Below are 72,089 nucleotides of genomic sequence, written 5' to 3' on the forward strand. Positions count from 1 at the left end.
CATCGGGTAAGCAACCTGTCCTAGCTTGGAATGGTCACTATGGATCCGAATATGCACTAGGTCGAATGGTCAAAAAGGGTGCCCCGGTAAAACCGAGGTTTGTGTTCCCATACTGTCAGAACCCATAACCGGTCAGCCTTATGGTCATGCCTTGACAAGACAAGCCTCCGGCAAACCGTTCAGGAATGGCAGATGGCAAACACTGTGTTCCTAGGCGCACCAATGCACATGCAATGCAAAGAAACACATAAGTGAAATCAAAACAGGATATCACGAGTTCGAGTCAAGCTCTCTAAATTTCCCCAGCAGAGTCGCCAGAAACTGTAACAGCGCCCGCGTGGGGCCTCGTGCTACAGTTCAGACTCGATTTGTGTCACGGTTCTTAATCTGAACCAAAGAGTCCAAATCTGGCAAATCGTTTTGAGAAACAGATTTTTGAAAAAGTAGTGCCAAACATGGACTGCTTTGCCAGATACAGAGTCGCCACCTAAATATTTTAAAATGGGGAAATTTAGGAAACCCTGACTCGGTGCCGAAGGCCACACGTCCGTCATCACCGGAGTTGTCTCGGCTCGGGAGCTTGGGTACGATCGGGGAAGGTCAGCTATGAGCACCCCCTTTCGCCCGGTCCGAAGACCGGCCTCTACTAACCGTGATATCCGTTTTTGAAAACACTATGTGTTCTTATTCCATTTATTAGCCTAGAATTATTATGTTATGCGCACAGCAAACAAGTATAGACTAGATTGCCTAATTTGGAAATAAACATTGCATATCCGTTTGGTTTGAAAATGCTTTGGAATTTGCTACTCGCAAGTAGGCTAAAATACGGATTTCAACGAGTTTTTCCAACTCAAACAATCCGGCCTTCACCCACAGGCATTCAAAACAGTTTAACACATAAGCATCTAGCCACATGTTAAGCATGCTGTCATGGTAACATTCACACTCATGCGATATGCTAAAGCGGAAATACTTACATAGTACTCCGTGCCAAAACAAAGAACTTGTTAGCAAACATGCATGATCCAAGTCCATGTGAAGTGCCTAATGCATCGCATACAAAATGTCGCTAAGATAAGCTCGGCTAATCCTAGACATGTCATGTGAAAATGCACAATTAACACATATTCAGTTCGGAATTGAAGTACTGATGCAGTTAGCGTGATGTACCGAGCCTAATGCATGTAATACAAATGCATGGATGCACACATGTATAGCATAAGGTATGCTAAATTAAACGTGCCCTAATACTAACCATTAAAGCGGGTAAGTAAAAGGGAAGAAAGACGTGAGGTTGGAAGACATACACACACTCACGCACACTTATTACAGATTTGCCCTCGCTCGGAGGGACCGAATAAATATTACAAATTAATTAACTACGCAAGCTAATTAAATATTACAAATTAATTAATTAACAAATTAACTAATTTAGGAAAACAGTAAAACGTCTCGAGAAGTGCGCCGCCATGCGCAAGCTGCCTCTGTTTTCCTCCCTTTCCTCCTCTGGAGGTTGTCAAAACCTCAGGACTACATCCTTGGACAGAGGGGATCATCACCGACTAGATGAAATTTCCACCGGCAGTGTTGTATGGCCATCGGCACAAAGTTGAAGCTGTCGGTAGAGAAAATAGTGCCGGTCGGCACATTACACTGCCGGTCGGCAGAGTATTCCTGCAGAACCTGCAACTCACAGCAACAGAGGGCAAAACAAGGCATGGCAGCACAATTCAAAGCATGTATGCACCAACCATGTCTCTTATCATTGTAATGACTCAAAGGGACATGTGCCTCGGTTCTCGGACCACCAATCACGCATTTCCATGCATGATGGCCCAAGGAACCAAGTATGCAACTTTGATTTCAAATGCATGCAAACCAATCAAACAAATTAGGCCCTATTCCTATCACTAATTCAAGGAACAAGGCATGCATGCAAAATGCAATGCAACCTAGGCATACAAGCTAGGAATGCAACATGGCATGGCAATTAACTCATGCATGCATACAAGCATGCATATGGCAATGCAAACTAATGCTAAGATGGTCTTATACATGAATTAGGCAGCTCTAAAAAGGCCTAAAACAGTAGCCAAAAGTGCTAAAGAGTGAGGGCTAAATGGCATATACACACACATGCACATAAGGGCCAACACTTAAGCACAAAATGAGCAACATTCAAGCACACTTGAAAGGAGGAATCATGGACTAATTAGCATGCAACATGAACCCTAAAATCATGTTATAAAATGATGCCAAATCAAGTTATAAATCAAGCCAAAACATGCAAAGAGTAGTCCAAGTGTTCAAGGCAAATCAATAATGCATTGAACTACACTTATCATGACCAAACATGGCATGCAATCATCAACCAAAAACAGAGTTTTGGGGCATCAATACAAGACCCAAGGACCACTTAGATGGCATCTAAATGACTCCAAAACAAAGGCATGCACAAACACCAAAACATGTAGCATTGCAACACATGCTTTCAAAGCATTAAAGAGACATGCAAGGCAATCCAACAAGCATGGAAATGGGACTGAAATAGCATGTAGGATGATTCCAAATCACCAAAACAATGCAAAGATGGCATGCTACACATGCACATACTCAAGGCCAACAAGCCCAAATACAAAGGAGCTATATAATGCATGCAAAGATCAACCCAAACGACTATGGACAGAGCTAAAACATGGCAAAATAAGCACATAAACTTCACAAATGCAAGCCTAAAACATGCTCCAACAAAGGCTAACAACCTAGAACATGTTAAGGCACAAATAAGGCATTACATGGCAACTATGCTAAACATGCATGAAGTTCCAAAACCAACTTGAAATCATGTTATATTATAGATATATAAGCATGAAAAACAAACCAAAGATGCTCAACACACACTCAAGTATAGGCTTCCTTAAGAGGCCAAAATGTGCCCTTTTCAAGGACAACAAGGAGAGGGGGTGGCCCTCTCCTTCTTGGGACTTCAAAGCATCATCTTCACCACTGAAATCCCTCAAGATTTCAGTGGTGAAGAGACCTCAACACCAAAATCCCGGAGCTAGCACAAAATGGCTCAAAATGAGGCCTTTTGAGGCCTAAGGGTGGTCAACAACCCTCAAACAACAAAACACTCTTAATAAACAACAAAGAGAGCTTAAAAACAGAACTTTTTTATGTTATACAATAATCACAAAAACAGCTCTAAGACTAGTAGAAAATCAATGCAAAAATGGGAAAAAAAAGGACTAGGATCTCACCCTTGATGCCTTCTTCAACAAAGATGCTCCAATGGCCTCCTTGAGCTTGAATCCAAGACCAAAACTTCAAAACACACTCTTTAGAACCTCAGCTCCAAGAGGAAGGTGAAACACTAGGTGTTTGTGTGCAATAGTGAGACACAAAACACCTAGTGTACAAAATGAGAGGAAAAGAGAGATAGGTGAGTGTATCTAACCCTAACCCTAGGAAAAACCAGAGCTCTCCTCTGTCTTCTCTCCTCAAAAATGTCTAAAGCCTCTCTTCTTGCCTTAGAGAGAGCTTCTCTCTATATGCCTCTTGTAAAGCTTACAAGACAAGCTTTGCAAGAGGGAGATCCCTCCATACACGTGTATGGAGGGGAGCAAAAGCGATACAGCTGTCCAAAAATATCTGCAAAAGCAGATGAACAGCAATCGGCCGGCAAAAAATGCCATCTTGGCCAAACAAAGTGCCGACCGGCACAAAATAGTGCTAACCGGCAACAAAGAGTGCCGGCCAGCAAACTATATTGCCGGTGGCAGCAAAAACCAGCCGGTGGCATCTGGCCACTGCCGGTGATGGGTGGGGATGGTCTACAAGCCCCACCCTGCCCTTCCAAGGCAGGATACAAGTGTTTGGTGCAAAACCAGACACTAAACGGTCGAGTTCGGAGATCCTGAGACAAGGCGCGCGAGCCGAGGCCTCCGGGAACTCCAAACGAACACAAACAAGGATAATCACCGAGTGTTCAAACAGTGACGTCCAAGTCTTGAGGACGGTCAAAAATGGGGTGTCTACATATCCATACATGAGTTTTCTATTCCTTCACATTCAAGGTATGGGACGAACCATGCTACGAGGAACGAGTCGTATCACTACCCTAGTTTAGAGTGAACGATTCGTATTACTTGAGATGGTTCGTGCTCGTACATTGAATGTGATGATCTTCTTGTTAAATGCTTTGAGCTTGTAGTTGTGAAGCATTAATTCGTTCAAACCATAGCATAATTAAATACTAAACTATACCAAATTCTATCAGAATAATGGCAAGTCCAGGTATCGATCCACAGGGACTATTGTGAAATTAAACTAATTTAATTGTTAAATTCCTAAATTAATTTTGATAAAAAGATTGAATGATCATAACCTAATTTAATAACAAATAAATTAAACTAAGGAATTAAATTATCAATAATAAATGAAATTGGATTTACTAAATTGGGGAAAAATCTTAGGGTAGAGAATTCACCACTAACCACATAATTAAGGTTTCCAATTGAAATTAATTATGCTATGGTTTGAACGAATTAATGCTTCACAACTACAAGCTCAAAGCATTTAACAAGAAGATCATCACATTCAATGTACGAGCACGAACCATCTCAAGTAATACGAATCGTTCACTCTAAACTAGGGTAGTGATACGACTCGTTCCTCGTAGCATGGTTCGTCCCATACCTTGAATGTGAAGGAATAGAAAACTCATGTATGGATAATATTCAATAATCACAGAAAGTCAAATATTTGAAAAGATAATGAAAATTATATATAAGGAATTTCTAAAACACCATACAATGGTTCAAACCTTTACATAATATAAAATCAAAAAAAGAAAAACCTATTACATGGCTAGGGTTTCTTCAAAACCCTAGAAAAGGAGACTAGCCACTCATGGAGGAGTGGGAAGAGGTAGATGGAGAAGGAACAACCATGGGAGACATATTTGAAGCTTCTTGTTTCTTCCTCTTTTGCAAACCCTAGCCTCCCTCTTTAGGTCAAAACAATTTCAGAACCCTAATCCAGCCTTTTTCTTCTCTTTTTATCCTTCCAATCTCGTCCAAACAGGTTTAAAACGTCGGTTTGACTTTCCCAGAAAAAGTCAACGCACGTGCGGGAAAGTCAACGCACGTGCGGAAAAAGTCAACGCACGTGCGGGAAAGTCAACTCTGCCCAAATTCTGGCTTTTTGCTCATTTTATGCTCTGACGATGTACAACCTGATTGACACTCAACACACACATAAAATATACAGTTTGACCAACAAGTGAAGTTAAGAGATTCTAATTAACGGCCTCAATGATGTACATTTCGGTCTTAATCAGTTGCGGGGTGTGATGTTGAGTATAATTTTTTTTTAAAGAAAATATTATCTGAAATTAATATTTTATCTGATTTTCTTATTATAAAACATAAAATAATGGGTTTCACGTGAAATTTTAAAAAATTTCAAGTCAATGAAAATTAAAGAACAACACATAAAACTCAAATCTAGTTGTGATCACTTAGAACATTAGCCACAATGAGAATGGTCTTAGAACACTAGTCCCAATTTAGCCAAAATATTACGCTCCATGTGTTTTGTATTTTCTGGTATTTAATACAAATAAAAATTATTAAAACTTAATATTTAACATAGATTGATTATTCTAAAATAAAGGATTTAATAGAGATAGAAAAAATATATTTTATTAAGATCCTCGTACAAATAAAAACATTCATGAAAGCAATGCCAATCTAACGTTCTCAAATCTGTTTTTGAGCCCACGAACTTGTCCAAAATTGTAATTGGAGTCTTCTCAATTGTAGTTGTGGTCAATGCAAGAAAACTAGCCACCATGATCGTAAGTTTCATTGTGTCACACACGTAAACATTCATTCAAAAAAATTATGTGATCCAAATTTAATTTGGATGTAATGTCCATCACTGTTGGCTTATTTTTTCTACGAAGGAAAATATCATAAATGTGAGTGTGCCAGTAAGGATTAAAAAATCCTTACAGATTAAATTCAAGCCAATTATTAAGCGATTGTGTTGACGGTTCTTTTGCCTCAACAAAGAGGACATCAAAATTGCTAAAGTGTAGAGAAAAGAAAAAGTAAAAGAAGAAAGGGGGATGCAGAAAGACGATTGAGTGAACAATCAAAGTAATAATTACTTACCTCTACTCCTATGCTTCGAAAGGAAGTACATAAAATGCTTCGAAATGGAAATGCTGAAAATAAATGTTTCGAAATATAAATCTATGTTAAACTACTCCTAAAATAAGGAAAATGTTTGGTGCAAAACCAGACACTAAACGGTCGAGTTCGGAGATCCTGAGACAAGGCGCGCGAGCCGAGGCCTCCGGGAACTCCAAACGAACACAAACAAGGATAATCACCGAGTGTTCAAACAGTGACGTCCAAGTCTTGAGGACGGTCAAAAATGGGGTGTCTACATATCCATACATGAGTTTTCTATTCCTTCACATTCAAGGTATGGGACGAACCATGCTACGAGGAACGAGTCGTATCACTACCCTAGTTTAGAGTGAACGATTCGTATTACTTGAGATGGTTCGTGCTCGTACATTGAATGTGATGATCTTCTTGTTAAATGCTTTGAGCTTGTAGTTGTGAAGCATTAATTCGTTCAAACCATAGCATAATTAAATACTAAACTATACCAAATTCTATCAGAATAATGGCAAGTCCAGGTATCGATCCACAGGGACTATTGTGAAATTAAACTAATTTAATTGTTAAATTCCTAAATTAATTTTGATAAAAAGATTGAATGATCATAACCTAATTTAATAACAAATAAATTAAACTAAGGAATTAAATTATCAATAATAAATGAAATTGGATTTACTAAATTGGGGAAAAATCTTAGGGTAGAGAATTCACCACTAACCACATAATTAAGGTTTCCAATTGAAATTAATTATGCTATGGTTTGAACGAATTAATGCTTCACAACTACAAGCTCAAAGCATTTAACAAGAAGATCATCACATTCAATGTACGAGCACGAACCATCTCAAGTAATACGAATCGTTCACTCTAAACTAGGGTAGTGATACGACTCGTTCCTCGTAGCATGGTTCGTCCCATACCTTGAATGTGAAGGAATAGAAAACTCATGTATGGATAATATTCAATAATCACAGAAAGTCAAATATTTGAAAAGATAATGAAAATTATATATAAGGAATTTCTAAAACACCATACAATGGTTCAAACCTTTACATAATATAAAATCAAAAAAAGAAAAACCTATTACATGGCTAGGGTTTCTTCAAAACCCTAGAAAAGGAGACTAGCCACTCATGGAGGAGTGGGAAGAGGTAGATGGAGAAGGAACAACCATGGGAGACATATTTGAAGCTTCTTGTTTCTTCCTCTTTTGCAAACCCTAGCCTCCCTCTTTAGGTCAAAACAATTTCAGAACCCTAATCCAGCCTTTTTCTTCTCTTTTTATCCTTCCAATCTCGTCCAAACAGGTTTAAAACGTCGGTTTGACTTTCCCAGAAAAAGTCAACGCACGTGCGGGAAAGTCAACGCACGTGCGGAAAAAGTCAACGCACGTGCGGGAAAGTCAACTCTGCCCAAATTCTGGCTTTTTGCTCATTTTATGCTCTGACGATGTACAACCTGATTGACACTCAACACACACATAAAATATACAGTTTGACCAACAAGTGAAGTTAAGAGATTCTAATTAACGGCCTCAATGATGTACATTTCGGTCTTAATCAGTTGCGGGGTGTGATGTTGAGTATAATTTTTTTTTAAAGAAAATATTATCTGAAATTAATATTTTATCTGATTTTCTTATTATAAAACATAAAATAATGGGTTTCACGTGAAATTTTAAAAAATTTCAAGTCAATGAAAATTAAAGAACAACACATAAAACTCAAATCTAGTTGTGATCACTTAGAACATTAGCCACAATGAGAATGGTCTTAGAACACTAGTCCCAATTTAGCCAAAATATTACGCTCCATGTGTTTTGTATTTTCTGGTATTTAATACAAATAAAAATTATTAAAACTTAATATTTAACATAGATTGATTATTCTAAAATAAAGGATTTAATAGAGATAGAAAAAATATATTTTATTAAGATCCTCGTACAAATAAAAACATTCATGAAAGCAATGCCAATCTAACGTTCTCAAATCTGTTTTTGAGCCCACGAACTTGTCCAAAATTGTAATTGGAGTCTTCTCAATTGTAGTTGTGGTCAATGCAAGAAAACTAGCCACCATGATCGTAAGTTTCATTGTGTCACACACGTAAACATTCATTCAAAAAAATTATGTGATCCAAATTTAATTTGGATGTAATGTCCATCACTGTTGGCTTATTTTTTCTACGAAGGAAAATATCATAAATGTGAGTGTGCCAGTAAGGATTAAAAAATCCTTACAGATTAAATTCAAGCCAATTATTAAGCGATTGTGTTGACGGTTCTTTTGCCTCAACAAAGAGGACATCAAAATTGCTAAAGTGTAGAGAAAAGAAAAAGTAAAAGAAGAAAGGGGGATGCAGAAAGACGATTGAGTGAACAATCAAAGTAATAATTACTTACCTCTACTCCTATGCTTCGAAAGGAAGTACATAAAATGCTTCGAAATGGAAATGCTGAAAATAAATGTTTCGAAATATAAATCTATGTTAAACTACTCCTAAAATAAGGAAAATGTTTGGTGCAAAACCAGACACTAAACGGTCGAGTTCGGAGATCCTGAGACAAGGCGCGCGAGCCGAGGCCTCCGGGAACTCCAAACGAACACAAACAAGGATAATCACCGAGTGTTCAAACAGTGACGTCCAAGTCTTGAGGACGGTCAAAAATGGGGTGTCTACATATCCATACATGAGTTTTCTATTCCTTCACATTCAAGGTATGGGACGAACCATGCTACGAGGAACGAGTCGTATCACTACCCTAGTTTAGAGTGAACGATTCGTATTACTTGAGATGGTTCGTGCTCGTACATTGAATGTGATGATCTTCTTGTTAAATGCTTTGAGCTTGTAGTTGTGAAGCATTAATTCGTTCAAACCATAGCATAATTAAATACTAAACTATACCAAATTCTATCAGAATAATGGCAAGTCCAGGTATCGATCCACAGGGACTATTGTGAAATTAAACTAATTTAATTGTTAAATTCCTAAATTAATTTTGATAAAAAGATTGAATGATCATAACCTAATTTAATAACAAATAAATTAAACTAAGGAATTAAATTATCAATAATAAATGAAATTGGATTTACTAAATTGGGGAAAAATCTTAGGGTAGAGAATTCACCACTAACCACATAATTAAGGTTTCCAATTGAAATTAATTATGCTATGGTTTGAACGAATTAATGCTTCACAACTACAAGCTCAAAGCATTTAACAAGAAGATCATCACATTCAATGTACGAGCACGAACCATCTCAAGTAATACGAATCGTTCACTCTAAACTAGGGTAGTGATACGACTCGTTCCTCGTAGCATGGTTCGTCCCATACCTTGAATGTGAAGGAATAGAAAACTCATGTATGGATAATATTCAATAATCACAGAAAGTCAAATATTTGAAAAGATAATGAAAATTATATATAAGGAATTTCTAAAACACCATACAATGGTTCAAACCTTTACATAATATAAAATCAAAAAAAGAAAAACCTATTACATGGCTAGGGTTTCTTCAAAACCCTAGAAAAGGAGACTAGCCACTCATGGAGGAGTGGGAAGAGGTAGATGGAGAAGGAACAACCATGGGAGACATATTTGAAGCTTCTTGTTTCTTCCTCTTTTGCAAACCCTAGCCTCCCTCTTTAGGTCAAAACAATTTCAGAACCCTAATCCAGCCTTTTTCTTCTCTTTTTATCCTTCCAATCTCGTCCAAACAGGTTTAAAACGTCGGTTTGACTTTCCCAGAAAAAGTCAACGCACGTGCGGGAAAGTCAACGCACGTGCGGAAAAAGTCAACGCACGTGCGGGAAAGTCAACTCTGCCCAAATTCTGGCTTTTTGCTCATTTTATGCTCTGACGATGTACAACCTGATTGACACTCAACACACACATAAAATATACAGTTTGACCAACAAGTGAAGTTAAGAGATTCTAATTAACGGCCTCAATGATGTACATTTCGGTCTTAATCAGTTGCGGGGTGTGATGTTGAGTATAATTTTTTTTTAAAGAAAATATTATCTGAAATTAATATTTTATCTGATTTTCTTATTATAAAACATAAAATAATGGGTTTCACGTGAAATTTTAAAAAATTTCAAGTCAATGAAAATTAAAGAACAACACATAAAACTCAAATCTAGTTGTGATCACTTAGAACATTAGCCACAATGAGAATGGTCTTAGAACACTAGTCCCAATTTAGCCAAAATATTACGCTCCATGTGTTTTGTATTTTCTGGTATTTAATACAAATAAAAATTATTAAAACTTAATATTTAACATAGATTGATTATTCTAAAATAAAGGATTTAATAGAGATAGAAAAAATATATTTTATTAAGATCCTCGTACAAATAAAAACATTCATGAAAGCAATGCCAATCTAACGTTCTCAAATCTGTTTTTGAGCCCACGAACTTGTCCAAAATTGTAATTGGAGTCTTCTCAATTGTAGTTGTGGTCAATGCAAGAAAACTAGCCACCATGATCGTAAGTTTCATTGTGTCACACACGTAAACATTCATTCAAAAAAATTATGTGATCCAAATTTAATTTGGATGTAATGTCCATCACTGTTGGCTTATTTTTTCTACGAAGGAAAATATCATAAATGTGAGTGTGCCAGTAAGGATTAAAAAATCCTTACAGATTAAATTCAAGCCAATTATTAAGCGATTGTGTTGACGGTTCTTTTGCCTCAACAAAGAGGACATCAAAATTGCTAAAGTGTAGAGAAAAGAAAAAGTAAAAGAAGAAAGGGGGATGCAGAAAGACGATTGAGTGAACAATCAAAGTAATAATTACTTACCTCTACTCCTATGCTTCGAAAGGAAGTACATAAAATGCTTCGAAATGGAAATGCTGAAAATAAATGTTTCGAAATATAAATCTATGTTAAACTACTCCTAAAATAAGGAAAATGACAAGAAATATTGAAATCAATTGTCTTTGATTATGAATTCTGGATCTTTACAATGTAGCCATTAATGGCTATTTATAGAGGAAAAAATACAGCAATAACTACTTAGTAACTACCCATTTCTTCCATCTTCATTCTTGTCTTGCCATGTGTCCTTCCACTCATCCACTTTGTCCTTCATATTCTCCATCATCTCCATAACTTCTTTTAACTTCCAAATGAATAAGAGGATGCCATGTGTCCTACAATTATATAAAAAATAAATAATAATAAAATTGCAGATTTATGGTGCTAATATTACCCCCCGCGGCCCTTAAAAATGATGTTTACTTGAATTTTTGAAGGGCCAAACTAAGCACATGACTAACCTAAGCAGCAAAGTGCTTCAAATGATGTAACAACACCAATAAAGTGCTTCGAATGAGTATGAAATTATAACTAGATGACTCGAATTATGACTAGTAACAAGCTTCGAAAGTGGTATAAAGGACCAAAATCATTCTTCGAAGGTCGATGGAGCCGACAAAGGACGAATTACATCCTCGAAAATACTCGGCAAAGTTTCGAAGGTTCACAACCACCACTATTATTTCTTCGAAGCTGTTGTTAATGCAAGATAGAGTGCTTCGAAGCTTACAAAATTATGGCAAAACGGCTTTCGAAGCAACTTATGGCAAAATGGCTTTCGAAGCTGTTTTTTGCCAACATTGTGATTATTCAAATCTTATATGTTCTGGTTCACACATAATTAATGAAAATATTAATTTTGTGCTTCGAACCAATTATTAATTCTTTGAAAACACCAAAATCGTTGTTCTTCAAACCAATTTTTGTAGAATACTAGTTACATTTTCATGTAACAAATGGCTATAAAAATGTTTATCAGTAAAGCCAGTAATTATCATGCCAAAAATAGGCATTATTTGACAATTAATTAATTGCCATTTTACATATATTTGAAGAGAGGTACACATTTCGAAAGCTTTCTCTTCTCATGTTGCATTTCGAAAATGTTTATTGATGACAAAACTACCATTCGAAAGTCACATATATTACTAAAGGATCAAAGTCGTTCTTCGAAAGTGCTTATGACATCTCTTCGAACTAAATCCAAAGAGTTGGATTACAAGTTTGACATTTTAACCAGCCGTTAATGGCTATAAAATGATATTTCGATGAATAACATGTTTCGAAGTGTCTTGGGACATGCTTCGAAGGTAACCACAAAATCAAATGGTGATGGTTTTATGGATCAACTAATAACCGTATTTTTGGCCCAATATAATGCAATAACAAAATATTATTTGTTAGCCATTCCATCAAAGTCAACATTTGATGTGATCCACAAAGTCAAAATGGATTTCGAACAACAAAAGTCATGGTATAGTGTAACATGAAAATTCATACTTTTTGACATTTTGAAAAATATCAAAAAATTTGAATTCATGAACAGTGGCTTGTTCATTATTTTTGACCATGTTTGTTTTAAAAACATGACTTTTGCCAAATAGATTTTCATAATTATTTGGTAAAGTGGGTTGTTTTTCTATGTTAGCCATTAATGGCTTATGAAAATCACCCATAGATATGTTATTTTCATGACTTCACTATCTAAAAATTGGTTTTGAGACCCCCTGAGCCATGCATGGAACATCATTCTTAGCCAAATTTGGCTCAAGAACATGCTCTTTCGTTATGTTAATTTCATAATTTGGCTTTTTAAAAATGGATTCTTGAACCCCCCGAGCCATTGATGAAATCAACTCTTTGCTTTTGCTATTTTTAACCATGGAAAAATTCTGAAAAAATTCACCAATTCCGGCCATTAAGGCCTCAGTTAAAGACTTGGTAGTGAGAGTTGATAACTCATCATTCTATTGGCAAATTTCCATATCAAGTTGATGAATTTCTCCAATTAAATTGTGTCTTTTTTCTTCCACCAAATAATATTGTAAGGGATGAAAATTTATTTCATCGAGAAAATGGATATCTTCTTGAAGATCCAAAATTTCTTGTTTACGCCAATAAATTTCATCTAGGCTATTTGAAATGGACAAATCCAATTCATTTTTCATTTATTACACTTGACGTCCCACCGGGCGTGCCAAAAATTGTTGGCTTATTTTTCCTACGAAGGAAAATATCATAAATGCGAGGGTGCCAGCAAGGATTGAAAAATCCTTACAGATTAAATTCAAGCCAATTATCAAGCGATTGCGTTGACGGTTCTTTTGCCCTAACAAAGAGGACTTCAAAATTGCCAAAGTGTAGTGAAAAGAAAAAGTAAAAGAAGAAAGAGGGACACAGAAAGACGATTGAGTGAACAATCAAAGTAATAATTACTTACCTCTACTCCTATGCTTCGAAAGGAAATGCATAAAATGCTTCGAAATGGAAATACTGAAAATAAATGCTTCGAAATATAAATCTATGTTAAACTACTCCTAAGATAAGGAAAATGACAAGAAATATTGAAATCAATTATCTTTAATTATGAATTCTGGATCTTTATAATATAGCCATTAATGGCTATTTATAGAGAAAAAAATACAGCAATAACTACTTAGTGTAGACACCCCATTTTTGACCGTCCTCAAGACTTGGACGTCACCGTTTGAACACTCGGTGATCATCCATGTTTGTGTTCGTCCTGAGTTCTCGGAGGTCTTGGCCACGCGCCTTGCCTCAAGACCTCTCGACTTGCCTGTTTTGTGTTTGGTTTTACACCAAACACTTGTTGTTTTGCTTCTGAGGGTGGGAAATGACTTGTTGGCCATCCCCACACCTCACCGGCCATGGCTCGAGGCCACCGGTCCTGTTTTATTGCTACCGGCCATTGGTTATGGCCGGTCGGCACTCTTTATGGTCGGCCGACCATTGTTTTGGTCAATTTGTCATTTTTGCCTGGCCGATCACTGTTTATCTGCTTTTGGCAGATATTTTATGCCAGCTGTGATAGCTGGCATCCACTTTGCACCCCCTCTATACATGTGTGTGGAGGGATTTCCCTCTTGCTTAGCTTGTTTTGTAAGCTTTGCAAGAGTGAACCTCTATAAAGGGAGGGCTTCTCCTCCCTCCTCAAGGGTTAGAAGTTGAGCTCCAGAGGTCTGGATTAGGGTTAGAAATAGTGTATCTATCTATCTCTATGTCTCCCTCTCTTTTTGCCTTTGTGTGTGTTTAAGTGTGTTTTGTTCTTACTTTTGTGCATAAACACCTAGTATTACACCTTACCTTGGTTGCTGAAGTGCCAAAAGGTTGTTGTTAAGGTTTTTGAGTGGATTTAAGCTTGGAAAGGCTGCTGGAGCTCCATTCTTGAAGAGGTCTACAAGGGTAAGAATCTTACCCCTTTATTCTTCATTCTTGCACTAGCTTTTAACCTATCTTACATCTATTTTTGAGCTTAGTGTATAACATATAAAAGTTCTGATTTTGTTAGTTTTAAAACTTTGTTTAAGGTTGCTTTGAGGTTTGGGGTTGTTTCCCCCCTCCAAGGCCTTGTTAGGCCTTGTTTAAGACCATCTATTTTGGCCCTTTCTTTGAGCTTTGCATGACCTCTCTACCACTGAAATCCAGAGGATTTTCAGTGGTGGAGAGGTGGTTTTGAGGTCCTAAATGGGAGAGGGTCATCCCCTCTCCATATTGCCTTTGATGCTCACACAAATGGCTTGTGTTGTAGCTTGTATGCTTAGCTTTGATTAGCTTCTTTTCAATGCATATTTTTGTTTATTTTGTCATGATATAGCACTGTTTTAAGTTGGTTTAGACACACCATTCATGCCTTGCATACTTGTCTTGTAATGCCATGAAATTGCCTTAATATGCTATGTGCTTTGAGCCTTGTTTTTAGCATGATTTTGGCTTAGCTTTGTGAAGATTTTATGCATGTTTTAGTGTGCTTGAGGTTTGATTTTGGTCGTTTGGGTCATCCATGACTTGCCTTGTATAGCTACCATGCAATCTCCCCTGTAGGCTTTGAGTATTGGCCCCTCTAGCATGCTCTCCTTGCATCATTTCAGTGGTTTGGAACCACTTACCATGACATTTCAGTCTATATAGCATGCTTTTATACTTGCATTTATGGCTCCTTTGATGTTTCAAAAGGTTTGTGTTTTATGCTCCATGTTTGGGTCATTTTGCATGCCTTTAGACTTAGGCCATTTAGATGACATCTAAGTGTGTTTTGGGCCTTGTCTCGACCTACATTGGGACTGTTTTGAGTCCCCTCGACCGTTCGGGACTCACCTTGCATGGCCATGGTTTGATCCCTTGGGTTAGCCTTAGGCCTTAGGCTTGGTTATATGCTTTGTTTACTTTGTTTAATTGGTTTGGCACCATCCTTAACATGATTTTCAAAGCTTATAATATATGACATTTGTCCATGCTTAACCCTTTTAATTGTGCTTAAAAGTTGCTTCTTTGATGCTTAAGTATTGGACTATGTGTGCATGCATGTTTGTATGTGCATTAGCCTTCATTTCCTTGGCATTTGGCCACTGTTTGGGGCTTATTTGAGACCTGTCCAAATTAGTTTAAGACCATCTTCTGCATGTTGTCACATGCTCGCCTTGTGTGTTGTTGCATGCTTGGCCTATCACATGTTGTTGCATGTTTAATTGCGCATTTGGTATGCATCTTTGGTCAAGTTGTTTAACATGTTGTCATATGTCTTGCATACTTGCATGTTTAAATTACATCTTGCATGCTTGTTAGCTTGCATAGTTGTTACATGCCTCGCATGCTTGTTTGCTTAGGTTGTGTGCCTAGTGCACATTGCATATTTGCATACTTGCCACCATCCTCATATTATATACTTAGCTCGCATGCTTAGGTTGCATTTGGCATGCATGCCTTGCCTCTTGAATCCTCATGATAGAGGTTGGGCCCCTTAGGTGTTTGTGTGCATTTCATTTGACATCAAAAAGCATAACTTGACACCTCGAACCATCATGCATTGAAATGCGTGATTGGTGATCCGAGAGTCGAGGGCCATCCTCCTTTGAGTCATGAATATGATAAGGAGTGTGGTGGTGCAAACATTCACTTTGAAATGCATTGCTATGCCTTGTTTGCCCTCTGCTACTATCAAAATAGGATTCTGCAGGAAAATATGGTCAATCGATCATTCTCAGTGCCGACCGACTAAATATCTTTGGTCGAGAGCTATACCAATGGTCGATAACCACTTTCCCATGGTCGGTGACCATCCCTTATGGCCGATGGCATCCCACGGTGTTCATAGAGTGTTCCTTGGGACTTGTGCAATTTTCAGAGGCATAAAACAGTGAAAATAGAAGCAGCTTGTGCATGGTGGTGGATTTTCGAGCGGAGCCGAGCACGCATGCATTGAACCCTCTTCCCGAGGCTGTTTTACCGCTTTATTAGCTTAGTTAATTTGCTTAGCTAATTAAGTGGTCTGTAACTATTTAATTAGCTTGTTAGTTAGTTAAATTTGTATTATTCTTTTGGTCCCTCCGAGAGAGGGCGAATTGTGTAATAAGCATGCGTGTGTGTGATGCATGTCTTCCAACTCCCACTTCTTTCTCCCTTTTATTTAACCGCTTACGATGGTTAGAATTAGGGCATATTTCAATTAGCATCCTTATGCTATGCATGCGTGCATCCATTCATTCGTATTGCATGCACCGGGCTCGGCGCATCATACTAACTGCATAGTATTTCAAATCTAACTTGAATACATGTTATCTGTTGCATTTCACATGCCATCCATAGATTAGCCGAGCCTATTCTAGCTGCATTTTGCCTGCGATGCATTAGCCATCTTAACATGGACTTGGATCATACATTTGATTACTAGCATGTTCCTTGATTTGGCTTGGAGTACTAGGTGAGTGTTTATACTTTAGCATCTCGCATGAGTGTGAATGTTAACATGAAAGCATGCTTGCCATGAGGCTAACTGCTTAGTTGATTTACTGCCTGAATGCCTGTGGGTGAAGGTTGGATTGTTTGAATTGGAATAATTCGTTGAAATCTGTATTTTAGTTTACTTGCAAGTAGCAAACCTCAAACCATTTCCAAACAACGGATATGCTATGCTTTGTTCCAAATTAGGCGATCTAGTCTATACTTTTGTGTTGTGCGCATCACATAGTAAGATTAGCTAATTAGTCGGACTAAGAATGCGTAATGTTTTCAAAACTAGTTATCATGGTTAGTAGAGGCCGATCTTTGATCGGACGAGCGGGGGTGCTTATAGCTGACCTTCCCCAATCGTACCCAAGTTCCCGAGCCGAGGCAACTTTGGTGATGACGGACATGTGACCTTAGGCAACGAGTCAGGGTTTCCTAAATTTCTCAAAAATAAAACATTTAGGTAGTGACTCTGTATCTGGCAAAGCAGTCCATGTTTGGCACTTCTTTCTAAAAAATCTGTTTTCCAAAAAACGATTTACCGGATTTGGACTCTTTAGTGATTTAGCAGTCTTGCACTGTACTTTGCAAGATCAGATTAAGAACCGTGACAATCTGAGTCCGAACTATAGTGAGCCCATATAAACAAAACGGGGGATTCCCTCCCGGGGCGTTCGGGGACGTCTACACTTAGTAACTACCCATTTCTTCTATCTTCATTCTTGTCTTGCCATGTGTCATTCCACTCATCCACTTTGTCCTTCATAACTCCATCATCTCCATAACTTCTTTTAACTTCCAAATGAATAAGAGGATGCCACGTGTCCTACAATTATATAAAAAATAAATAATAATAAAATTGCAGATTTATGGTGCTAACAATCACACTTACCATAAATTTGGGTTACATCTTAAGTTTTCTTTGCACATTTATATATTTCTTTAATTTAAAAGGAACATTATTGTTATTACATTATAATTATATTGGTTTAATAGGTCATCACATCAATTATTATTTTTGTGATAACATAAAAAAGAATGAACATAATATAATTATTTTATATTATTGTTCTTTAGAAAGACCCTAATCTAAACCTTAAAGGTTGGCCTAGTGGTGTAGATTTGAAACTTAAGAGTTTGTTCTTCTCTAGGTTTTATATTCGAAACCTCCTAGGGGCCCATTTATTTTCAGAGGTAGAATGGAAGGGATTTTTAGTGAGGGGACTGCTAGTGAGGAGATTAAGAAAAATTATGTTTGTTTGATAACCATGTTTGTTTTGAGAGATAGAAGTAGGATTAACCATGTAAAATTTCACAAATACCCTTTACATTATTATCAAATTTTAGCTTCAAAAATTTCTGGATAAAGTTAAAAATTTCTAGACAAAAATTTCTGGCATTATTATCATTGGACTACTAATAAATGTTGAAGGTGAATATCATAGTAACAAATTTAGCAATAAACATAAGGGTAAAATAGTCAATTAATCCGTAGTCCTCAGGGATTCATTTTTGAATACCACCTCTCTTAGGCCATGTTTGATTGGAGGTTTGGGAGGGTGGATTGGATTACCAATCTGTGGGATCCACTAAACCCTTGTTTGGATGCAATAAAATGTCATATGATTAGTAGTGAAGAGAGCTTAGTAATCCCCCACTGTAGAGAGATTAGTTTGGGTGAATTTTAGGTGGGATTAGAAAAATTGTGAGGGGATTGAGTCTATTTTATATATAAAAAAAAAAATTTAATTTTTTTTTTACCAAGTGCACTTATTTGTTTTAATATTTGTTTTAGTTTTTTTTAATATAGAAATATTTTATTTATTTATTTTATATAAAAATAATTTAACAATCCCATCACTAATCATCTCTCATATTATTATCAAAACAAACATACTTTTACTTAATCCCTTCACTAACAATCCACACATTAACAATCTATTCACTAACAATCCTTTTACTAATAATCTCATCTAACCTAATCTGTCAAACAAACGTGGCCTTAGGTCACTAATAGTCCCCTCATTCAAGGCCCTTTATGTTGTGTTTAGTTGGGGGATTTGAGGAGTGATTTGGAAAGGGAAATGGAAAAGTTAGGTGAAATGTGAATAAAATATACCTACATTTCACTTAGTTTCACACACCTTTTCCTTTTCCCTTTCTAAATCCCTCTCCAAATCTCCCAACCAAACACAGCATTATAGTCCTGATGTATTATGAATCCTGAGGTCCATTTTGAAAATAGACATGATAATTGTTAACCCTTCCTCACTATTAGTCTAGTCATGACACCTCTCAAAACATAGAGGCCTAGGTGCTATCCTTTTTTTTCTTTTTTTTTTCAAAAGAAATTAAAGACTAGAGTTATCAATTTTTTTATTGGGTCAGTTTATACAAAATTTTACTTTGAATTTAATTAGGATTTTTGCTAGTGGACGGTGAGATTGATCTTCTAACGATTAGTCAAAGTGCACACAAACTGATCCAAATAATTAATTATCGAAAAAAATAAATAAAAAAATAAGAAAACAAAAACAAGAAAGACCCAAATTATTTTTTTGCCAAGGTTGATTGATAGGAGTTGATAACCCGTCACAATATGATAAGATAAGAGAAAATATTCCTATATATACGTACAATACTTACCCCAGAAAAAATATCAGTATACATTGACAATTATTAAGTTATATTATTATGCAACAATATTAGAGACTCATATTTTACATTTAAAAATATATTTATAATCATGTGATAAGAGTGGTGTTATTAGATGTTTAACTAATTAAAAATTAAATTATGAAAGATTTATGAAATTTTCAAATATTTTTTATTATTATGTGACATTTTTGTGAGTTTTCTTGATAACTAAAAAATTATATAAAATATTAATTGAGTCATTTAATATCATATAATTATTTAACAAAAAAATAAATAAAATAAACTAATTTATAAATTTTTTGGTTATATCATTAATTTAAAACATCACGTAACCAATAACACAAGCTTATAAAGTATCCCCGGACATGCCCAGCTATTTTTGGGATTTCGTGGATTTTTTGATATTTAGTTTGGAGTCTTTCTGAAATATGAGCCCCACCTAAGCAGCTGTCTAACTCGCTGGGATAATGTTTGTTTGACGGATTAAGTTGGATGAAATTGTTAGTAAGGAGATGATTAATGAAAAAATTGTTAATATAAAAATCATTAGTGAGAGAATTAAGTAAAAGTGTATTTGTTTTGATGATAACGTAAAAGATGATTAGTGATGGAATTATTAAATTATTTTTATATAAAATAAATAAAAACATTATTTCTATATTAATTTTTTTTAAAATAAATATCAAAACAAACAGGTACACTTGGTAAAAAAAAAAAAAAAAAAAAAAAGCCAGTTGCACTCTAATCCATTAGACTATTTTCTCAATCCCACCTCTCCCATAACTATACTAATTCGGTATTATGAATACCATTGGAGTACTAGTCCAAGAGCTCCAAAACTGAACCAAACATGGATTCATATATCCAACAGCTATCTTATAATCCAATTCCACCCTCCAAGCGCCCAAACAAACATGACCTTAATGCTTAATGAATGAAGGGATCACTATGGTAACATCTATATAAACATATATATTACCTTTTCACAGTGCCAAAAAAAAGTAAAAATAAAGATAAATTACACTGACACTCCCTGAGATTTAATTCGATTACATTCCTAGTGCTATTATTAGCGCTCCATAAATTATTTTGGATCCCTCAATTTTTAACTTTTTTTTATTATAATAATAACCTCAAATAAAATTACTAAAAAAGACATCATTAATTTTGAAACACCCCATCTCATAATTAAACCTACACATTCACTACATCAGGAATTAAAGTTTATGAGAGAACTCACCTCCATCACCACACATCCATCTTCCCCAAATCTCACCTTCAAAACTTACCTACCCTCCAAACCTTGAAAATCCTTTGGTGGTAATATTTCGGCGGTAACAGTGGCAACCATTTAACTACCTACACTTCTCCAGCAATGATAATGAGTGAAAGTTTTTTTAATAATCACAACTCTATAAGACGAGAGGAGTACAACAATAAAACCTTAGATGAGATTTATAGCTTTGATGTTGTTCTTAGTTTAGAAGAGATTGACCTTGTAAGGGTTAGTTTCTCAAAAAAAAAAAAAAAAAAAGGCAAAAATAATAAAATATGTTCGTTATTTTTTCGAGACTGAACTCCTGAACATATGACCAAAATTCAGAAACGCAAGCCTGAACATTATTTATTTGTTCAAGAACCAGTAACTGAACATTTGTTATTTGTTTAGGAATATAGGTCTGAACATGAAAATTCTTAACACATTAAACGATCAAAATTGTTAACGCTTGCAGAAGTTTTCATTTATCAAGTTCGGAAATATAGGCCCGAACATTACTTATTTGTTCGGAAACAAATAAGTAATATTTGGAAATGCAAGTCCGAACATGGAAACTTCTTAACACATTGAATGGTCAAAATTTTTAACACTTGCAGAAGTTATCGGAACAAATCCATTATCAGGTTCAAAAGTTATTCCTTCTTCATGTAGCTTTGATAATATTGCTGCGTAGTTCTCTGTTAAACTCACAATTTTATAATATCTACCAACAAAACCAACCAAACCAATTATTATAACTTTTTCCAGCAAGAGAAGAAATTATTATAAGAAAATTAAGAAATTATGTATATATATACATAAAGAGAGAGAGGGGGGAGAATACTAACTGTGACAATGGTGGATAAGGCAACAAAGATAGTAATCACATTGGCTCTTCTTCTTCTTAGTGGGTTTTATTAAGGTTTTTTGGAAGAGATATTTTTTTTGGGTAGGGGTGTGGGGGTGTGTGATGGGTCGTTGAACACACCAAAAATGATCACTAAACTACACCAAATTCTTTTAGAATAATGGCAAGTCTAGGTATCGATCCACAAGAACAATTGTGAAATTAAACTAATTTAATTGTTAAATTCCTAAATTAATTTTGATGAAAAGATTGATTGTTCATAACCTAATTTAATAACAAATAAACTAAACTAAGTAATTAAATTATCAATAATAAATGAAATTGGATTTACTGATTTGGAGAAAAACCTAGGGTAAAGTGTCCATCACTAGTCACGTAAAAAGGGTTTCCAATTGAAATCAATTATGCTATGGTTTGAACGGATTAATGCTTCGCAACTACAAACTCAAAGCATTTAACAAGAAGATCATCATATTCAATGTACGAGCACGAACCATCTCAAGTAGTACGAATCGTTCACTCTAAACTAAGATAGTGACACGACTCGTCTCTCGTGGTATGATTCGTCTCATACCTTAAATGTGAAAGAAATAGAAAACTCTTGTATAGAAGACATTTAACAATCATAGAAAGCCGAATACTTAAAGAAATAATGAAAATTATATAAAAGAAACTTCTAAAACACCATACAAATGTTCAAACCTTTACATAATCAAAAAACAAAAAGAAAAACTAATTACATGGTTAGGGTTTCATCGAAACCCTAGAAAAGGAGACTAGCCACTTATGGAGGAGTGAAAGGAAGTAGAGGGAGAAGAAACCACCATGGGAGACATGCTTGAAGCTTCAAGTTCCTTTTCCCTTTCAAACCCTAACCTCTCTTTTTAGGTCAAAATAAGTTCAGAACCCTATTCCAACATTTTCCTTTCCTTTTTATACTCCTGATCTCTTCCAAATAGGTTTAAAACGTCGGGCACATTTTTCAAGAAAAAGTCAACGCACGTGCGAGAAAGTCAATGCACGTGCGGGGAAAGTCAATGCATGTGCGAGAAAGTCAACTCCTCAAGATTCTGTCTTTTTGCCTATTTTATGCTCCGACTATGTACAACCTGATTGACGTTAAACACACATAAATCAACACACATAAAGTATACAGTTTGACCAGCAAGTGAAGTTAAGAGATTCTAATTTACGACCTCAATGATGTACAATTCGGCCTTAATCAGTGTGCATTCAACGGGTGAAATGTTTTCATAAGAATAATTTTGGTATTATTTGGGGGGAAGAAATTTTTTTTGAGGGTTTCAAAATTTATAAGTAAGGGCCCAAAGAAATAAGGAGTTCAAAATAATTCATGGGGTGCTAATAGCACCACTCTTACATTCCACCCCCTGACGTTATGGAAATTATATTCCCACTCCTGTAGTTAATAGTCTTATTTCACAAATCCTCTGTACTTATATAAAAGGTAACAACTCCTAGTAGAAAAATAGAGGATATTATAATTTTAAAAAAAGTAAAGCAAAGGAAAAAAAAAATAAAAAAAAATAAATAAAACAAAGTAAGAAAAAAAAGAGTGTATGAATTCAATGTCTTTTTAATACCAACGTTAATTCTGTCTAAATAATTACAATGATAAGAGATTAGTGTAATTTCTTAAACATCAAAGGGTGATACATATTAATCTAAACTTCAGGGGTATAAATGTAATTTAACTTATAAATAAACATATGTATTCAATAGCCAGCTAGCCAGAAAACATGACAGGGAATACTGGCGGCGGCGCAAGTAGAGGTGAAGCAGATCTGTGGTTAATGGTTGTGGAGTTATGGTGTCTCCTTGCGTGATTGTTATGTTTATGTTGATCATGCCCATGATCATTTTTGGGTGTGGATTTTGTGATGTGGATCTAGAGAAGGGTAAGGATGATGGTAGTTACCGTTTGGAATTTTTAAAAATATTTTTTAAAATTTTCAATTTATATTTTTACATTTTTAGTGATTTTTAAAAATATTTTAATCAATTTATTTTTTAACTTTTTAGATCCGTTTAATTTCAATATATTAAAAGTATAAAATTTGTACAAAAATTTTAAAAAAAATTATTGAATATAATAAAATACGAAAATATACTAAATTTTTGTTTTAATATTCTTTGTATTTGGCCAATTTTTTTTAAAAAATTCACAAATAATATATTTTTTAAATATATGTAGATAAAGTGTATCTAAAAAATAAATATTTATAGAAAATATTTACAAAATTTACTAAAAACAATATATATATATATATAATAAAATATTTCAATTTGTAGTCCAGGCCACAAAAAAAAAAAAAAAAAAAAAAAAACCTCAACCAAATGGCCAGTGGTTAAAAAAAGAGGGCATCAAAAGGGTAAGATAAGGGTTTTTTTTTTTGTTTTTTGCTTTGTAGGATATGTGTTCTTAAAAAAATAAAATTAAATAACTAAATAAATTATTTATAAGATAAGGAAAAATAATAATAATGTCGTATGATCATTGTTTTATATTATATTTTGTTGATAATGATATGTGTTTTTACATTGAATTGTAAATAAACGAAGTTATGTGCACAAAGACCCTTAAACCTTAAATTATTAAAAAAATATCATTTTAACTTCCTAAATTATAAAAGAGTATAAATGAATTTCTTAAATTATTAAAAATATTACTTTAACCCTAAACTATAAAAGTGTACAAATAGACTCCCTAAATTATAAAAATGTATCAATTGAACCTCCTAATAGAAGGGGTCAAAGTGAAATGCATCAATAGTTTAGTGAATTTATTTATATATTTTTCTAGTTTGGGGGCAAAGCGATACTTCTTAATAATTTAGAAGATCTATTTATATGTTTGTATAGTTTAAGGAGTCAAAATGATAATTTTTGATAGTTTAGGAGATCATGTAAATACTTACAAAAAAAAAGAGTCAAAGATTATTGTGTGTATATATATATATATATATGTATAAAACTTACCCAAAACAAATCTGTTTAAAATATGACACATAATACTCTAATATTCAGCTACGGCTACGGCTACGGGTGCAAATTTGGCTCGGGAGCTTGGGCTCGTGCCAGCCTATGTCGGGCCTTGCGGGCTCCTATCAAAATTCGGGTTAGAAAATTAAGCCCAGGCCCAAGCCCAAGCTCAGGGGTATTCAAGCGGGGCTAATGGACCTTTGCCTAGGCTCGGGCTTGGGAAGGCCTGAACATTTTTTTTTTGTTTTTTTATTTTTTTCACCAAAATTTTATTATTTTCCACTAAAAATGACACTGGGTCCCGGATGGGGCGGGTCTCGGGCGGGGCTTTGAGTGGGCCTTGAATGGACCGATGAGCCGGGTCGGGCTTCAAAATGACGACCCAGGCCAGGGTCTCAGGTTGGGGCTTCGGCCTTGGCCTAACCGGGCCAGGCCTATCCTAGGCCGCCTACGGGTTGCGGGCCATTTTTACACTCTTAGCCACAATTAAAAGTGTTAATTTTAGCTGAAAAGTTACAAAAGTATTAAAAAGTTTTAAAAATTTAACTCATAAAGAAGGCAATTTTTTTTTTCCCCATTAACTCTATTTTGTACAATTTTTTAAAGTAAAAAGTCAAAAGGTCATTTTCAAACATATTTATTTTTTCAATAATGCTATGCATACATAAGACCAAACACAAAATCGAACATAGAAACTGTTCATCAGAACGACCGGTCGGATGACCAAGTACTCGATCGAATGACAAGATGATAACCTCGATCGACAAGATGATAGCCGCGGTCGACAAGCTTTGGTCGTGGTCGACAAGATGACAACCATGGTTGACAATATGATAGCCGTGGTCAACCACCCAGTCATCTGGCCAGCCATTTGGCCGGTCGTCCAGATGAACAGTTTGTGTGTTTGGTTCTGCGTTTGGTCCTCTATGTGCGTAGCATTACCGTTATGTTTTTTTACCTCACATTTTAGTCAAAAAGTTATTAAAAAAATTGTTTCCTTAGTTCGTTTGGGAAGTGGATTGACTTTTTGGCTTTTTTTGACTATTTTAGGCTGGTGTAGACACCCCATTTTTGACCGACCTTAAGACTCAGACTTCACCAATTAAGTGCTTGGTGATGTTGCATGTTGTGCTTGTTCAGAGGCCTCAGAGTCGCGGCTGCGAGCCCCGCCTCCGGACTTCCGAACCCTCTTCTGTACCTTGTCTCGGTTTGCGAACCAGACTCGGTTTTCTCTGTTTCTTTTCCTGAGGGGAGGGAGAGGTCCCGTAGACCATCTCTCAATGTCCGTAGGCTACATTTGGTGGCCGTAGGCCATTTTGCCCATTTCGGAGTCCGGTTCCCGATTTTCGGAGCCGTCAGGCTGTGTGCCTCGGTTCGGGACCGCTTAACCATCTCCTATTGCTCTGATTTTTGGCATACATCTTATTTCATCCCTTTTGAGGGACACTGGGGGCTGAGAAACCCACTTCGTGGCCGAACGCCACTTTCGGTGTTTAACAGCCCATTTTCGGGATCCCGAACTGCGTGTTTTGGCTCCCGAACATTCGTTTTGCAACGGTTTTTGTTCACTTTTGGCAGGTACCTCTGTTTTATCACAGGGAAGGCCACTGAAGGGTGGGAGGCCAGCAATTGTTGCAGCAGCCAGTTATCTCTCCTCCGGAGCCTCCCGGCGCCCGTTTTTCTAACTTCCGGGCTAATGTTGAATACCTTGGAGCTAGTGTTGCCAACTTTCAACCACATATCTGTGATCTACACACTTGAGAGGCCACTAAAAGTTGGTGGCCGGCCATTAAGGTCACCTGACCCTTTTGACCCCTTTCTTCCGGGCTAATGTTGAACCCCTTGGACTCTTTTTCTTGAACTTTGAACCACATATCTGTGATCTACACACATGAGAGGCCATTAAAAGTTGGTGACCGGCCAGTAATTCAACTTGACCCTTTTGACCCCCTCTTTCCGAGCCAATGTTGAACCCCTTGGACCCACTTTCTTGGAATTTTAACCACATGGTTGTGTTGTACACACATAGGAGTACCTCCCCAGTAGCTGGCCGGCCAGAAAATCACATTGACCCTTTTGACCCCTAGCCGGCCGGCTAGGGGGTGTGGCCGGCCGGCCACCTCCAGCAAAAGTAAGAGGCCGGCCGTGTTCCTCGCACTGTGCACTTTACAGCTGTGGGGCAATGTCCCCCAGATATTTTCTGTATCCGGGGGATATTTTGTGGGGGAGTTTTGCTCTCCTTCTCCCCCACCTTTACACCCCCTTTTGAACCCTTTTAACCAGCTGGTGGCCTCACTTACAAGGGTTAGATAAACTCTCCTTCAAGCTTCCATAGCCAACTCCATCTTCTTCCTTCTCAATTCTTCAAAAAACCCTAAGCCCCTAACCATCATTCCTTCTACACCACCAAGCTCTACCACCACCATCTCATTTCCAGCAACAAGGAAGGATTCTTGAAGGCTAAAGAAGCTGCAAATCCATCCAAGAAGCAACAAAAGTTTGATTCTTCAAGGGTAAGTAATACTTTTACCCTTTTGAACCTTTTTCTTGATCTATTTCTAAGCCCCACTTCTTTTTGGTTTCAAGCTCCGGCCCTAACTGAAAAGGGCCATCTTTTGAGCTCATCTTCACTTCTCATTAAGGGCTCAACTCTGTTTGAGCCCTCCATAATATACTTGCTTCAATGATCCTCTTGAATGTCATAGTTTTGCATGCTATTTTTGGCCCATGAGAAATCTGTTTTTGAGCATGTTATAAACTGATATAAGGCTTATTTTGAGCCCCTCTTCAACATTGGAGAAGGGCTCAACATTGTTTGGTGCTTCCATGTGTCACTTGTAGTTATATCCCCTATTTGGCCCCATTTTTGCATAAATTGGCAGCCCCCTTTGCTTCTGTTTTTGGCCCTTGGTCCGAACTAAAAGTGGCCTTATTTTGGCCTATACTTCATGTTTCATTCACACTTTTTTTCTTTTTGGTTATTATGTTATATACTTCATGTTATAGCACCTTTTGAGCCTTGTCTTGCATCACATTTTTGGCATATTTGTATACTGATTTGAGGTCTGCCATATACTGTAAATGTTCATATTTTTGGTCCATCTTCAGTGTTGTAGAAGGAAATTTTTCAGTTTGGGTTTTTCTTATACCACTTGCTTCATTACCCCTCTTTTGGCCCCTATTCTTGCATGCTATTTTTCCCCTACCTATACTTGCTGTTTGGCCATGTTTATAACTGTGAAAGTGCATCTTTTGGGACTGTCTAGCTTCTGTCTTTGCATTGCATGTCCATATTGTGCATGTTTGGCATAGCTATAGGCCATTTCGGGTGCCTAATGATGCATTTCGGGACATTTCCTTGCATTTCATGTCATTTCGCTTCATTTCGGGACTGTTTTCCCCCATATTTTAATGCTGAAATTCCATTAGTATGCTTGCATATCATTTTTGCCATATTTCATCGCATTTTAGCACCGCCTCGGTTTGCGTGCCCGTGTGCACGCATTTCGAGGCACCTCATTTTCTGCCATCGGCATCTCATATGAGTGCGGCTGAGGCTCTCTCATGTTAGTATAAGTCCATTTGTCATTTTCCATGTCATTTACATTGCGTATTCACCGCCTCGGTTTGCGTGCCCGTGTGCACGCATTTCAAGGCACTTCATTTTCTGCCATCGGCATCTTATGTGAGTGTGGCTGAGGCTCTCTCATGTTAGTATAAGTCCATGTTGCATTTTCCATGTCATTCGCATCGCTTTTGCATCTCCTCGGTTTGCGTGCCCGTGCGCACGCATTTCAAGGCACTCCTTTTTTACCCGCAGGCATCCTATGTGAGTGTGGCTGAGGCTCACTTATGTTGGTATAAGCCCATTTGTAATTTCCATGTCATTTCATCACATTTTACCATTGCCTCGGTTTGCGTGCCCGCGTGCACGCATTTCGAGACACATATCATCGCCTCGGTTTGCGTGCCCACGTGCACGCATTTCGAGACACATATCATCGCCTCGGTTTGCGTGCCCGTGTGCACGCATTTCGAGACACATATCATTTTCTCGGTTTGCGTGCCCGTGTGCACGCACTTCGAGGCATTTCATTTTCATAGCATTCTGCCATTTTCTCGGTTTGCGTGCCTGTGTGCACGCATTTCGAGGCATATCATTTTTATTGCATTCGTGCATTTTATCGGTTTGCGTGCCCGTGTGCACGCATTTCGAGGCATCTCATTTTCATAGCATTGAGTATGTTAGGATTGTATCTTAGTTGCATTTCATGCATATCATGCATATTGCATCGTGTCCGGAATAGGAGTTAGTCCGGGCACGGGAAACGAGGTACATTTCGTACTCCGAGTAACGGAATGTGTCTCAATTCCCCAGTCACCGACACTCCAGATTATCCATGATGGAGTTAGGTTTTAGCTGTAGTTTCATGTGCATTCATCCTATATTGAGTTGTGCATTTTGACTCCTCTGCCATCATGCCTCGGTATGCGTGATTGGTGGCACGAGGATCGAGATATGCATACATCTGTGCAGATACATTGCTATGCCCCTTTCCTGCTCTCTGTTGCAGCAAAACGAAGAATCAGCAACCTTTCGGGGCTTGGCACGCATTTCAAGAACAGGTGTAAACAGAGGCTAATTGGGGCATTCCGGTGGATTTCCGCGCAAGACAATCCGGACATGCATCATCCACTAGAAGCAAGGCAGTCCCTGGCTTGCATGCCAGTTTTACTTGTTTTCTTAGTTAATTCTTTAATTAATTAGAATTTTGTAATATTTTTGGACTGTAATATTCTTTTATTTGGGTACTGTAATATTTGGACTGTATATTTATTTGGACCCTCCGAGTGAGGGCACAACTGTAATAAGTGTGGGTGAGTGTGATGTATGTCTTCCAACCCCACGTCTTTCTCCCTTTTATTTATCCGCTTACGATGGTTAGATTAGGGCATGTTTAAATCAGCATATAGTATGACAGCATGTTTGCATCATTCATCTGTATTGCATGCACTAGGCTCGGCGCATCATACTAACTGCATCGTACTTTCAATTCCAAGTTGAATATATGGTAGTTGTAACATTTCATATATCATCTTAGAATAGCCGAGCCTGCTATAGTTGCATTTTGCATGTGTTGCATTAGGCATTTCTGTATACTTAGGATTCATGCATGATTTCTAATAAGTTTCTATTTTTGGCTTGGAGTACCCGGTGAGCTTTATGCTTTAGCATCCTTGCATGCGTGTGAGTATTGCCATGAGGCTATGTGCTTATATGATATAACTGCTTAAATGCCTGTGGGTGAAGGTTGGGTTATCTGAATTGGAGTAAATCATCAAATGTTTCAAGCCTACCTGTGGGTAGCAAAAACCTCTTTCAAAAACACAAAATGTTTTGTTCCAATTCAAGCGATCCAGTCTATACTTGTATGCTGTGCGCATCACATAGTAACCTAGGCTAATAAACCGGAATAAGAACTCACAATGTCTTCAAAAATTGATATCATGGTTAGTAGAGGCCGGTCTATGACCGGGCGAGCGGGGGTGCTCACGAAGTGACCTTCCCCAATCGTACCCAAGTTCCCGAGCCGAGGCAACTTTGGTGATAACGGACACGTGGCCTTTTGGCACCGAGTCAGGGTTTCCTAAATTTCCCAAAATAAAATATTTAGGTGGCGACTCTGTATCTGGCAAAGCAGTCCATGTTTGGCACTTCTTTCAAACAAAACAGTTTTCTCAAAAACGATTTGCCGGATTTGGACTCTTTGGTTCAGACTTAGAACCGTGACTGACGAAAAGTCGAGTCCGAGCTGTAGCGAGGTCCCCCGCGGGCTTGTTACAGTTTCTGGCGACTCTGCTGGGGATTTAGAGAACTTGACTCGAACTCATGATATCTGTTTTTGACTACACTTGTGTGTTTCTTTGCATTGCATTTGCATTGGTGCGCCTAGGACACCGTGTTTGCCATCTGCTATTCCTGAACGGTTTGCTGGAGGCTTGTCTTGTCAAGGCATGACCATAAGGCTGACCGGTTGTGGGCTCTGCCAGTATGGGAACACAAACCCCGGTTTTACCGGGGCACCCTCTTTGACCATTCGACCTAGTGCATATTCGCATCCATAGTGACCATTCCAAATTAGGACAGGTTGCTTACCCGTTTATAGGTTGTTTGAAACCGCTGCGTGCATAGTGAAACCCTAGCTCCTGACACAATAGGACAGGGAAACCTTACCCCAACATAGGGGTGTTTTGGCTCTCACTTATCTGTTATGTGCTTTAGAGTGCGTCTCTACAGGAATGCATGTATCAGTATATGAGTTTGGGCATCAAGCCTGCGGGCTTCAGTTCAGAATTGTCAGTATCAGGCCTGCGGGCATCAGATCAGTATATGAGTTTGAGTATCAAGCCTGCGGGCTACGGTTCAGTATTGACAGTATCAGGCCTGCGGGCATCAGTTCAGTATTGTCGGCATCAGGCCTGCGGGCATCCGTTCAGTATTATGGGTATCAGGCCTGCGGGCATCAGCCAGTATTTGAGAACGAGTTATCTGCGGATATCAGATTCTGTTTTAAGGAACAGTGATACAGGGATAATAATCAGTGTTCGAGGCCAGTGTGTATTTCAGCTTATTGACTGTGTGTTGATTATGCCCGACTGTGTGTCTTGCATTTTATTTTAAGCTGTTATGCTGTCCGTTTATCTGTTTATTTATTTCCTTTTCGTTTTATTTATCTTTTGCTAGGTCAGTTTAGCACGATTGCTTCCAACCCAACAGGCATTCCCCAAGCACCTTGGACACGAGGTCGTCGACTCCACCGATCTGAGGATCTAATCGACGGACAGCCAGTGTTCCGTTCTCTACCCCCTGTTACCAGAAGGAAGCCAAAAAGGCGCAGTACGTCAGAACAGAGGTTGTCAGAACAGTGGGTTACTTTATCAGAGGACTACAGGACTGAGGTCTCAATTACTGCTGTAGAAATAGACATACCGGTTAGACAGATGGATCAACCGAATACATCAGGGATGGAGGCTTTGATGCGCCAGATGCAGGAGAGTATGAAGCAAATGCACGATGATGCCGCCCGTCAAGCGGAATTCTCCAAACAGCAGGCCACAGTCATGGCCCAGCAGGCTGAGCTGATTGCCAGACTGCAACAACAGAATACAGCGTCTGCTTCACAACAAATCCCTCCTCCGGCAGGAGCCCCAATACCTGAGCAGGCACCTGTTGTTCAGAATATTCCTCCGAATACCCAGAATACTGTACCAACTGTCCAAATTTTACAAGAGGACACGAGTCTTCCAACGGGGCCGGCTCCGCCCCCGCTTCCACCACAACTGTCCAAGGTCCATACATCCAATCACCCGGACTCTCCATTCGAGGTCGAGGTTGATCACACAGCTCTGAAATTGAGCAAACTGGAGAAGCTCTTTAAGAAGTCCCAAGGGGTCAAGGCTATGCCGGATATCGGAGATGGATATACCGAGGAGGCCGTAACACTCCCCGATAGGTTCAAAATGCCACAAATCGACCGTTTTGACGGGACCGGCGACCCCATGGTCCATATCCGACTGTTTGCGGATGTCTTGCGGCCAATGGGCCTTACACGACCACAGAAGCTCTCACTATTCGGCCGAACCCTGTCGGGTGTGGCCTCCCACTGGTACGCAAGACTACAAGATGAAGTGAAAAAGAATTGGGATGAAATGGCTGAGGCCTTTGTCACGCAGTATTCATACAACACTCAGATCGAGGTCACAACCCGTGATCTTGAAACGACGAGGCAAGAGCCCAAGGAATCTTTCTCGAACTTTGTGATCCGATGGAGGGCAAAGGCGTCAACAATGACTTTAAGGCCCACAGACAAAGATCAAATCCGGATGATTGTGCGCAATCTCCACCCAAAACTGATGTTGAGAATGATTGTAGTCCCCTTTCCTACTTTCGCAGATTTACATGATATGGGGGTGCAAATTGAAGACGCAATGAAACAAGGTCTGTTTGACCATGATAGAGAACAACCGAGGAGGACGTTTAACCGTAACAACAATGCGGGCCCGAGCGGCGCTGCAAATACGAGAGCCTCGGAAGTTGGTATGGTCACCACCACTCCCCCTCCCCCTCCAAGGCCCATGACCGCCACACCCTTTTCCGGCGTGTCCGGAAGCAACACACAAGCCAACAGCCGATTCCAACCACGAGGCCAAAGAACCTTTACCCCACTATATATGCCTCTGACCAAAGTTCTGGGAATACTGATCAGAAAAAATCATTTAAAACCCCTAGAACCAAAGCCATTACCGAATCCACTCCCCCCCTCATACGACCCGTCAAAATACTGTGCATATCACCAACAACACGGTCATGACACCGACCGTTGTTACAGTTTGCGTCATGAGATCCAAGATCTTATTGACAAACAGGTGATCGCACCTCCCGATCAACCCAATGTCACCACCAACCCTCTCCCACCACATAACCAAGCTCCTCCTCCCAAAAGAATTAACTTTATCCAGACTGGGGTCGCATCTTACGATCCTAGCATCTATATTACTCCCACCCACCTACCCAAGCCGGAGGTGCTCCTTCCCGATTGCACTGATTTCTTGTGCATGGTGGACATCTCCAAAACCCAACCAGAACCAATGGTGGTGACCATCGGAGACAGGGCAGGGCAAATTTCGGGAGAGAATGAGATTGTTGAATCTGAGACTGGGCAGAATTTTGTTGGGGGAGCCTATGATCCAAGCAACCACATCCTATCAACGAGCCGAATTGGGCTGGGCGTAGAATTGCCAGAGACAGGAGAGCTATGCATGATCCGGGGGGATGGATCTGGGTTTTGGGCAGATAATCTGACAACCGTCGAGGAGGATTTTGCCAACCTGCAATTTCTCGAGGACCAGGAACTGGGGGATGCGTCGATTAACTGGTATGATTATGAGGGATCAGAGGAGGCCACGGGATGGCTCGAAGATCAACCGGATGCAGTGGGGGAAGCCCAATCAGAACAGAGCCCGGCAGGGGCAGAAATATCAGTTGTGGCCGGAACGGCCGAAAATCAAGTTGTACCGCCGGAGAGCGCCGGTGTTAAGAATTCCGCTCGGGATATGGGCATTATGGATGTGGGAACTGTTGAACAAACAGCTGCACTGACGCAGCTAGAACAAGAAAAGTTTGAGGAGGCTGAGAGAATTAGAAAAGCTAAAGGCCCTGAGGGGACTGAAAGTGCTGTGTGCACAAAGACAGACAATGCTGCGAGTATATGGACAGAAAGCACTGAGAGTGCGAGTGGACCGGAGCCAGACAGGTGTCTGTTGGCTGCCAGTGGAATGTGGTGGGAAGATGACGACTTGTGTCTTGCCCACACGGATGAAGACTGGGGGAATAACCAGCCGGATGATACTTGGTACCTTGATGAAGTGGACCATATGACAAGAAGTGGGCGGTACTTCAAGCCCCCACATCTGGACCAACCCGAGGCATCCGGGAAGGATAGAGAAGTGGAGAGACAGAAGGAGAAGCAGATTGAAGATGAAGCTGTGCTGAAACAGTTAAAGAAAATACAAGCAGACATCTCCATCTGGGGACTGCTAATGGCATCACGAGTACACAGAGAAGCTGTTCTATCTGCTATGGACAAGTCCAAACTCTCCATAGACACCACGCCTGAACAGCTGGTTGGGTTGGTTTTTCCGGGAGGAGGTTCCCCGGCATTAACCTTTTCGGACAAGCAGCTACCGCCTGAGGGCACAAACCATAATAAACCTCTCTATATTTCTGTGGAATGTAGAGATAAGTGGATACCGGTGGTACTTGTTGATACCGGGTCTGCAATTAATGTCTGCCCAACCAGAACGGCATATGCAATCGGTTTGAAACCCGTGGACTTTGTCCCAACCACCCAAGTGATCAGAGCATACGATAATACCAGCAGAGAGGTGATGGGGACTGTTAAAATTCAAACCAAGGTTGGTCCAGGACAACACAGCATCGAATTTCATATCTTGGACGTTCCTGCAACCTTTAACCTACTTTTGGGGCGACCGTGGTTGCACCAGGTCAAAGCAGTCTCTTCCACTCTACATCAGATGCTAAAGTACCCCCACGGGAAAGGGGTAGCGATAGTTTTCGGAAATTCATCAATCCATCCGCCGCCGGAGGTGTCTACACCTGTCTTGGAGATTGAGCACGGCACGGAGGATGTGTTTTTGTCGGGGTTCACTTTGGCCGAGGCTCAAGTGGTGCAGAATGTCATGGCTGCGAATGAGGGCATGTATGTTAGTGCACAATCCATATACCTCATGAACAAGCTAAAGCATACCCCTGGGATGGGATTAGGGAGAAGCGGCCGGAAAGGCGTCTCAGTGTTGGCCGAAGTGCCACACAACCCTCACGCTTTTGGACTGGGTTATCTGCCCACCAAGGAAGATTGGGTGAGGAAAGGAAAGGAAATGGCCGGCAGGGCCAGAGCAAAGAAGGCCGGGAAGCCATTTGATTTAATGCACAGGCCCATCTGGGGTACCCTAAACGGACGCTTCGTCCGGGAGGGGGAAGATTTTCCATTCTGCGGCTTCCCGGAGCCATGGCTAAACGCGGAGGGGACGCGGGTGCCTGGATTTGAAATCTTCTTCGACTTACAATTATCTGGGGATGATGTTGCCGAAGCTCAGACAGACCCACCAACTGAGGTTGAGCAATGTGAAGCAGTGGATCCTGAGAGCACAGAGCTTGAAATGGGGGTAGCACTGGCGAGTCTACTATCAGATCCTCCGATCGGCCAAGAGTGCTTGGGGGATAACTCTTCGGTTTCTGTGATTGGAGATGAAATAGCTGCGGGCTTTCCAGCGCCGATCTTGGATGCATCTATCGCACCTTCTCTCATCTGGCAATATGAAGAAGGCTTTTTATCTAGCAGTTCCGGGTCAGGTAGTGAGCCGGAATCTAATTCTACCGAATCTTGTGCGTCGGAATCAGATTCCAGCTCGACTGAGTCTGAGTCCGGTATTCCTGGGGGTGATGACCCGGATGCCACAGTCCTGTCTAGGTCGTCTTTTTCATTTTCTTTTGAGTCTGTTGTAACAGAGGAATCTGACGGCTTGGAAGTATTTAATGAGAATGATGTGGATGTGGTTTCCGAGTATTTTTCTGTGCCTTTGATTTATTGCTTAAATCAGGATTTTCAAAATTTTGATGAAAACAGCGAGGAAGAAATTCCCCCAGTTTTGCAACGATTAATTGATCAAGAGCAAGAAAGATTTGTTAAACCTTTAATGGATGAAATCACTACTGTGAATGTTGGTACTGAGAAGGACCCGCGGCTGGTCCAGATCGGGTCCACGTTGTCTTCAGAGGAGCGCGAGCGCTTAGTCGCTTTATTAAAAGATTTCAAAGATGTTTTCGCATGGTCCTACGAAGACATGCCTGGAATCGATCCTGAGATTGTACAGCACCGGATCCCTCTTGATCCTGAGGCCCGCCCTGTCAAACAGAAACTCAGAAGGATTCGCCCGGACTGGGCTCTCAAAATCAAGGAAGAGGTCACCAAGCAAATTGACGCAGGGTTCCTGCTGGTATCTGAATATCCAACTTGGTTGGCCAACATAGTTCCGGTGCCGAAGAAAGATGGCAGAATTCGGGTCTGTGTAGACTTCAGAGATTTGAATAGGGCCAGTCCGAAGGACGACTTTCCCTTGCCACACATTGATGAATTGGTGGATTTCACGGCAGGACACGCCTTGCTTTCGTTTATGGATGGTTTCTCAGGCTATAATCAGATAGTGATGGCACCCGAAGACCGAGAGAAGACTGCGTTCACTACCCCGTGGGGGACATATTGTTATCGAGTGATGCCATTCGGGTTGAAAAATGCTGGAGCTACGTATCAACGGGCAGCGACTACAATATTGCATGATATGATCCATAAAGAGGTCGAGGTGTATGTGGACGACATGATTGTCAAGTCCAAAGATAGAGAGGGCCACTACACCGCCTTACAAAAATTCTTTCAAAGGATCAAAGAGTTTCGGCTGCGACTGAATCCCCAGAAATGCACGTTTGGTGTTACAGCCGGGAAGATGCTAGGGTTTTTGATCACACAAAGGGGCATCGAGGTCGACCCTTCCAAAATCAAGGCCATCTTAGAAATGCCACCACCAAGGACTGAAAAGGAGGTGCGAGGCTTTCTGGGTAAAGTGCAATTCATAAGACGGTTTATTTCTAAATTAACCTTGACTTGTGAACCACTTTTTGGTCTCCTGAAGAAAGGAAAGAAATTCCAGTGGGACGGCCGATGTCAAGCAGCTTTTGAGCAGATCAAAGAGTATCTACAGAACCCACCCGTGTTGTCGCCGCCAGAGCTGGGGAGACCGTTGATACTGTATCTTTCAGTAACTGAGACTACCATGGGCTGCATGCTTGCGCAGGAGTCAGAAGACAAAGTGGAAAGGGCCATATACTATCTGAGCAAAAAGATGCTGGATTACGAGACCCGCTATACACCGCTGGAGAAGGCTTGTTTGGCCTTGGTATGGGCAACCAGGAAGCTGCGGCACTACCTGTTAGCCCACTCTGTAATGTTGGTTTCGCGTTTGGATCCCATCAAATATCTCTTCGAGAAACCAGCACTTACGGGTAGGCTAGCTCGATGGCTGCTGTTGCTCTCCGAATTTGACTTGAAGTATATAACGCGCAAGTCAGTAAAAGGCAGAGCGGTAGCGGAGTTCCTTGCCGACCACCCGGTTGAGGGGGATGAAGCGGTTGAGTATCTATTCCCAGATGAAGCTATTCTACACGTCGAAGATGAAACCTGGACAATGTACTTTGACGGAGCGTCAAACCAGTATGGGTATGGGATAGGGGTGTTGCTGATAGTGCCTGACGATTCCCGTATCCCCTTAGCGTTCAAGCTCCGGTTCAAGGTTTCCAACAATGAAGCAGAGTATGAAGCATGTATTGCTGGCCTGAAAGCAGCCCTGGAACTAGGGGCAAGACGAGTGGACGTCATTGGGGACTCGAACCTCGTTGTGTCTCAGGCAAAAGGAGATTGGAAAGTCAAGGAGGAAAGGATGATAATCTACCACCAAACCTTGGATCTGCTAATTCCTCGGTTTAAGAAGCTAAATTTCACCCACCTCGTAAGAGAGAACAACAGGTTTGCAGATTCACTAGCAACTCTATCTTCTATGATAGACATTCCGTCCGGAGTCCGGATGCGTCCAGTCATTATTGATCAGAAGTTCGTGCCAGCATACGAGTCAATTTCCGCCATAGATGAGGTTCAAGACGGTAACCCCTGGTATTACGACATCTGGAACTTCTTGGAAAAGGAGACATATCCACTAGGGGCAAATGCCAAAGATAAGAGGGCTGTTAGAAAAATGGCTACTCAGTTCGTTATCTGCGGGGGAAAGCTGTACAAAAGGGGTTATCTGGGAATGCATAAGCTCTGTGTAGAAGCTGAAGAGTCAAGACGCCTGATGGAAGCCATCCATGGGGGGGAGTGCGGTGCACACATAAATGGAGTAATGCTGGCCAGAAAAATCCTCAGACAGGGCTACTACTGGTCAACCATGGAGGAGGATTGTATTAGCTTTGTTCGGCGATGCCACAAGTGTCAAATTCATGCGAATCGCATGAACATCCCGCCGTCAAAACTGTACAACATGACTTCTCCATGGCCTTTTTCAGTCTGGGGAATTGATGTGATCGGAGCTGTTACCCCGAAGGGGTCAAACGGGCATGAGTTTATCCTAGTAGCGATAGATTATTTCACAAAGTGGGTCGAGGCTCAATCATACGCGGTGTTGAAGGCGTCGCACGTCGCAAAGTTCATCAGGAATAACATCATCTGTCGCTACGGGGTGCCAAACGAGATAATTTCAGATAATGGTTCCCACTTCAAGAAAGAAGTGATAGACTTGTTGGAGAAATACAATGTGGCTTTCCATAAGTCATCCACATATCGGCCGCAGACCAATGGAGCGGTTGAGGCCGCCAACAAGAATATCAAGCATATACTACAGAAGATGGTGGAAACCTATCGAGATTGGCCAGACAAGCTGCCATTTGCTCTGTGGGGCTACAGGACGTCAATCAGAACTTCTACTGGAGCAACACCATATTCATTGGTCTATGGAATGGAGGCTGTTCTACCCATTGAGATTGAGGTTCCATCGTTACGAGTGTTGGCTGAATGCCAGATAGCCGAAGCAGATTGGCAGCAAAGCAGATTCGAAGAACTCATGCTCTTTGATGAAAGAAGACTGAAAGCACTGTACCACGTCCAAGGTTATCAACGAAGAATTGCCCGGGCTTTCAACAAGAAGGTTAAGTCCAGGAATCTGAAAGAGGAGATTTGGTGCTCAAAGACAACCGAGCTCCCATCCACGACCCAAGGGGCAAGTTCAAACCCAATTGGACTGGTCCTTACATCATCAAAGCTATCTGGTCAGGTGGAGCTGTGGTTCTGATGGATCTAGATGGCTTGGAGTTCTCACAACCGATCAATATGGACAAGTTGATGAAATACTATCCTTGAGAGGCTCGCTAGGCCGAAAACCCGAAAGGGCGACCTAGGCAAAATTCAGAGCACAAAAAAAATAGAAAATATAAAAACTGAGCTCGCAAGGTTGAAAACCCGCAAAGGGCGGCCTTGGCAAAAGTTAGAGCGCAAAAGGAGAGTGAAAATACTCGAGTGAACCTTAGCCTGAACTACGTAAGGCTTGATTCCCATCTTTGGGATACGTAGGCAACTTCACCTCGAAGTTCAGCCATAAACTTTTCCCCGATCAACTCTGTCCATTTTGATCATCTCAGTCATCTTTATCCATCAGCATTTATCGTGATCTCCGGTATAGTGCTGTTCAGACTAGGGGCAACTTTCCGTTGCCGGGACGGTGCAAAGTTACTCAGACTAGGGGCAACTTTCCGTTGCTTTGGAGTGCCGCATTGTTCTTCAGACTAGGGGCAACTTTCTAGTTGCAGGGATCTGGGGTTGTGCATCTCAGTGACAGATCTCCGGTGTGTCCAGTTCTGATTCACATCGAAAATAGTTTTGAAAAGTTTTAATAAAAGTTGACTTTGTTCAAATCAATCTTTTTACGACTAAGACCATTTTTGGACCCTAAACGGAAAATTTTCAGTACCGCAACTTTCAATTTCATTGATTTCAAAACTGAGTTCTCCTGCTCTTGCATTACAATCGAGGTTGCTTTGTAGTACATTCATAAAGAAAACTTGAAAATACTAAATAAGCAATAAATTTGGGGCATAGTTGAATCAAGCATCTCTGCGCCCCCTCCCAGAGCTGGACGGAACATCTGATGCCAAGCTGGGCCCAACTTGTGCCTCCTCATTGAGCCAATCCGCGCACTCATCGGACAAAGTGCAACTAAAAGTCGAAGCAGGGGCCAGGAGCTCTCTAGTTCTCCATGCCGTGGCATATCGGGCAAGCTGTGCACCCCGGACCGGGAAAGCAGCTGGGTACTCAATCCCCTCCGGTGGGCAGGTCTGATCATGACCAAACTGACGCAAGAACCGGAACGGAAAATAGAATACGCAGTGGGTCAGACCAACCAATTGGATCCCAATCATGCGAGACATACTATAGCTCATTGCCGGGAGGTTGAGCCAAGGACAACGCCAAGCAATGCCGTCTGCGGACAAATTGCACATCCAATCGAACCACCACCTTTCGTCAAGAGCATTGACTAGGCGCTGCCGAAAGAAGTAGCCTCGAGCTGAATAGGCCGGGCAAGAGTCCACAACCTGCAACTTGTCCATTAACCATACCTAGGGGAAGGATGGAAAATGAGAGAATAAAGAACAGAGAGATGTACGATGAGAGAAAAGTGAGACAAGGGTTTTGTGAGAAAAAACCGAGCCTGAGGGCCGAGTGATGTGAGCAAATATATATGTGAGGTCGGGTGGGAAACATTACCTGCAGCAGCAGTGGACTCCCAGCAAACCTAGTCACCTCCCGGCGATAGACAGAATCTAAGCCCATCAGTGTCTCGGCCAAGGTCATGGCAATACAGCTCTTCCCTTCTCTCAAGCCTTGGGCGATTTCAACCAAGCGAATGCTAGCCCCGCCGAAGCCCGAGGAGAGCAGAAAGTGGGACAACATACACAAGTAGAGGGCGTGTTGTCGGAAACCTTGCCAATAATGGTTGCTGCGGTCACCGGCGTCGGAAAAACGATGGACCAAACCGAGGATGTCCAGTTCCCCACTGCAGATCAGAGACCGAGTGTCATGCGCCATGAGCCCACACATCCGTCCTAAAGCCTGAGCGTGACCAAAACGGAGTTGCGGCAAGATTACTTCAGAGCATTCAGACTCCATCAAAACCTGAAAATCTTCGAAAGTGGGGCACATCTCTTGGCCGCCAAAGCTAAAAACGTGCGTCACTGGATTCCAGAACCTTGCCGCGGCATGGAGGAAAGGAAGATGTAGCGAAGTACGGCTCAGCGTGAATAGTGCATTCAAGCCGAAACCCCGGAAATTCAGCTTTTCCGAGCCATCTAAAGAAAAGATCCAAGATATGATATTTTCTGCGAGAAACGCCTCCATCTTTGCCTAAAACTAAGATGAAATGAATGTTCCCGAAGTTGAGGCTTTTATAGAAGGAAAAACACTATTCACGGGGACACGTGTCAAAAATCTGGTGGCTGCAGGACTGAATGGCCGGCCAGCCACTTTTTCTGGCCGGCCAGCCATTTACTTTTTCAGAAATGGCCGGCCAGCTGTCTCTCTCCACCAAAAACGGCCGGCCGGCTCCCAGGGATGGTTGGCAATGCTGCAATGTATCTCCCTGGCCCTGTTTTATCCTTCGAGGGAGAGTTCCAAGTATTTCCATGCAACGGGAAAGTCAGAGGCCTTCATCTCCCTCCATTTCGGATGCGTTCCGGTGCCCAGATCGTCAGAAGTACACTTCGTTGTTGTTGAGTTTTGTTTATCGAGTTGTTGTTTTGCTTATCGAGTTGTTTGTCGGGCGGACGTGTTTTGTGTTTTTGAGTCATTGCTCTCTGTTTAAGCAATTTTTGTTAAAGTCTTGCGTTGTCAACGTTGTTGCATTTTTCTTATCGAGTTGTAAACTTGCTAAAGATTCTGTTATATCTTAGTAAGTTGAGTTGCTTAGTTTGTTGCGTCGGTTCACTACCTGACTTGGTGATTACACAATGCGCATTTCCATTCAATTTTATTTTTGTGCAAAATAAATTGATGCGATACGATGCTAAAAATACAAACACCTTTTCAAAAGCTATTTCATTTCATCATGTCTTACAACAAACAAAGGTACAAGTTTTACAAAAAATAGAACTGCCTAACAATGTGCAAAGTGCTACAAACTACTAGCAAAAAGAAAAATAAAGCAGGAAATAATAGCATCAAAGTCCTCGGGAGCGGGAACGAGAAGCACGCCTCATCCTTTTCTGCGGGATAATCTCCACACCACCATCTGAGTCGGAGCTGTCATCCTCAGGATCCCCCTCAGCCTCCTCCTCTTCCTCCCCGGCAGACGTCTCGAACTGACGATCTGTGGCCTCCTCCTCCTCCTCCTCATCAGGCTCCACCTCCACAACGTGAGCCCTGCGTCTGCGGACAGGCCCCCCTCGAGCTCCTCGGGAAGGCCGAGATGACCCCGCCCCCTGAAAAGGCCCAGATGGCCCAGCTCCCCAATGAGGCCCGGATGGCCTAGCCTGCGGCTGACCGGACCATGAAGGCATCTGAAAAAAAAGAGTTCAATTCAAATACATCAGTCTAAATATATACATCAGATGCAGATACAAGTAAAGGCTACATGAAGTGGGTGCATGTAAATACAGTGTACAAGTGGGGTGTGTATCAGATGTGCTCTACACAAATGGTCTATCGATGCAGTAGAAATCAGCATGTCATCAGAAGTATGATAAATGCCAGAAAACTGAAGGATACCTGGATGCCCGCGACAGACAACTGTGCCTCCCTCCGCAGGACCATGCCCTCGAGTGTGGCCACCAGTCCAACCACCTCCTCCATGTACCCTCGCGATGGCTGCAAAAATGAGCTCATAATCATCAGCGAACAGAAAAGTGTCTAAACATCTGAATGATGAATGAAAACAAGTGGAGCATACCGGCGGTGAGTCCGGATCAATGGCGTATCGATCACTGGGCATCGGAGGCTCTAGTGGAATCGGAGTCGGAAAGCTAGCCCCGTACTGCCACGCTATCAACTCAGTAGGCATATCTGGCCATCCGGGATGAGGATGAATAGACGGAGCCGGAGGAACCGGTCTACTCCCACCTCTAGATGTACCGACCCTGCTAGTAGAAGGGGCATCTGCAGCCTGAGCCCGAGCCTGGCCCGAGGATGACATACCGGCAGGCCTCATCATCGGGATACGAGCTTCAGTCAATGGAGGCATCAAATATATGTGACGGTAAGTGGCGTAGTCCCCCTCCTCAATATATAGTAAAGCATCAGTACCCAGCATGGCGCCGACTACCTCTGAGTAAGAGAGTTTGTCAGCGGTCCGCATACTGGCTGGAGGTACTGCGGGAATATCCTGAGAAAGATACCCCCATACCTGGCGCAGAAAGCGCTCTCCCAGGAACCATGCCCTGCCAACCGGCCCTTCGAGCAGGACCCTATACTGGGAGATGTCCGATGCTCCGGTATACTGAAGTCGGAGACCATCACCCAGGGACGCCCAGGGCTGCCATGTAATCTGCGGATGATGAATGCATAAACCAATCAGAAATCGAGAATTTACAGAGCAAATCAAAGATGAAAATGAAAAGAACTGAAAGTTCTGAGGTACCTCTGAATGTCGCACCATGTCGAAATACTGTCGCAGGCGAAGGAGGGTCTCTCGAGGCCTCGGCCGGTGCGGGCCCTCGAATATCAATGAATATGGGGTCACGGGAATCCCTACCACCTCCAGCTCTGGGGCTAATGATGGGAAGTATACATAGACCCATAACTGAGAAAAGCAATGCAGAATGTAAGTACGAAATGCTGAGAGCAAAATACAGACTGTAAAAGTGCGCTGTGTGTGCAATGTACAAGTAATGAGAAGCAGAAATGTAAACCAAGGGGACAGAAAGTACCTCCCAGGCTCTCCAGTAGCCGCCAAGCAAATCACCCCGCCCGCGGGAGGTCGCGCTCATATAAAAGTAAAGGGTAGCCAGACCGGCACCACCCCAATCATATCTACTGACCTGTGATAGGTCAACCAGAGCGCTCAGCAGGTATAGCCCAATGGTGTTCCCTCTGTCGGCAAACAGGGTGGTCCCGAAGAGGAACATCAGGAAACCACGGGCATACTGCTCCGTCTCCTCGGGAGTCTCAGGCACCATCTCTGCCCGCCGGAAATGGGAGGAGAACCAAGTGTATCTGACTCTCCCAGAGACCCTGTCAACAGGTGGGTGAGCCCCCAATAAATACATCCAGGCGGCCTCCCACTCGCCCATATCCTCATCGTAGGGGATGGACCAACCTCCGACATCTAAACCGGTCAATACAGCGAAGTCAAAAGGGGTCATGGTCATATCCCCGGTAGTAGAGAAATGAAAGGAATTGGTGGTGTCCCACCATCTCTCTACCAAAGCTGCCATCAATGTCCTCCTGGCAGGACAACGTGACAACCCGACATAGAAGGGGCCGAACCCCGCCAAATCTACCAAGTCTCTGACACCCTCCGGGAGCTCAGCGTACCAATCCCTCGCGGCAGTGGAACCATACCCCCGCACACTGCGGGAGCAAACCTGCATTCAGAATGAATACATGTGTCAATAATGAAATGAAATGGGCTGTGTGCCAATGAAATGAAAAAGGGCTGTGTGCCAATGGAATGAAATGGGCTATGTGCCGATAAAGTGAAATAAGCTACTTGCAAAATCTACCTGGGCTGCGTGTTCAGAGAATTTGAAATTTGGGCTGCGTGTTCAACTTTCAGTTAAAATTGTGGGCTGCGTGTTCACTATCTACCTGGGCTGCGTGTTCAGAGAATTTGAAATTTGGGCTGCGTGTTCAACTTTCAGTTAAAATTGTGGGCTGCGTGTTCACTATCTACCTGGGCTGCGTGTTCAGAAAATTTGAAATTTGGGCTGCGTGTTCAACTTTCAGTTAAAATTGTGGGCTGCGTGTTCACTATCTACCTGGGCTGCGTGTTCAGAAAATTTGAAATTTGGGCTGCGTGTTCAACTTTCAGTTAAAATTGTGGGCTGCGTGTTCACTATCTACCTGGGTTGCGTGTTCAGAAAATTTGAAATTTGGGCTGCGTGTTCAACTTTCAGTAAAATTGTGGGCTGCGTGTTCACTATCTACCTGGGCTGCGTGTTCAGAAAATTTGAAATTTGGGCTGCGTGTTCAACTTTCAGTAAAATTGTGGGCTGCGTGTTCACTATCTACCTGGGCTGCGTGTTCAGAAAATTTGAAATTTGGGCTGCGTGTTCAACTTTCAGTTAAATTGTGGGCTGCGTGTTCACTATCTACCTGGGCTGCGTGTTCAACTTTCAGTAAAGTTGTGGGCTGCGTGTTCACTATCTACCTGGGCTGCGTGTTCAGAAAATTTGAAGTTTGGGCTGCGTGTTCAACTTTCAGTTAAATTGTGGGCTGCGTGTTCACTATCTACCTGGGCTGCGTGTTCAGAAAATTCGAAATTTGGGCTGCGTGTTCAACTTTCAGTTAACTTGTGGGCTGCGTGTTCACTATCTAATCTGGGCTGCGTGTTCAGAAAATTTAAAGTGTGGGCTGTGTGTTCACTTTCGAATTCGGGCTGTGTGTTCGAGAAATCAGTGTTTGAGCCGTGTGTTCTAATGTGGGCTGTGTGTTCGCAATTAATTAGTAAGCCGAGTGTTCAGAAATTCAAGTGTTGAAACTACATGTTCAAAATGCAAGCAAAGTACTATGTCATAAGCTAAACTGCGTGTTCAAGCATGGCAAAGGTGCGAAATGTAAAATACAGAAGATAAGGTAAATACCTCTCGGGCCTCGTGAGAGAGATGCTGCTCCGGCTCTCTGAGAAGCAGATCCACGGGTGCTCGCTCGTCAAAACTGGTAAAATGACGGAAGACAGCGCGCGGAAGGACGTGTGCTGGCGGACGGTACCTCCCGGGAATGAAAGGTCGGGTCCTCGGAGGTAGAGTCATGGGATCGAAATCATCTCCGGCACCTGGAAAACCTCCGCCATGGGAAGAAGTACCCGCCATTTTCAAGAATCTGCAAAAGGGGAGCAAAAATGAGCAAAATGGGCCAAAATTGGAAAAAGTCAACAAAAAGTCAACTCTCGAGAAATGAAAAGTCAACAAAAGTCAACCCCCGAGAAAATATTCCAAATATTAAGACAAATTTACCTCAAGTGGTGAAAATGCAAAAAGAAGCTTCGAAGTCGGAATTTAATCGCTCCAAAGTGCTTAAAACTGAATGTTTTTGCGAAAACAATTTGCGCGGGGCGTTGGAAAACGCGCGTGAAACTCAAATCTGGAGAGAAAAGTGTTGTAGGAGGCAAGAAAAAGAAGAGGGCTCGGCTGCCTTTTATAAGCCTCAAGGCCTTGGATTGCAAGAGCATCAAAAAGGAGGGAAAAAGACCGAAATGCCCCCGGAAAAAGGCCATGGCCGGCCGGCCCCTTTTTCTAGCTGGCCAGCCATCTGCTTTTTGCAGAAATGGCCGGCCAGCCATTAGCTTTAATGGAAAATGGTTGGACACCCCCCCTTGGGAAGATAAACGGCCGGCCATGCTCCCCACATGCTTACCTAACTCTCTGCAAATTTTGAGGAAGATCGGAGTTCCCGGGACCTGAAAAAGTTCAAGAAAAGTACACTTCCGGTCGCGAAATGGCTCCGTCGGGACTTCGGCTTCAAGTTTTGACATGTGACTCATCATCATTCATCGAAATCAAAGTATATCCTTTTTGAATGAGTTGTAACCTTTCAAGGAAGCGGATCGGAGGCCGTGGTCGAGTCGCCTTCGCCGAAACGCGCATTTCCGTACTCGTTGTTTCATGACAAATGAACACCCTGATTCATGCTCGTTTTGTACTATCATGCACATTATCTTGCATTCTCATGGGCATACTCACATTGTCATTTCTTGATATTTGTATACCTCTGTGTTTGAGCATGAGTTGTCACGCATGTTCCTTTTTTGCATTGCAATGCATTCACTCACCGACACTGCGTATGTCAAACTTTCGGAATCACATTAAATATATGTTGTTAGCATATTGTGCTCGTTGAGTTTCTCTCTTTTGCAGGCACGATATTGTATGTACGGTTCAATTGAGGCTGGTGCGACCAGACGAATCGCGCAGGTATCGTATCTTCTCCGTGTGAGACATGGCGGGGATTGAATAATCCTCCGCATTCTTAACTGCATGAAATGTAGTTGTTGCTTTGCATTCTTGCTTAAAACTGTTGCATCTATTTGCGAATACTTGCTTCATTACAGCTTGCTGCATTTGCATGATCATTGGGTTACCTTCGGCTTCTTGCATATCATTTGCATTTTGCCCCTGCCTGCGGGCACATCTCTATTTATCCTATATGTTTGTCTAAGTCTTCGGCCTTGTCAAAAATGGGTCGTCTCTGGGCTTTGACATTCACTCCCGTCACTTATGACTTCCGAGTTCTGTCAAAGAGGGGCAACTGTAGACACCCCATTTTTGACCGACCTTAAGACTCAGACTTCACCAATTGAGTGCTTGGTGATGTTGCATGTTGTGCTTGTTCAGAGGCCTCAGAGTCGCGGCTGTGAGCCCCGCCTCCGGACTTCCGAACCCTTTTCTGTACCTTGTCTCGGTTTGCGAACCAGACTCGGTTTTCTCTATTTCTTTTCCTGAGGGGAGGGAGAGGTCCCGTAGACCATCTCTCAATGTCCGTAGGCTACATTTGGTGGCCGTAGGCCATTTTGCCCATTTCGGAGTCCGGTTCCCGGTTTTTGGAGCCGTCAGGCTGTGTGCCTCGGTTCGGGACCGCTTAACCATCTCCTATTGCTCTGATTTTTGGCATACATCTTATTTCATCCCTTTTGAGGGACACTGGGGGCTGAGAAACCCACTTCGTGGCCGAACGCCACTTTCGGTGTTTAACAGCCCATTTTTGGGATCCCGAACTGCGTGTTTTGGCTCCCGAACATTCGTTTTGCAACGGTTTTCGTTCACTTTTGGCAGGTACCTCTGTTTTACCACAGGGAAGGCCACTGAAGGGTGGGAGGCCAGCAATTGTTGCAGCAGCCAGTTATCTCTCCTCCGGAGCCTCCCGGCGCCCGTTTTTCCAACTTCCGGGCTAATGTTGAATACCTTGGAGCTAGTGTTGCCAACTTTCAACCACATATCTGTGATCTACACACTTGAGAGGCCACTAAAAGTTGGTGGCCGGCCATTAAGGTCACCTGACCCTTTTGACCCCTTTCTTCCGGGCTAATGTTGAACCCCTTGGACTCTTTTTCTTGAACTTTGAACCACATATCTGTGATCTACACACATGAGAGGCCACTAAAAGTTGGTGACCGGCCAGTAATTCAACTTGACCCTTTTGACCCCCTCTTTCCGAGCCAATGTTGAACCCCTTGGACCCACTTTCTTGGAATTTTAACCACATGGTTGTGTTGTACACACATAGGAGTACCTCCCCAGTAGCTGGCCGGCCAGAAAATCACATTGACCCTTTTGACCCCTAGCCGGCCGGCTAGGGGGTGTGGCCGGCCGGCCACCTCCAGCAAAAGTAAGAGGTCGGCCGTGTTCCTCGCACTGTGCACTTTACAGCTGTGGGGCAATGTCCCCCAGATATTTTCTGTATCCGGGGGATATTTTGTGGGGGAGTTTTGCTCTCCTTCTCCCCCACCTTTACACCCCCTTTTGAACCCTTTTAACCAGCTGGTGGCCTCACTTACAAGGGTTAGAAAAACTCTCCTTCAAGCTTCCATAGCCAACTCCATCTTCTTCCTTCTCAATTCTTCAAAAAACCCTAAGCCCCTAACCATCATTCCTTCTACACCACCAAGCTCTACCACCACCATCTCATTTCCAGAAACAAGGAAGGATTCTTGAAGGCTAAAGAAACTGCAAATCCATCCAAGAAGCAACAAAAGTTTGATTCTTCAAGGGTAAGTAATACTTTTACCCTTTTGAACTTTTTTCTTGATCTATTTCTAAGCCCCACTTCTTTTTGGTTTCAAGCTCCGGCCCTAACTGAAAAGGGCCATCTTTTGAGCTCATCTTCACTTCTCATTAAGGGCTCAACTCTGTTTGAGCCCTCCATAATATACTTGCTTCAATGATCCTCTTGAATGTCATAGTTTTGCATGCTATTTTTGGCCCATGAGCAATCTGTTTTTGAGCATGTTATAAACTGATATAAGGCTTATTTTGAGCCCCTCTTCAACATTGGAGAAGGGCTCAACATTGTTTGGTGCTTCCATGTGTCACTTGTAGTTATATCCCCTATTTGGCCCCATTTTTGCATAAATTGGCAGCCCCCTTTGCTTCTGTTTTTGGCCCTTGGTCCGAACTAAAAGTGGCCTTATTTTGGCCTATACTTCAAGTTTCATTCACACTTTTTTTCTGTTTGGTGATTATGTTATATACTTCATGTTATAGCACCTTTTGAGCCTTGTCTTGCATCACATTTTTGGCATATTTGTATACTGATTTGAGGTCTGCCATATACTGTAAATGTTCATATTTTTGGTCCATCTTCAGTGTTGTAGAAGGAAATTTTTCATTTTGGGTTTTTCTTATACCACTTGCTTCATTACCCCTCTTTTGGCCCCTATTCTTGCATGCTATTTTTCCCCTACCTATACTTGCTGTTTGGCCATGTTTATAACTGTGAAAGTGCATCTTTTGGGACTTTCTAGCTTCTGTCTTTGCATTGCATGTCCATATTGTGCATGTTTGGCATAGATATAGGCCATTTCGGGTGCCTAATGATGCATTTCGGGACATTTCCTTGCATTTCATGTCATTTCGCTTCATTTCGGGACTGTTTTCCCCCATATTTTAATGCTGAAATTCCATTAGTATGCTTGCATATCATTTTTGCCATATTTCATCGCATTTTAGCACCGCCTCGGTTTGCGTGACCGTGTGCACGCATTTCGAGGCACCTCATTTTCTGCCATCGGCATCTCATGTGAGTGCGGCTGAGGCTCTCTCATGTTAGTATAAGTCCATTTGTCATTTTCCATGTCATTTACATTGCGTATTCACCACCTCGGTTTGCGTGCCCGTGTGCACGCATTTCGAGGCACTTCATTTTCTGCCATCGGCATCTTATATGAGTGTGGCTGAGGCTCTCTCATGTTAGTATAAGTCCATGTTGCATTTTCCATGTCATTCGCATCGCTTTTGCATCGCCTCGGTTTGCGTGCCCGTGCGCACGCATTTCAAGGCACTCCTTTTTTACCTGCAGGCATCCTATGTGAGTGTGGCTGAGGCTCACTCATGTTGGTATAAGCCCATTTGTAATTTCCATGTCATTTCATTACATTTTACCATTGCCTCGGTTTGCGTGCCCGCGTGCATGTATTTCGAGACACATATCATCGCCTCGGTTTGCGTGCCTGCGTGCACGCATTTTGAGACATATATCATCACCTCGGTTTGCGTGCCCGCATGCACGCATTTCAAGACACATATCATCACCTTGGTTTGCGTACCCGCGTGCACGCATTTCGAGATACATATCATCGCCTCGATTTGCGTGCCCGCGTGCACGCATTTCGAGACACATATTATCGCCTCGGTTTGCGTGCCCGCGTGCATGCATTTCGAGACACATATCATCGCCTCGGTTTGCGTGCCCGTGTGCACGTATTTTGAGACACATATCATTTTCTCGGTTTACGTGCCTGTGTGCACGCACTTCGAGGCAATTCATTTTCATAGCATTCTATCATTTTCTCGGTTTGCGTGCCTGTGTGCACGCATTTCGAGGCATATCATTTTTATTGCATTCGTGCATTTTCTCGGTTTGCGTGCCCGTGTGCACGCATTTCGAGGCATCTCATTTTCATAGCATTGAGTATGTTAGGATTGTATCTTAGTTGCATTTCATGCATATCATGCATATTGCATCGTGTCCGGAATAGGAGTTAGTCCGGGCACGGGAAACGAGGTACATTTCGTACTCCGAGTAACGGAATGTGTCTCAATTCCCCAGTCACCGACACTCCGGATTATCCATGATGGAGTTAGGTTTTAGCTGTAGTTTCATGTGCATTCATCCTATATTGAGTTGTGCATTTCGACTCCTCTGCCATCATGCCTCGGTATACGTGATTGGTGGCACGAGGATCGAGATATGCATACATCTGTGCAGATACATTGTTATGCCCCTTTCCTGCTCTCTGTTGCAGCAAAACGAAGAATCAGCAACCTTTCGGGGCTTGGCACGCATTTCAAGAACAGGTGTAAACAGAGGCTAATTGGGACATTCCGGTGGATTTCCGCGCAAGACAATCCGGACATGCATCATCCACTAGAAGCAAGGCAGTCCCTGGCTTGCATGCCAGTTTTACTTGTTTTCTTAGTTAATTCTTTAATTAATTAGAATTTTGTAATATTTTTGGACTGTAATATTCTTTTATTTGGGGACTATAATATTTGGACTGTATATTTATTTGGACCCTCCGAGTGAGGGCACAACTGTAATAAGTGTGGGTGAGTGTGATGTATGTCTTCCAACCCCACGTCTTTCTCCCTTTTATTTATCCGCTTACGATGGTTAGATTAGGGCATGTTTAAATCAGCATACAGTATGACAGCATGTTTGCATCATTCATCTGTATTGCATGCACTGGGCTCGGCGCATCATACTAACTGCATCGTACTTTCAATTCCAAGTTGAATATATGGTAGTTGAAACATTTCATATATCATCTTAGAATAGCCGAGCCTACTATAGTTGCATTTTGCATGTGTTGCATTAGGCATTTCTGTATACTTAGGATTCATGCATGATTTCTAATAAGTTTCTATTTTTGGCTTGGAGTACCCGGTGAGCTTTATGCTTTAGCATCCTTGCATGCGTGTGAGTATTGCCATGAATAGCATGCTTGCCATGAGGCTATGTGCTTATATGATATAACTGCTTAAATGCCTGTGGGTGAAGGTTGGGTTATCTGAATTGGAGTAAATCATCAAATGTTTCAAGCCTACCTGTGGGTAGCAAAAACCTCTTTCAAAAACACAAAATGTTTTGTTCCAATTCAAGCGATCCAGTCTATACTTGTATGCTGTGCGCATCACATAGTAACCTAGGCTAATAAACCGGAATAAGAACTCACAATGTCTTCAAAAATTGATATCATGGTTAGTAGAGGCCGGTCTATGACCGGGCGAGCGGGGGTGCTCACGAAGTGACCTTCCCCAATCGTACCCAAGTTCCCGAGCCGAGGCAACTTTGGTGATGACGGACACGTGGCCTTTTGGCACCGAGTCAGGGTTTCCTAAATTTCCCAAAATAAAATATTTAGGTGGCGACTCTGTATCTGGCAAAGCAGTCCATGTTTGGCACTTCTTTCAAACAAAACAGTTTTCTCAAAAACGATTTGCCGGATTTGGACTCTTTGGTTCAGACTTAGAACCGTGACTGACGAAAAGTCGAGTCCGAGCTGTAGCGAGGTCCCCCGCGGGCTTGTTACAGCTGGGGTTAAAAAGCCTCGTTTGGGAAGGGCTTTTGGTTTTTTTGTGAGAGGAAGAATGTAATGATTATGGGTTGGATGTGATGTTTTGTCTTATTAGGCTAAAAAGCTTATTTTATTTTTTGTGGCTAAAACAGCCAAAAAAGCCCCAAACTTGGCTTCCCAAAATAGCCTTATGTAAGCATGACTCTTCTAAAGGTTTAGGGAGTGGTGATAAGTCCAATTCTTTCCAAAGGGGAGTTAAATTAGGAGAAAAGCATGGTGGTGCAGCGGATCCACCGACTTGCCAAATTCGCCCGACCTGACACTAGATGGGTGTATGCATGACACATGGCGGGCGGTTGCGGGTTTGGATTTTGTCTTTTCGCGGGTGTGGGTCGAGTTGCGGGTCATCCTCCATTTCATCTATTAGACCTAACCCATTCGCTACTTGCATTTTTTATTACATTTTGTACGCCCCATCATCACAGACAGACAAAGACATCACACAACACCACACACTCTCTTTTTTCTTCGACAGACTCTCTCTCTCTCTCTCTCTCTCTCTCCCAAAAAATCTTACCCATCTACCGACGACGACGGCGATCTTCTCCGTCATCCGACCAACAGCGGCGAGCGACGATCTACACTGAAAGGCGATCAATGATCGACAATCAAGGTGAGATATTCTCTTCTCTTCTTCTTTCCTCTTATTCTCTTCGTCTTTTCTCTTTTTCTCATCTGCTTTCCTCTTCTTCTCCTTAATCTGTTCTGTTTTTTTCCAGTTCGAAAACGAAAGGCGATTGGCAATCTGATTCTAATCTGTTCTGTTCTCTTTTTTTTTTGAAATTTTTTTTATTTATTTTTTTGTTTTGTTCTAGTTTGAAGATGAAAACCTCTATTTTGTCTTCTTCTCCTCAATCTGTAATTTTTTTTTTTTTGGTTCGAAAACCTCTATTTTAGAGTCTAATATGTTTTTTTTTTGGTTTTGTTCTAGTTTTAAAACTAGAGAGGTGGTTAGATTCACAGTGTGAGGGTTCTATACACAGAGAAAAGAAGCTTACAGGAAGAAAACCACAGAGGTTTGGTTTATTTTTCTTGTTATTTGCAATGGATTTTGTGAGGGACTTCATAGAAAAAATATTAGATTAATTTGCATCCACGAGTGAAAAAAAATTAGATTAATCTGTTCTATATTGGACTTGTTATTACACTGTATATTGGACTTGTTATTACACTGTATATTGGACTTGTTATTAATCTGTTCCCTGATAAAGTGTGGTTGGAATTGAAAAAAAATATTAGATTAATCTGTTCTCTGACTTGTTATTAATCTATTTTGAGATCTTTGATGGTAGTTTGTGTAAAAATGAAATTTGGAATACACTTTCCTTTTTGAGGAAATTAATCTGTTCTGTAATTTACAATTCTTATTTGTTTGTTGTTTTCTATTTTTGTGACTTACTGATCCTTCAAATGGTCCAAACACTTATCAATATCTATTTTGAATGATTTTAAGTTTATCTAAACATGTCTATTGCCTCTTTATTAGTTATAAATGTTTTGTCAGCATAGTCTAGTTTGACAACCAAATTTCCAATTATTCATGTAAGTTTAAAATAGATATGTGCCTTCATTCTTTTTAGGAAAGAGCACATTCAAAGCATGAAAGCATTTACTAGAGTTTTTTTTACCCATAAAGGTTATTGCCTCCATGTTTGGGTCAACAGAAAGAGAAAATACACACATAGAGCATAATCTGATTTTATCTTCATATGCCATTTAACATGTTGTTCAAACTTACACAAAGTGACAATGACAAAGGCATTAAGGTACAAACAAAAAAAAGGAGAGGCATCAATTTGAATATCAAAGAAAAAGGAAAGAAGAAACAAAGCATAAAATACCAATCTTTATGCCCAAGCTTCTACAAATACCATTTTATATGCTTGGTTTGGTTATCAAATAACAATATAGAGTCTGATCGTAGTTTGTTTAAAAAGAGCATGGATTTGTGTGATAACCCTCATCTCTGATTAGTGTTAAACTGTGATTGAGCATGATAAGTAATTGATTAGAATGAAATCCTAATATGTTTGCATGAGTGTGTTGCTTTAATCGCATTTCTATCTGTTTGTTATTAAATGATATGTTCATGTTTTAATTTCGGACTGTGAATTGAAGCCCTTATCGGCGACCGAATCAGAAATTGATTAGTGCTATATTCTAATTAGGATTTATATGATTTTATGATAGATTTAATTAACATTCGGTTTAGAATGATTAAATTAGAATAAATAAAGTTAAATTACATTAGTTTGCATTTACTACCAAATTGCCATTGAGTGGATTAGTGCTAGGCCATTTATTTAGCCTTGATTCATATATGTTTGGCATCATTCTTCATCACTTTTCCTAGACCAAAATTGTGGGAGAGAGGGAGAGTAGGAGAGAATTGATTTCATTCAGAATTGGCTTGGAAAATTAGAGGAATTGAAGAGGACTTGCAAAATTGAACTAGCATACTTGGAATTCAAGACCTAAGGTAGGAAATTCACCCTCTTGAACTTGAATTTAAGTTGTTTCTTTCATAGTTCATGGAATATTGGAGATTAGAGTCAAGTTATAGCCTAAAGAGTTGAATTGAGTAGCAATGTGTGCATGCATGTCCATATCATTGAGTTTTGGGATCATTTACATGAGAATTTCCACATGCATGTCCATGTTTTGGTTGTAGTCCATGAATTTACCATGTTCTTGAGTTCAAGCCTGCATTTGAACATGCTTTGGAGCATTAGAATTCATAAGAACTCACGCATGTTATGTTCTTGCATTGTTCTTCAAGTTCACACTTTCAATTGTGTTCAATTGGCACACTTTTGGGCTTGGTTCTATGAAACGATCTTTAAAACATATTGTATTATGGGTTTCCAAACGTTTTCCAGAAAATTAGCCTAGAAGAATCGAATTTGAAGCTTTAGAAGTTGAGTTTTGTGCTTGAGGATCAATTTGGAAATTCCAGATTTTTGATCCACGCTCGAGCGGAGGACTTCACGCTCGAGCGTACACTCTGAGTACATGCACTTCCGCTCGAGCGTCGAGGGTCACGCTCGAGCGTGAAATGCATATGCCCAGAAGTTCATGTGTTTTGCAGTCCGCTCGAGCAAGGTAATTTGCGCTCAAGCGAGGGTCTGAGTCTCACGCTCGATCGTGGGTCGAGCGTCCATCGAGCGTGAAAAACGTGCAACCAATAATTTTTCTTGAGTTTGCAGTCCGTTCGAGTGAGGGAAATCACCCTCGAGCGGAGCCTCTTTGTCTACATGTCCGCTCGAGCGGGAAAGCCACGCTCGAGCGCGACCCCTATTTTCAGCAAATTTTGAAAAGTGTTTTAAGGTGTATCTTTGCATCCTCGCATCCTCATTCCATTCTAGGCATTCCTAGGCCATGTTTAAGGCATCTTAATGAGGATATTGATGTAGAACCACACCAAGTCAAGTTAGGGGTTAAGTTATTAAACCCAAGTGTGTAACTTAGTGTGTGTCCGTTCTGCAACTGTGTAGGGTTGGCACCCGAGGACGCTGACTAGCCTGTCTGTAGCCCAGTACTCTGTGAGTAACAATGTTGTAAAGATACGTTCAATTATGATTATTCTGAACAAGTGATTGTACTGCTTTCTGAAATAACATTGTTTATTGAATGAATGTTTGTCCTATTTGCAAACTGTACGCGTGGCATCCATAGCAACCTACTGTTACTGTTACTGTTACAGAGATCTCTGTCAGTTCCAATGTTTAGAACTACTACTGTTTACTGTTATGATGGCCATCAACTGACTGTTCGGTCTGTTAAGACCTATTGTACTGTTTTGCTATTGGATGTACCACATATGACTATTATGGTTTCTAAATAACTGTTATGGCATGAAATATGAGCCACTGATTGAATAACTGATTTACTGATGCAAATGACTGTTTTGATTACTGAAAGGACATTCATTCTTAACCCCTTTACGCATTTGTTATTCACTGGGCTTTAGCTCACTGTTTATATTTATATGTAGGTGTCCAGGCACCGGACTGGAGCTAGAAGCATTGAGTTAAGCTCTCGTTTTGTCAAGCCAACCATTGTGCCTCACTTCGAGGTTCCAAGTCTGTTCAAGCTAAGGCTGTTTTTGGGGTGTCTTAGTTTCACCCTTTTGTCTCTGTTTGTAATAAATGTTTTAGATTTGACTGTACAGTTATGGTGAAGGAAATAGATCCCTAACCTGGTTGTTAAATGTAACTAAGTGTACATATGTTTTGCATATGAATGAGACCTTGTCCATAAAAGCCCTTTTGCATCCAGCTCTTTCACAGCTCATTGGACATTTTCTATTTACTGTTTGGCTTCCGCCAGCCCCTTACTTTGTATTACTGTCAGTATTGTTAAGCAGGCCTTTGGTAATCGCGGATTGCTGGCCGGTTACGATACTAAACTCATAGGGGTGGGTTTGGGTTGTGACAATTTGAAAAGCATATTTTGAATGATTTTTTATTGGTTGTTGGCAGTTTATTTGTTAATCTTTTGGTTATAGATCCTCCAAGTGAAGAAACATTTTTTGTGAGTCCTAATGTTGAGCCCGAATTATCTTCTATTGACCTTCTACCCAAACTAATGCTTTCCCTCCCAAACTACCCCTGGCCAAAACTAGTAGTAGTGAGAGAACAACATCAAAGGCTTGGGATCATTTTGAAAGGATTAAGGGTATTGATGGGAAAGATAGGGCTATTGTAACATGCCCGGGGAGTACCCGTGCGTGTTAAACAGTTCGGACTCTTGAGATCTCTTTGATCTAGTCTCACAAATGCAATGTGAAACGTAGACGAGAGTCCAAATTTGGCAACTTTTAGTGAAAATCCATTTTATTACAATTTTGTCAAAAATGGACTGTATTATCAGATCTTAGAGTCGTCGCCTAATATTTTGGGAAATTAGAAAACCCATGACTCGTGCCAAGGCCACTGTTCGTCGTAACCAAAGATGCTTAGCTCGGAACCTTAGGTATGAGAGGGGAAGGTCAATAATGAGCAACCCCGCTCACCCGATCAAAGATCGGCCTCTGCTAAACTATGATATGAATTTTATTTTCTTTATATGTTCATGTTCTGATTATTTAATAAATCCTAAAATTACTATGTGAAGCATACAAGTATAGACTAGTGTGCTCAAATTGGAACAATTTAACTTCATGTTTGTTTTTCGAAAAGGGTTTGAATTTGCCACTTAACAAAGTGGGTTTAAAGTTTGTGAATTTGCCACTACAAAGTGGGCTTAAAACGTTCATTCGTTGAATCATTCCAATTCAAGCAACAAGCCTTCATCCACAGGCATTCAAACAGTTTATCATTTGAGCAATTAGCCTCATGGTAAGATGCTAAACATAATAAGAAAATTATGTACAGGTGGGATGCTAAAGCATAAAAACTCACTTATTTACCGACTGTAACAGGCCCGCGGGGGGACCTCGCTACAGCTCGGACTCGACTTTCGCAGTCACGGTTCTAAATCTGAACCAAAGAGTCCAAATCCGGCAAATCGTTTTAGGAAAACTGATTTTTGAAAGAAGTGCCAAACATGGACTGCTTTGCCAGATACAGAGTCGCCACCTAAATATTTTATTTTGGGAAATTTAGGAAACCCTGACTCGGTGCCAAAAGGCCACGTGTCCGTCATCACCAAAGTTGCCTCGGCTCGGGAACTTGGGTACGATTGGGGAAGGTCACTTCGTGAGCACCCCCGCTCGCCCGGTCATAGACCGGCCTCTACTAACCATGATATCAATTTTTGAAAACATTGTGAGTTCTTATTCCGGTTATTAGCCTAGGTTACTATGTGATGCTCACAGCATATAAATATAGACCGGGTCGCCTGAATTGGAACAAAACATTTCATGTTTGTTTTTGAAAATGGTTTGCTACCCGCAGGTAGGCTTGAAACATTTTGATGATTCATTCCAATTCAGATAACCCAACCTTCACCCACAGGCATTCAGGCAGATATATCAGATAAGCACATAGCCTCATGGTAAGCATGCTATCATGGCATTCATTCACACGCATGCAAGGATGCTAAAGCATAAAGCTTACCGAGTACTCCAAGCCAAAAACAGAAACTACATTAGAAATCATGCATGATCCTAAATATACAAAAATGCTTAATGCAACACATGCAAAATGCAACTATAGTAGGCTCGGCTATTCTAAGATGGCGTATGAAATGCTACAACTAACATGTATTCAACTTGGAATTGAAAGTACAATGCAGTTAGTATGATGCGCCGAGCCCGATGCATGCAATACAGATGAATGATGCAAACATGCTGTCATACTGTATGCTAATTGAAATATGCCCTAATCTAACCATCAAAAGCGGATAAATAAAAGGGAGAAAGACGTGGGGTTGGAAGACATACATCACACTCACCCACACTTATTACAGTTGTGCCCTCACTCGGAGGGTCCGAATAAGTAATACAGTCCAAATATTACAGTCCCCAAAATAAAAGAATATTACAGTCCAAAATATTACAGAATTCTAATTAATTAATGAATTAACTAGAAAGCAAATAAACTGGCGTGCAAGCCAGGGACTGCCTTGCTTCTGGTGGATGATGCATGTCCGGACTGTCTTGCGCGGAAATCCACCGGAATGCCCCAATTAGCCTCTGTTTACACCCGTTATTCTTGAAAAGCGTGCCAAGTCCCGGAAAGTTGCTGATTCCTGGTTTTGCTGCAACAGAGAGCAGGAAAGGGGCATAGCAATGTATTTGCACAAATATATGCATGTCTCGATCCTCGTGCCACGAATCACGCATACCGAGGCATGATGGCCGAGGAGTCGAAATGCACAACTCAATATAGGATGAATGCACATGAAACTACAGCTAAAACCTAACTCCATCATGGATAATCCGGAGTGTCGGTGACTGGGGAATTGAGACACATTCCGTCACTCGGAGTACGGAATGTACCTCGTTTCCCGTGCCCGGGCTAACTCCTATTCCGGACATGATGCAATATGCATGATATGCATGAAATTCAACTAAGATACAATCCTAACGTACACAATGCTGTGAAATGAGATGCCTCGAAATGCGTGCACGCAGGCACGCAAACCGAGAAAATGCAGAATGCTATGAAAATGAAATGCCTCGGAGAGCGTGAACACGGGCACGCAAACCGAGAAAATGATGTGTGTCTCGAAATGTGTGCACGTGGGCACGCAAACCGAGGCGATGATATGTGTCTCGAAGTACGTGCACGCGGGCACGCAAACCGAGGCAATGATATGTGTCTCAAAGTACGTGCACGCGGGCACGCAAACCGAGGCAATGATATGTGTCTCGAAGTACGTGCACGCGGGCACACAAACCGAGGCAATGATATGTGTCTCGAAGTACGTGCACGCAAACTGAGGCAATGATATGTGTCTCGAAGTACGTGCACGCGGGCACGCAAACCGAGGCAATGATGTGTGTCTCGAAGTACGTGCACGCGGGCACGCAAACCGAGGCAATGCTAGAATATGATGAAATGATATGGGAATGACAAATGGGCTTATACCAACATGAGTGAGCCTCAGCCACACTCACATGGGATGCCGTCGGATAAAAAATGAAGTGCCTTGAAATGCGTGCACACTGGCACACAAACCGAGGCGATGACAGAATGGTATGAAAATGACATGAAAATGACAAATGGGCTTATACCAACATGAGAGAGCCTCAGCCACACTCACATAAGATGCCGATGGCAGAAAATAAAGTGCCTCGAAATACGTGCACACGGGCACGCAAACCGAGGCGATGCAAAAGCGATGCGAATGACATGAAAAATGCAACATGGACTTATACTAACATGAGAGAGCCTCAGCCACACTCACATAAGATGCCGATGGCAAAAAATGAAGTGCCTCGAAATGCGTGCACACTGGCACGCAAACCGAAGTGATGCTAAAATGTGATGAAATATGGCAAAAGTGATATGCAAGCATCCTAATGGAATTTCATCACTAAAATACGGGGGAAAATAGTCCCGAAATGAAGCGAAATGACATGAAATGCAAGGAAATGTCCCGAAATGCGACATTAGGCACCCGAAATGGCCTATAGCTATGCCAAACATGTACAATATGGACATGCAATGCAAAGACAGAAGCTAGACAGTCCCAAAAGATGTACTTTCACAGTTATAAACATGGCCAAACAGCAAGTATAAGTAAGGGAAAAATAGCATGCAAGAATAGGGGCCAAAAGAGGGGTAATGAGGCAAGTGGTATAAGCAAAACTCAAACTGAAAAATTTCCTTCTACAACACTGAAGATGGACCAAAAATATGAACATTTACAGTATATGGAAGACCTCAAATCAGTATACAAACATGCTAAAATGTGATGCAAAACAAGGCTCAAAAGGTGCTATAACATGAAGTATATAAAATAATCACCAAACAGAAAAAAAGTGTGAATGAAACATGAAGTATAGGCCAAAATAAGGCCACTTTTAGTTCGGACCAAGAGCCAAAAACAGAAGCAAAGAGGGCTATCAATTTATGCAAAAATGGGGCCAAATAGGGGATATAACTACAAGTGACACATGGAAACACCAAACAATGTTGAGCCCTTCTCCAATGTTGAAGAGGGGCTCAAAATAAGCCTTATATCAGTTTATAACATGCTCAAAAACAGATTGCTCATGGGCCAAAGATAGCATGCAAAATCATGACATACAAGATGATCAATGAAGCAAGTATATTATGGAGGGCTCAAACAAGGTTGAGCCCTTAATGAGAAGTGAAGATGAGCTCAAAATATGGCCCTTTTCAGTTAGGGCCGGAGCTTGAAAACAAAAAGAAGTGGGGCTTAGAAATAGATCAAGGAAAAGGGTCAAAAGGTTAAAAGTGTAACTTACCCTTGAAGATTCAAGCTTTTGTTGCTTCTTGGATGGATTTGCAGCTTCTTTTGCCTTCTAGAAACCTTCCTTGCTGCTGGAAGTGATGTGGTGGTGGTAGAGCTTGGTGGCGTAGAAGGAATGAAGGTTAGGGACTTAGGGTTTTTTGAAGAATTGAGAGGGAAGAAGATGGAGTTGGCTATGGAGCTTTGAAGAATAATTTTTCTAACCCTTACAAAGAAGGCCACCAGCTGGTTATAAGGGTTCAAAATGGGGTGTAAAGGTGGGGGAGAAGGAGGGCAAAACTCCCCCACAAAATATCCCCCGAATACAGAAAATATCTGGGGGATATTGCCCCACAGCTGGAAAGGGCACAGTGCAAGGAAGCAGGCCGGCCTCACACTTTTGCTGGAGGTGGCCGGCCGGCCACACCCCCTAGCCCGCCGGCTAGGGGTCAAAAGGGTCAAGGTGATTTTCTGGCCGGCCAGCTATTGGGGAGGTAGTCCTATGTGTGTACAACACAACCATGTAGTTGAAATTCCAAGAAAGTGGGCCCAAGGGGTTCAACAATGGCTCGGAAAGAGGGGGTCAAAAGGGTCAAGTTGACTTACTGGCCGGCCATGAACTTTTAGGGGCCTCTCATGTGTGTACATCACAGATATGTGGTTCAAAGTTCAAGAAAAAAGGTCCAAGGGGTTCAACATTAGCCCGGAAGAAAGGGGTCAAAAGGGTCAGGTGACCTTAATGGCCGGCCATGAACTTTTAGGGGCCTCTCAGATGTGTAGATCACAGATATGTGGTTGAAAGTTGGCAACACTAGCTCCAAGGTATTCAACATTAGCCCGGAAGTGCGAAAAACGGGCGCCGGGAGGCTCCGGAAGAGAGATAACTGGTTGCTGCAACAATTGCTGGCCTCCCACCCTTCAGTGACCTTCCCTGTGATAAAACAGAGGTACCTGCCAAAAATGAACGAAAACCGTTGTAAAACGAACGTTCCGGGGCCAAAACACGCAGTTCGGGGTCCCGAAAATGGGCTGTTAAGCACCGAAAATGGTATTCGACCTCGAAGTGGGTTTCTTAGCCCCCAGTGTCCCTCAAAAGGGATGAAATAAGATGTATGTCAAAAATTAGAGCAAACGGAGATGGTTAGGCGGTCCCGAACCGAGGCACACGGCCTGACGGCTCCGAAAACCGGGAACCGGACTCCGAAATGGGCAAAATGGCCTACGGCCACCAAATGTAGCCTATGGACATTGAGAGATGGTCTACGGGACCTCTCCCTTCCCTCAGAAAAAAGAAACAGAGAAAATCGAGTCTGGTTCGCAAACCGAGACAGGGCACAGAAAAGGGTTCGGAAGTCCGGAGGCAGGGCTCACGGCCGCGACTCTGAAACTTCTGAACGAGCAAATTATGCAACATCACCTAGCGCTCAATCGGTGACGTCTGAGTCTTAAGGTCGGTCAAAAATGGGATGTCTACACCGACGTCTCGCGAACAAGTTACAAAACAAAGTTAGTAAACTATGCATGATCCTATATACAAATCCTAATGAAATTCATACACAAGAATGCTTCTAAAGATACGGCTTCTAAAACATGACATGTGAAACATTGCAACACTTGCGATAGCACACAAAATCATATAAGAATCAATTAAGGCACAAAGATGCAAATTTAGCCGGATCTAGGAATGAATCATGGATGCAAAGCATTGATATGCATGTCATGTCAGATTTATACATATGTACAGTTAAGGAAAGCGATTAAAGAATGGGATAGAAAGAAGCGGGGTAGGGGATTATTACAACACTTTAAATATTACAAATCCGAGGGAAATGAATAAAATCAAAACCTCACAAACACTCTGTAGACACCCCATTTTTGACCGTCCTCAAGACTTGGACGTCACCGCTTAAACACTCGGTGATCATCCATGTTTGTGTTCGTCTTGAGTTCCCGGAGGTCTCAGTTGCGCGCCTTGCCTCAGGATCTCTCGACTCGACTGTTTTGTATCTGGTTTTGCACCAAACACTTGTGTTTTGCCTTGAAGGGGCAGGGAATGCCTTGTGAGGCATCCCCACACATCACCGGCCATGGCTCGAGGCCACCGGCCAGTGATTTTATGCCATCGGCAATATATATTGCCGGTCGGCATTCTTTGTTGTCGATCAGCCATTTATTTTGTCAAAGTGGCAATTTTGGATGGATGATCACTGTTCATCTACTTTTAGTAGATATTTTGTGCCAGCTGTGATAGCTGGCACCCACTCTGTTCCCCTCCATACACGTGTATGGAGGGATTTCCCTCTTGGATGGCTTGTTTTGCAAGCCTTACAAGAGGGAGTTGCCTATAAGAAGAGGTCTCCTCTCTTGGCATTAGGGTTAGAAAAAATTGTTAGAGGAGCTCTGGTTCTAGGTTTAGGGTTTTATATCTATCCTATATCTATATCTCTCATTCTCTTGTATTGTGTGTGTTTAAGCCTTAGTTTTGTACACAGACACACACTACCACACCTTTCCTTGGAGCTGAGGCCCTTGAGGGTTGTTTTTAGAGTTTTGAAGTTGATTTCAACCTCAACAAGCTGCTGGAGCTCCATTGTTGAAGAAGGTCTACAAGGGTAATCACTTTTCCCTTTTATCTCCCCATTTTTGCACACTACTTTTACCTATCTTGAAACTATTTTTTGGCTTTGCATATAATACGTAAAAGTTCTGTTTTTAAGGCCTCTAAATAGTTTGTTAAGGTTGCTTCAAGCTTTGGGGTTGTTTGACCCCTCTTAAGCCTTGTAAGGCTCCATTTTGTGCCATTTTGTGTGAGCTCCGGGACCATAGTGTTTGGGCCTCCTCACCACTGAAATCTTGAGGGATTTCAGAGGTGAGGATGGTGCCTTAAGGTCCTAAGAAGGAGAGGGCCACCCCCTCTCCTTGTTGTCCTTGAAAAGAGCACTTTTTGCCTCTTGAGGGAGCACCTAGCTTAACTCATGTTGACCATGCCTTGGCTTTTTTTTATGCTTATTATGCCATGATATAGCATTGTTTTAAGTTGGTTTTGGTACACCATGCTTGCTTAGCATACATGCCTTGTAATGCTATTTTGTTGCCTTAACATGCCTTAGGTTGTAACCCTTGTTCAAGCATGCTTTAGGCCTAGCTTTGTGAAGCTTTCATGTTTATTTTGCCATGTTTAAGGTCTATCCTTGGCTGTTTTGGTCGACCATAGCTTGCATTGCATGCCCCCTTTGCATTTTGGGCTTGTTGGCCTTAAGTATATAAGTGTGTAGCATGCCTTGTTTGTATCATTTCAATGGTTTGGAACCGCTTAACATGTTATCTCAGCCCTTATGACATGCTTATATGCTTGCATTTAATCCTCCTTCAATGTGTTTAAAGGTTCTTACCTTATGCCCCTTGTTTAGGCCTCGGAGTATGTTTTCACTTTTAGACCACTTAGATGCCATCTAAGTGCACCCTTGGCTTTGTTTAAGTCTGCATTTGACTTGTTTTAAGTCCCCTTAGCTTTGTGAGGTTTGGTGGACTTAACCTTGGTTTAAGCCTCCTTGGCTTGTCTTAAGCACTCTGGCCATTGTGACATGTTTTGCTTGCTTTGTTTAGTTGGTTTGGCACCTCCTATAGCATGATTTTCAGAGCTTCATTTTCATGTTAATTGTCCGTGCTATGCCTCTTTTAAAGTGCGCTTAAAAGTTGCCTTTATGTGCTTAAATGTTGGTCCATGTTGTCATGTATGCTTGCATGTGCATTTGGCCTCATTTCCTTGGTTGATGGCCACTGTTTTGGGCTTCCTTAAGGGTTGCCCAAACGAGCTTAAGTCCATCCTTTACTTGTTTGCATGCTTACCTTACATGTTTGCTTGCATACTTGCATAAATGCATTGTATGCCCATGTTGCATGCTAGTTCACATGTCTAGGTTGCACTCCATCTAGCATGCATGTCTTGTTCCTTGATTTAGTGATGGGAGTTGGGCCTTTGTTTGTTGGTTTGCATTGCATTTAAAATCAACATGCATAACTTGGTCTCTTGGGCCATCACGCATTGAAATGCGCGATTGATGGTCCGAGAACCAAGGACCATGTCCCTTTGAGTCATAAAGATGATAAGGGATATGGTTGGTGCATACATTGCTTGAATTGCATTGCCATGCAAAGCTCTGTCCTCTGCTGCTGTCAAACAGATTATGCAGGAACTTTTTGCCGATCGACTGCATAGAGTGCCGACCGGCAATCCATCTGTGGCCGATGGATTCATTTTTGGCCGATCGACACCAAATCACAGCCGATGATGATTCCCTCCAGCCGGTGGCATTCCCCAACATCCAGTGAGCACATCCTGAGACTTTGGCAGTCTTTAGAGAAGCAGAGCAGGGAAAACAGAGGCGGCTTGTGCATGGCACTGGACTTCTGAGCAAGACCCGAGCATGCGTGCATTGGACCCTCTTCCCGAGGCCCCTTTTTTATTGCTTTTCTTAGCTTAGTTAATTTGTTAATTAATTAGGTAATTTGTAATAATTAATTAGCTTGCGAGTTAGTTAATTTGTATTATTCTTTCGGTCCCTCCGAGTGAGGGCGAATTTGTAATAAGTGTGGGTGAGTGTGTGCATGTCTTCCAACCCCCACTTCTTTCTCCATTTTACTTACCTGCTTTGATGGTTAGTAATAGGTCATGTTTAATTTAGCATACCTTATGCTACGCATGCGTGCATCATTCATCAGTATTGCATGCACCGGGCTCGGCGCATCATGCTAACAGCATTAGTATTTCAAATCTAACTTGAATACATGCTACCTGTGCATTTTCACATGTCATTCATAGACTAGCCGAGCCTACTCTAGTGACATTCCGTATGCGTTGCATTAGGCATTTAAACATGGACTTGGATTATGCATTGATTGCTAACGAGTTCTTTGTTTTGGCACAGAGTACGATGTAAGTATTTATGCTTTAGCATCTCGCATGAGTGTGAATGTTGCCATAATTGCATGATTACCATGAGGCTAGCTGCTTATGTGATATAACTGCTTGAATGCCTGTGGATGAAGGTCGAATTGCTTAAATTGAGATAATTCATTAAAACTGTGAGTTTTAAGCCCACTAGATAGTGGGAAAATCATTTTTTTCTAAAGCCCACTTGAGGGTGGCAAAATCTGCATTTTAGCCTACTTGTGAGTAGCAAACCATTTCCAAAACAAACATGAAATGTTTTATTCCAATATAGGCGATTTGGTCTATACTTGTCTGCTGTGCGCATAACATAGTAAATTTAGGCTAATAACTGGAAATGCTTGCCATGCGGCTATATGTTTACATGATATTACTGCCTAAATGCCTGTGGGTGAAGGTTGGATTGTTTGAGTTGGAACAACTCATTGAAATCCGTGTTTTTTAGCCTACTTACGAGTAGCAAATTTCAAATTGTTTTCCGAACAAACGGATATGTAATGTTTCGTTCCAACCTAGGTGATTTGGTCTATACTTGTTTGCTGTGCGCATGACATAGTAATTCTAGGCTAATAACCGGAATAAGAACACATAACATTTTCAAAAACGGATATCACGGTTAGTAGAGGCTGATTTTCGGATCGGGCGAGAGGGGGTGCTCATAGCTGACCTTCCCCAATCGTACCCAAGCTCCCGAGCCGAGGCAACTTTGGTGATGACGGACACGTGGCCTTTGGCACCGAGTCAGGGTTTCTTAAATTCCCCCATACAAAATATTTAGGTGGCGACTTTGTATTTGGCAAAACAGTCCATGTTTGGCACTTCTTTCAAAAATCTATTTTCTCAAAACGATTTGCCAGATTTGGACTCTTTGGTTCAGATTAAGAACCGTGACACAAATCGAGTCTGAACTGTAGCGGGGTCCCTCGCAGACGTGTTACAGTTTCTGGCGACTCCACTAGGGATTTAGAGAGCTTGACTCGAACTCATGATATCCTGTTTTGATTTCATTTATGTGTCTCTTTGCATTGCATGTGCATTGGTGCGCCTAGGACACCGTGTTTGTCATCTGCCATTCCTGAACGGTTTGCCGGAGGCTTGACTTTGTCAAAGCATGCCATAAGGCTGACCGGTTGTGGGCTTTGACAGTATGGGAACACAAACCCCGGTTTTATCGGGGCACCCTTTTCGACCATTCGACCTAGTGCATATCGAAATCCATAGTGACTATTCCAAACTAGGACAGGTTGCTTACCCGATGCTAGGTTGTTTGAAAACTGCTGCGTGCATAGTGAAACCCTAGCTCCTGACAAAAATAGGACAGGGAAACCCTACCCCAACTTAGGGGTGTTTTGGCTCTCTTTTACTTGCTATGTGTTTTTAGAGTGTATCTATGCAGGGAACGCGCATAACAGTTCGCAAGTTTGAGTATCAGGCCTGTGGGCATCACAATCAGTATTTGGGGAATCAATTTTACCTGAGGGTATCAGTTTACAGGTAGAATTTTGGGCAGAATCCTGTCGGGGCCAGTCATTCAGCTTTGCTCATATGGGTTATGGTAAAATCAGGCTGAGATGCTCTCTGTTTTCCCTTTTGCTAGGTAGTCCTGGAACCATAGCTTCAGAAGGCTCCAATATCCCCCGAGGTTCATCGGACTTGTGCTGATAGACTTTGTCAGGTCAGAGATTCAGTTTAAGGGCAATCAGTGTTCCTTTACCAGAGGCAGAGTAAAAGGCCAGTCAGGCACAGATCATCAGTTCAACAGTCTTCGGATCAACAGTCATTATCCATCTCACCTGTGTGCGGTTGGGTTAAGATATCTGCCTTTACCACAGAGACAGATATACCGATAGATCAGTTAGATCAGGGTAGTATGGCGGGAATGGAAGAGATGGTGCGCCAACTCCAAGAGAGTATGAAAGCCCTGCAGCAAGACGCTGTCCATCAAGCAGAATTCACCAAACAACAGGCTGTGGTCATAGCCCAACAGGCAGAGACAATTGCCAGGTTAGAGCAGCAAACTGGAGTATCTACTTCACACCAGGCTCCTCCCCCACCAAGAGTTCCAACACTCAGGGAGACAGCTAACGACCAGGAAGATACGGACATTCCGACAGGGCCAGCTCCGCCCCCGGTTCTACCCCAGCTATCTAAAACACCCACCAACCTACCAGACCCCCCCTTTGATATCGAGACAGACCCCACAGCATTGAAAGTGAGCAAGCTTGAGAAATTGTTCAAGAAGTCTCAGGGGGCCCACTCCATTCCTGACATTGAAGATGGGTATACAGACTCGGCTGTGACGCTGCCGAACAGATTTAAGATGCCGCACATCGACCGCTTTGATGGATCTGGGGATCCCATGGTACATTTGCGGCTGTTTTCGGACATACTAAGGTCGATGGGCCTCACCAGATTACAGAAGCTATCATTGTTTGGCCGGACCCTGTCTGGGATAGCCGCAATCTGGTATGCAAAATTGGAGAACTCTGTGAAACAGAATTGGGAAGAGATGGCTGAGGCCTTCAGTGATCAATACTCCTACAACGCACAGATTGAGGTCACAACTCGTGATCTTGAAGTCACCCGCCAAGAGCAAAGGAGGGCTTCTCAGAATTCGTGGCCCGCTGGAGGGCCAAGGCCTCAATGATGACCATTAGGCCAACGGATAAGGATCAAATACGGATGGTTGTGCACAACCTCCAGCCCAAACTAATGCAGAAAATGATCGTGCTCCCCTTCCCTACCTTTTCAGATTTGCATGAGATGGGAGTACAGATCGAGGACGCTATGAAGTAGGGCCTTATTGACCAGGAGAAGGAGCAGCCTAAGAGGGCGTTTTCCCGCAATTCAAGTGCGACCACCGGTGGTGACGCAGCTGCTAGGACCTCAAACGTGGGCATGGTCGCCACCACCACACCAAGAGCAGCCACCCCCTTTGTTGGTGCATCCACTTCAAACCCCCGAACTTCGGACTATCTACCCCGAGGCAAAAGGGTTTTCACCCCACTCTTTATGCCTTCGTCTAAAGCTCTAGGTGTCCTACTCAGGAAAGGACATCTGAAACCGTTGGAACAACGGCCTCTACCCGATCCTCTCCCTCCAAAGCATGACCCGACTAAGTACTGTGCTTTTCATCAACAAACCGGTCATGACACCGACAGTTGCGTCCGTCTCCGCCACGAGATACAAAATTTGATTGATAACAAGGTCATCCCCGCACCAGGTCCTGCAAAGTCTATCGGCACTTGATCAATGAACTTATGGGGGATAATGTGATGTGATCGAGGGATGAACCACCTGCGGGCGGCGCTCAGTTTACTCCGGATGTGGCGTATGGCACGCACTGTTTTGAGCAATTTGCGAATGCTAGCTTTTGTGCTTTCTGACTTGGGTATTGGGTCAGTCTTGTCATTTTGTATTGAGTCAGTCTTTTCATATTGAGTCAGTCGGGTCTGTCTTGTTGTGTCGAGTCAGTCCTGTTTTGTTAGAGTCGGGTGATTTCGGGGGTGTTACCTCGGACATCACTTGCTTGCTTTGTGTTTGTCTTTTTTGCTTTCTTTTGAGTCTGTTTCTGCCTTGGAGCCAGTTACGCCAACAGATTTGAATGGAACATCAGTGATTTTCACACTCTTGTGTTTGCTTCTGCCGTGTGCCAGTTGTGCTAGAAATTCTAAATAAGATGACAGTATTTGACTAGAAGCTGTGTCTTTTCTGTGCCTTGAATTCATTGCATCGACCTAAGTTTTCCAAAACTTTTTTCGAAACATCGTGATAAAAACGAAGAGGAAAGAATTCCTCGGGTTTTGCAAAATTTGATCAATTGAGAGCAAGAGAGGCATGTTAAGCCCTTAATGATCGAGATCATGCTTGTTAGTATGAGTACTGAGAAGGATCTTGGCTTGATCCAGATTAGTCCTACACTATCTTCAGCGCGAGCGATTTGTCGCTTTCTTAAAAGATTTCAAAAACTGTTTTGCGCGGTCCTGTGAAGACTTCTGTGGAATCGCTCTTGAGATTGTGCAGCCTAGGATCACTCTCAGCCTCAAGATTCAATCCATTTGTTTTCGAACCTTGAGCCCATTCAGAACGTTCAACGGTCAACCGCCATGTGAGGCCTGTGTGGCTAGATTCCAAGCAGCCCTCGAACAAGAGGCAAGAAAGTCAGATCAAGAAGATCAGATTTCATCAGAAGAGGCTTGCGAAGCTAGAACAAAATCACCCCTCAAACTAGGGGCAAAAATGTCCGATATGCTCGAAGAGCCGAAGATGGATCCTTCAGTAAATCAATGCAATGACCACTCTCCTGGATACGGATGGCTGCAAAACCCTAAAACCATTTGACATGAACAAAGCTACACTTTCACCCTTGAGAGGCTCGCTGGGTCGAAAACCCGGAAGGGCGACCCAGACAAAAGTTAGAGCAAGAAAAAGAAGAAAAAAAAAGAAAAAAAAGAAAAATACAAAAAATGCAAAAGAAATGAAAAAATGAAAAATAAAAAAAGAGAAAAAAAAGAAAAGAATTGAAAAAGGAAAGAAGAACAAAGCTCGCAAGGTCGAAAACCCGCAACGGGCGCCTTGGCAAAAGTTAGAGCGCAAAAGGGGAGGTTAATACTCGAGTGTACCTTAACCCCAAACTACGTAAGGCTTGATTCCCATCTTTGGGATACGTAGGAAACTTCATTCCGAAGTCTAGCCGTAAAACACTTCAAAATCAATTGTGTCCATGTAATGGTTTTGATCATCTTTGCCTTCTCTGTATCTGAGAATTTGGTTGTGTTCGTCACTTTGAGGACTGACTACAATGCGCTGCGGTGCCATTCAAACAAGGGGCAACTTTCTGTTGCCACTCAGTGCACTGCAGTGCCATTCAAACAAGGGGCAACTTTCCGTTGCCATGCAGTGCCATCCACACAAGGGGCAATTTTCCATTGCCTCCGATCTGAGGTTGTGCATCTCGAGAGTAAGTTTCGTGCTCGTCGAGCATTGATTGTTTGCAAAAATAGTTTTTGAGAATTTTTACTGAGGTTGGCTAATTGTCTCGAAAATTATTCCATTTTCCCAAAAAATTGGACCTTTCTTTGGACCTAAAACAGGAAAATTTTCAGTGCTCATAACCTAACTTGCATGATTTTCAAAATCAGAAAAGTGAACAAGTATGTTAATCTAACTCTCATACTGATCAAAATTGTTTTAGTAGAAAGCAAAAACAAAAAATGGTCAAAATGATGAAATTGAGGCACAGTTGAGTAAGGTGTTCTGTCTTTCTCCCGTTGTCAACATACTTGCCAGAAAGGGCACTTTACCTGCCAAGAAGGGCACAACTGAGGTTAACAACAAAGGGCTGAAAGCTGTCTCATCCTCCAAGCAACGAGGTATCAAGACAAGTGCGAAGCACGAACTGGAATGGGGCGAGATATTCCACTCCCTCATCTGGACAGATCTGATCGTGTCCGAACTTCCCAGCAGAGCATCATCAATTGATGTCAGCTACAGATTTGCTACATACCCAGTTGCAGCGCAACCCCTCTATGGGAGGAATTCACTGTTGTGAACAAGAATCAAAAGCTGGTAGAATACCAGGGACAAGGGCCCACGACTTCCTGTCTATCCATCAACCACCTAGGGAAGGGATTGAAAAAAATGAGAGATTGAAGAATAAAGAGATGTGCGATGAGAGAAAAAGTGAGAAAAGGGCTTTTTCAGAAAAATAGAGCTTGAGGGCCGAGTGATGTGAGGATCACAAATGAGAAAGGGTGGGAAACAATACCCGGTGAAACAGGCTCCCTGTGTACGTCTGTGTGTCGTG

The 72,089-nt window shown here is 41.8% G+C and overlaps 1 protein-coding gene across 1 annotated transcript; it reads right to left on the reverse strand.

Moving 5' to 3' along the window:
* Positions 1-21,497: 21,497 nt before the first annotated feature.
* On the reverse strand, positions 21,498-43,066 carry LOC145798248 (uncharacterized). Its single transcript, XM_082885756.1, has 4 exons — positions 42,910-43,066; positions 42,729-42,827; positions 42,435-42,520; positions 21,498-21,642 (listed from the first exon to the last, which is right to left on the reverse strand). Exons 1-4 carry the CDS (start codon positions 43,018-43,020, stop codon positions 21,498-21,500), a joined length of 441 nt encoding a protein of 146 aa, XP_082741882.1. The 5' UTR covers positions 43,021-43,066.
* Positions 43,067-72,089: the final 29,023 nt, after the last annotated feature.

Source organism: Camellia sinensis, chromosome 8, assembly GCF_055761805.1.
Source record: "Camellia sinensis isolate YWXY chromosome 8, ASM5576180v1, whole genome shotgun sequence".
NCBI lineage: Eukaryota > Viridiplantae > Streptophyta > Magnoliopsida > Ericales > Theaceae > Camellia > Camellia sinensis.

Bases quoted from the DNA above. Each gene is read 5' to 3' on its own strand.
- LOC145798248 (XM_082885756.1), bottom strand. From the start codon at position 43,020: ATGCCTACTGAGTTGATAGCGTGGCAGTACGGGGCTAGCTTTCCGACT. The intron at 42,828-42,909 runs GTATGCTCCACT...TCATTTTTGCAG, and splicing joins TTGATCCGGACTCACCGCCG to CCATCGCGAGGGTACATGGA. The intron at 42,521-42,728 runs GTATCCTTCAGT...CTTTTTTTTCAG, and splicing joins TGTCTGTCGCGGGCATCCAG to ATGCCTTCATGGTCCGGTCA.